Here is a 72,089-nt window from a genome sequence, read left to right as displayed (position 1 = left end):
ATTTCAAAAATATATGACGAAAACGTAACTATTTGATGAAATTTGATGAATTTTGAAGATTCTAGCCGTAAAAAAGGGGTCAAAATGACAGTTTATATGAAGTATATAATATATATACGACCGATCTCTATGATTTTTTCAGACAACAATATATGCTATATATGTAAGCATTTTGTGAAATTTGAAGCTTCTAACTGTTAAAACGGGGCAGAAATTGCGCAAAGTTTCTTATCTGAACAATCGGTTGTATGAGATATATACTATGTGTACCACCGATCTCAATGATTTTTTCAGACATCAATATATGCTATACACGTAAGCAGTTGGTGAAATTTGAAGCTTCTAGCTGTTAAAATGGGGCCGAAATCGTAAAAAAAATATATATATACTATATATATATACTATATATACCATCATATATATATTATATATATCACCGATCTCTATGATTTTTTGACACAACAATACATACTATATACGTAAGCAATCGGTGAAATTTGAAGCTTATAACTGTTAAAATGGGGAAGAAATTGCGCAAAGTTTCTTATCTGAACAATCGGTTGTATGGGATATATACTATATATACCACCGGTATCTATGATTTTCTCAGACAACAATATATGCTATACACGTAAGCATTTGGTGAAATTTGAACATATCTAAACGATTTTTAAGATAAATATAAAATAAACAAGTAAGAACGGGACTGTCTTCGGCTGTGCCGAAGACTTCATACCTTTCATGAATGGGGCTGAACAATAATCTTATCCCGTTCGTAATCTCCGAATAATCGGATGTATAAGATAAGAAATATATAGTGAACAGATCTACATACCTTAAAGATTTTTAAGATAAAGATAAAATAAAAAACGGGTAGGTACTTTGTGTGAGGATGCAAAGTTTCAGGTTTTTTGTGGTCTGCGTGTAAAAACTATGACTACGAATCACGTATTTCAAAAATATATGACGAAAACGTAACTATTTGATGAAATTTGATGAATTTTGAAGATTCTAGCCGTATAAAAGGGGTCAAAATGACAGTTTATATGAAGTATATAATATATATACGACCGATCTCTATGATTTTTTCAGACAACAATATATGCTATATATGTAAGCATTTTGTGAAATTTGAAGCTTCTAACTGTTAAAACGGGGCAGAAATTGCGCAAAGTTTCTTATCTGAACAATCGGTTGTATGAGATATATACTATGTGTACCACCGATCTCAATGATTTTTTCAGACATCAATATATGCTATACACGTAAGCAGTTGGTGAAATTTGAAGCTTCTAGCTGTTAAAATGGGGCCGAAATCGTAAAAAAAATATATATATACTATATATATATACTATATATACCATCATATATATATTATATATATCACCGATCTGTATGATTTTTTGACACAACAATACATACTATATACGTAAGCAATCGGTGAAATTTGAAGCTTATAACTGTTAAAATGGGGAAGAAATTGCGCAAAGTTTCTTATCTGAACAATCGGTTGTATGGGATATATACAATATATACCACCGGTATCTATGATTTTCTCAGACAACAATATATGCTATACACGTAAGCATTTGGTGAAATTTGAACATATCTAAACGATTTTTAAGATAAATATAAAATAAAAAATAGGTAGGTAATCTGTGTGAGGATGCAAAGCTTCACGTTTTTTGTGGTCTGCATGTAAAAACTATGGCTACGAATCACGTATTTCAAAAATATATGACGTAAACGTAACTATTTGAAGAAAATTTGATGAATCTTGAAGCTTCTAGCCGTAAAAAAGGGGTCAATATGACAGTTTATATGAAGTATATAATATATATACCACCGATCTCTATGATTTTTTCAGACAACAATATATGCTATATACGAAAGCATTTTGTGAAATTTGAAGCTTCTAACTGTTAAAACGGGGCAGAAATTGCGCAAAGTTTCTTATCTGAACAATCGGTTGTATGAGATATATACTATGTATATCACCGATCTCAATGATTTTTTCAGACATCAATATATGCTATACACGTAAGCAGTTGGTGAAATTTGAAGCTTCTAGCTGTTAAAATGGGGTAGAAATTGCGAAAAGTTTCTTATCTGAACAATCGGTTGTATGAGATATATACTATATATAGAACCGATCTCTATGATTTTTTCAGACAACAATATATGCTATATACCTAAGCAATCAGTGAAATTTGAAGCTTATAGCTGTTAAAATGGGGTAGAAATTGCGAAAAGTTTCTTATCTGAACAATCGGTTGTATGAGATATATACTATATATACAACCGATCTCTATGATTTTTTCAGACAACAATATATGCTATATGCGTAAGCAATCGGTGAAATTTGAAGATTATAGCTGTTAAAATGGGGTAGAAATTGCGAAAAGTTTCTTATCTGAACAATCGGTTGTATGAGATATATACTATATATACAACCGATCTCTATGATTTTTTCAGACAACAATATATGCTATATAAGTAAATATTCGGTGAAATTTGAAGCTTCTAGCTGTTAAAATGGGGCTAAAATTTGCGAAAATATATATATATATACTATATATATATACTATATATACCACCATATATATACTATATATACCACCATATATATACTATATATACGACCGATCTCATAAATTTTTTCAGGCAACAATATGTTCAATATACGAAAGTATATGGTGAAGTTTGAAGCTTCAATCTGTTAAATTGGGTAAGATATTACAAAAATCCTCTTTTTCTGAAAAATCGGTTGTATGGAGGATATATGCTATAGTGGTCCGATCCGGTTGGTTCCGACAAATGTCTAATCGGACACCCAAATACACCTGCTCACCAAATTTTATCAAGATATGTCAAAAATTGAGGGACTAGTTTGCATACAAACAGACAGACGGACAGACGGACATGGCTAAAACAACTCAGCTCTTCAACCAGATTATTTCGGTATACTTAATGGTGGGTCTATCTATTTTCCTTTAAGGACTTACAATTTTCGGTTTCGTGACGAAATTAATATACCATTTCATTTTCATGAAAGGTATAAAAACGGGTAGGTACTTTGTGTGAGGATGCAAAGTTTCAGGTTTTTTGTGGTCTGCGTGTAAAAACTATGACTACGAATCACGTATTTCAAGAATATATGACTAAAACGTAACTATTTGATGAAATTTGATGAATTTTGAAGATTCTAGCCGTAAAAAAGGGGTCAAAATGACAGTTTATATGAAGTATATAATATATATACGACCGATCTCTATGATTTTTTCAGACAACAATATATGCTATATATGTAAGCATTTTGTGAAATTTGAAGCTTCTAACTGTTAAAACGGGGCAGAAATTGCGCAAAGTTTCTTATCTGAACAATCGGTTGTATGAGATATATACTATGTGTACCACCGATCTCAATGATTTTTTCAGACATCAATATATGCTATACACGTATGCAGTTGGTGAAATTTGAAGCTTCTAGCTGTTAAAATGGGGTCGAAATCGTAAAAAAAATATATATATACTATATATATATACTATATATACCATCATATATATATTATATATATCACCGATCTCTATGATTTTTTCAGACAACAATATATGCTATATAAGTAAATATTCGGTGAAATTTGAAGCTTCTAGCTGTTAAAATGGGGCTAAAATTTGCGAAAATATATATATACTATATATATATACTATATATACCACCATATATATACTATATATACCACCGATCTTTATGATTTTTTCAGACAACAATATATGCTATATATGTAAGCATTTTGTGAAATTTGAAGCTTCTAACTGTTAAAACGGGGTAGAAATTGTGAAAAGTTTCTTATCTGAACAATCGGTTGTATGAGATATATACTATATATACAACCGATCTCTATGATTTTTTCAGACAACAATATATGCTATATACATAACCAATCGGTGAAATTTGAAGCTTATAGCTGTTAAAATGGGGTAGAAATTGCGAAAAGTTTCTTATCTGAACAATCGGTTGTATGAGATATATACTATATATACAACCGATCTCTATGATTTTTTCAGACAACAATATATGCTATATAAGTAAATATTCGGTGAAATTTGAAGCTTCTAGCTGTTAAAATGGGGCTAAAATTTGCGAAAATATATATATACTATATATATATACTATATATACCACCATATATATACTATATATACCACCGATCTTTATGATTTTTTCAGACAACAATATATGCTATATACGTAAGCATTCGCTGAAATTTGAAGCCTCTAGCTCTTAAAATAGGGCAGTAATTACGAAAAGTTCCTTATCTGAACAATCGGTTGTGGGGGATATATACTATATATACGACCGATCTCATAAATTTTTTCAGGCAACAATATGTTCAATATACGAAAGTATATGGTGAAGTTTGAAGCTTCAATCTGTTAAATTGGGTAAGATATTACAAAAATCCTCTTTTTCTGAAAAATCGGTTGTATGGAGGATATATGCTATAGTGGTCCGATCCGGTCGGTTCCGACAAATGTCTAATCGGACACCCAAATACACCTGCTCACCAAATTTTATCAAGATATCTCAAAAATTGAGGGACTAGTTTGTATACAAACAGACAGACGGACAGACGGACAGACGGACATGGCTAAAACAACTCAGCTCTTCAACCTGATTATTTCGGTATACTTAATGGTGGGTCTATCTATTTTCCTTTAAGGACTTACAATTTTCGGTTTCGTGACGAAATTAATATACCATTTCATTTTCATGAAAGGTATAAAAATAGGTAGGTAATCTGTGTGAGGATGCAAAGCTTCACGTTTTTTGTGGTCTGCATGTAAAAACTATGGCTACGAATCACGTATTTCAAAAATATATGACGTAAACGTAACTATTTGAAGAAAATTTGATGAATCTTGAAGCTTCTAGCCGTAAAAAAGGGGTCAATATGACAGTTTATATGAAGTATATAATATATATACCACCGATCTCTATGATTTTTTCAGACAACAATATATGCTATATACGAAAGCATTTTGTGAAATTTGAAGCTTCTAACTGTTAAAACGGGGCAGAAATTGCGCAAAGTTTCTTATCTGAACAATCGGTTGTATGAGATATATACTATGTATATCACCGATCTCAATGATTTTTTCAGACATCAATATATGCTATACACGTAAGCAGTTGGTGAAATTTGAAGCTTCTAGCTGTTAAAATGGGGTAGAAATTGCGAAAAGTTTCTTATCTGAACAATCGGTTGTATGAGATATATACTATATATAGAACCGATCTCTATGATTTTTTCAGACAACAATATATGCTATATACCTAAGCAATCAGTGAAATTTGAAGCTTATAGCTGTTAAAATGGGGTAGAAATTGCGAAAAGTTTCTTATCTGAACAATCGGTTGTATGAGATATATACTATATATACAACCGATCTCTATGATTTTGTCAGACAACAATATATGCTATATACGTAAGCAATCGGTGAAATTTGAAGCTTATAGCTGTTAAAATGGGGTAGAAATTGCGAAAAGTTTCTTATCTGAACAATCGGTTGTATGAGATATATACTATATATACAACCGATCTCTATGATTTTTTCAGACAACAATATATGCTATATAAGTAAATATTCGGTGAAATTTGAAGCTTCTAACTGTTAAAATGGGGCTAAAATTTACGAAAATATATATATATATACTATATATATATACTATATATACCACCATATATATACTATATATACCACCATATATATACTATATATACGACCGATCTCATAAATTTTTTCAGGCAACAATATGTTCAATATACGAAAGTATATGGTGAAGTTTGAAGCTTCAATCTGTTAAATTGGGTAAGATATTACAAAAATCCTCTTTTTCTGAAAAATCGGTTGTATGGAGGATATATGCTATAGTGGTCAGATCCGGTCGGTTCCGACAAATGTCTAATCGGACACCCAAATACACCTGCTCACCAAATTTTATCAAGATATCTCAAAAATTGAGGGACTAGTTTGCATACAAACAGACAGACGGACAGACGGACAGACGGACATAGCTAAAACAACTCAGCTCTTCAACCTGATTATTTCGGTATACTTAATGGTGGGTCTATCTATTTTCCTTTAAGGACTTACAATTTTCGGTTTCGTGACGAAATTAATATACCATTTCATTTTCATGAAAGGTATAAAAACAGGTAGGTACTTTGTGTGAGGATGCAAAGTTTCAGGTTTTTTTTGGTCTGCGTGTAAAAACTATGACTACGAATCACGTATTTCAAAAATATATGACGAAAACGTAACTATTTGATGAAATTTGATGAATTTTGAAGATTCTAGCCGTAAAAAAGGGGTCAAAATGACAGTTTATATGAAGTATATAATATATATACGACCGAGCTCTATGATTTTTTCAGACAACAATATATGCTATATACGTAAGCATTTTGTGAAATTTGAAGCTTCTAACTGTTAAAACGAGGCAGAAATTGCGCAAAGTTTCTTATCTGAACAATCGGTTGTATGAGATATATACTATGTGTACCACCGATCTCAATGATTTTTTCAGACATCAATATATGCTATACACGTAAGCAGTTGGTGAAATTTGAAGCTTCTAGCTGTTAAAATGGGGTAGAAATTGCGAAAAGTTTCTTATCTGAACAATCGGTTTTATGAGATATATACTATATATAGAACCGATCTCTATGATTTTTTCAGACAACAATATATGCTATATACGTAAGCAATCAGTGAAATTTGAAGCTTATAGCTGTTAAAATGGGGTAGAAATTGTGAAAAGTTTCTTATCTGAACAATCGGTTGTATGAGATATATACTATATATACAACCGATCTCTATGATTTTTTCAGACAACAATATATGCTATATACATAACCAATCGGTGAAATTTGAAGCTTATAGCTGTTAAAATGGGGTAGAAATTGCGAAAAGTTTCTTATCTGAACAATCGGTTGTATGAGATATATACTATATATACAACCGATCTCTATGATTTTTTCAGACAACAATATATGCTATATAAGTAAATATTCGGTGAAATTTGAAGCTTCTAGCTGTTAAAATGGGGCTAAAATTTGCGAAAATATATATATATATACTATATATACCACCATATATATACTATATATACGACCGATCTCATAAATTTTTTCAGGCAACAATATGTTCAATATACGAAAGTATATGGTGAAGTTTGAAGCTTCAATCTGTTAAATTGGGTAAGATATTACAAAAATCCTCTTTTTCTGAAAAATCGGTTGTATGGAGGATATATGCTATAGTGGTCCGATCCGGTCGGTTCCGACAAATGTCTAATCGGACACCCAAATACATCTGCTCACCAAATTTTATCAAGATATCTCAAAAATTGAGGGACTAGTTTGCATACAAACAGACAGACGGACAGACGGACATGGCTAAAACAACTCAGCTCTTCAACCTGATTATTTCGGTATACTTAATGGTGGGTCTATCTATTTTCCTTTAAGGACTTACAATTTTCGGTTTCGTGACGAAATTAATATACCATTTCATTTTCATGAAAGGTATAAAAACAGGTAGGTACTTTGTGTGAGGATGCAAAGTTTCAGGTTTTTTGTGGTCTGCGTGTAAAAACTATGACTACGAATCACGTATTTCAAAAATATATGACGAAAACGTAACTATTTGATGAAATTTGATGAATTTTGAAGATTCTAGCCGTAAAAAAGGGGTCAAAATGACAGTTTATATGAAGTTTATAATATATATACGACCGATCTCTATAATTTTTTCAGACAACAATATATGCTATATTGTTGAAATAATAACTTGGAGTTTTAAGTTCAATATTTCCTATTGAGAACATATTTCTAATAATTAGAATGAATAAGACATATTACATATATTGATGAGTTAACTATATGTACACATGAATTTTATCTTTTAGTCCTCATTAAATCGTTGAACTAAGAAGTGCTTTTCTTTTATTGTACCGGACATTCACGCAAGTATACAAATCCCCTTCCAAATTCCTACCAACAAAGGTTATGGTCCCAGATCGCGTGTGAAGTTATTTAAAATTTAATAATTAATCGGGTTTTACAAAATAAAATTTTAAAAATGAATTCGAGTTTGCAAATCGAAAAACTGAGCGATAATAACTATGATGTGTGGTGCATGCAAATGCGCAGCATATTGGTTAATATGGACCAATGGCGCATCGTTAATGAAGATTGTAAGCGCAGTGATGAAAATGCAGAAAAGTGGGATCAAGATGATCAAAAAGCGCTAGCTAATATTATTTTATGCGTAAAACCGACGCAACTCAGCAATATTAAGGCTTGTAAAACTTCAGTGGAAGCATGGAAGAGACTTCGTGATGTTCATGTGCCGAGGGGACCTTTACAAAAAGTTTCGCTTTATAAAAAGTTGCTTGGTTGCAGTATGTCTGCTGGTCAAAGCATGTCAACTTATCTAAATTCGTTTGTCGAAGTCGTAGATAAATTAGCCGAAGTGAACATCGAGTTAAACGAAGAGCTAAAAGTCATAATACTATTATCTAGTTTGCCGTCCGAGTACGAAAACTTCGTGGTAGCTATCGAGACTCGTGATGAATTGCCGAGTTTCAGTACTTTAAAAGTAAAGCTATTAGAAGAGGGTGCTAGAAGGGAACAACAAGCAGATCAAAAAGCTCCTGCGCAAGCAGTTTATACAAGTGTAAGAGAATCAGCGCATAATGGTAATAAAATAAATACAAAAGCAAAAAGTCATGTAAAGTCAAATGAGTTCAAGGGTAAATGCTTTAGTTGTGGCATGCGTGGCCATACGGCTTCACAATGCAAAAGAAAGGGCAAACAACAATATGATCGTGAAGATAAACAAAGTTCTAAAATTAACGAGCTTTCTTACGCTGTATATGCTGCTGCTGTGGGGGATGAACGAAGTAAATACAATTGGTGTGTCGACAGTGGTGCAACGACACATATGTGTTGCGACAAGAATATGTTCGTGTCATTCATCGAAAAACGAGAAAAAGTTATGTTAGCAGCAGATAATTTCACTTACTCACAAGGTATAGGTACGGTCAAAATAAAAACAAATGAATGTGAAATAGAGCTACGTGATGTATTGTTTGTGCCTTCACTGAAAATGAACTTTTATTCTGTTAACAAAGCTCTGCAGCATAAACATACAGTGGTATTCAAAAACTATGTTGTGGAAGTAAAAAAATCTATAGGGTTAACATTGCTTAGAGCTAGATTACAAAATGATTTGTTTATATTCAATGCGCAAGTACAAGGTTCAAAAATTTATTTAAATAATTTAAAGTGGCATAATCGATATGGTCATATAAACTTCGAAAGTTTAAAGAAAATTGCCGACAAAGGTTTAGTGCGAGGTATGGACACAAAAGATGTGAAAACAAAAACAAATTGTGACACATGCAACAAAGCAAAATTAAGTGCAATGCCTTTTCCAAAAAAATTTGAAATTGAGTCAAAAGAAATATTAGAGCTTGTGCATACAGATGTATGTGGACCCATAAACGTAAAATCAGTAGGTGGTGCACGATACTTTCTCACATTTATTGACGATTTCTCGAGAATGATTTTTGTTTATTGTATTAAAGAAAAGAGCGAAGTATTTGAAAAGTTTCAATTATTCAAAAATATGGTCGAATGTCAAACTCAGAAGAAAATTAAAAAGCTCCGAAGTGACAATGGTACGGAGTACATAAACAATAAATTTACCGATTTTTTAAATGAGTGCGGAATTAAAAGGCAGTTAACTGTGCCATATACTCCCCAGCAAAATGGAGTGGCAGAGAGAGTTAACCGCACAATTGTAGAAATGGCTAGAAGTTTGCTGGTGCATGCAAATATAGAACAAGAATTGTGGGGTGAAGCTATACACACAGTTGTATATTTACGTAATCGCGCACCTACAAAATTACTTAGAGATTGCACTCCTTATGAGATTTGGTACAACAAAAAGCCTTCGGTAAAACATTTCAGGGTTTTTGGTTCGCGCGCATTCGCGTTAAATAAAACGCAGCGTGGTAAATTCAGCGCAAAGGGCAAAGAGTATTTGTTCGTCGGATATTCTGAGGTTGCAAAAGCTTATCGCTTGTATGATAAGGAAACGAGGCAAATTTGTGTAAGACGTGACGTAAAATTTTTAGAAGATGAAGTCAACTTAGCTGTGCCCGAAGATGACACCAAAAACAGAGATGAAAATGACATTGCTACAATTTTTGTAAAAATCGACGATCGTAAACATGTTGAAGAAGAGCGGAAAAAAGATGAAGAGTTTGAAAGTTGCACCGAAGACGAAACAGAGGTAGAAGAGGCAAATGTAGGCAATGTTGCAGAGAATGGAATCGTTTCGGATGAAATGCAAATAATTGGTGAGTCTCATAGAAATGGAAACGAATCACGTAGCGGTCGAGGTAGGCCAAAAATTATTCACACTGGTCAAGTAGGGCGTCCCAAAAAAGAGTATCAGATGCTAAATTATCTACAATATGGTGAAGATGTAGACACGCCTCGATCGGTCAAAGAAGCATTGTCAAGCGAATACTCCTTTGAGTGGAAGAAATCAATGGAAGAAGAATATTCGGCGCTTCTTGCTAACAACACTTGGTCAGCAGTAGATCTGCCTGATGGTCAAAAAGCGATTGGATCGAAGTGGGTTTTTCGAATAAAACGTGATTCAGATGGCAATATTCAAAAGTTCAAGTCGAGACTAGTAGCAAAAGGCTGCAGTCAGCAGCTGGGTTTAAATTACTGGGAAACTTTTTCGCCTGTAATACGATATGAAACAATTCGTATGCTACTTGCTATTGCCGTTGAGAAAGAGCTTCACTTACATCAGATCGATATTTCCAATGCATATCTCAATAGTAAGCTTACGGAAGAAATTTACCTTAAACAACCAGAAGAATTTGTAGACAATAACAATCCTAATAAAGTTTTAAAGCTAAATAAAGCCATTTACGGCTTAAAGCAGTCTGGGCGACACTGGAATAGTACTCTTGATGTAGCATTGAAAGATATGGGTTTCAGCCCATGCAAAAGCGAACCGTGTTTGTATGTCAAACAATACAATGGCAGTTATAGTTACATCGCCGTTTATGTCGACGATCTTATCTTAGCATGTCCAAGCGAGAAAGAGATTGCGAGCATTAAAAAATCATTATCGTCTAAATTTCAACTACACGATAGCGGGGCAATGACATTTTTTCTTGGCTTCGAAATAGAACGTCAGGGTAAGACAGGTGCGATTTCTGTGTGTCAGAAGAACTATATAAACGAGTTATTGAGTATGTATGGTGTGACATCATGTCGTCCGGTAAGCACACCTCTAGATCCTGGTTTTCAAGTAAGCTGCAGAAATGACAAGTGCACTAAAATAGACGCAACAAGCTATCAATCGTTAATTGGATCTTTAATGTACTTGGCCATTTCAACGCGGCCAGACATTATGCACGCAGTAAGTTTATTAGCACAAAGAAACCAAGAACCCCACACCGAACATGAGGCTGGTGCAAAACATGTCCTACGATACTTATCAAAAACCATCAATTTAAAGTTACACTACTGCAAAAATGGTTAACCGGTAGAAGGCTATGCGGATGCGGATTGGGCGAGTAACAATTTAGATAGGAAGTCATACACCGCTTATTCGTTCTTTTTGGCAGGTAGCGCTTTTTCCTGGCAAGCAAAGAAGCAAGATGTAGTCGCATTGAGCAGAACAGAGGCTGAGTACATCGCTTTAAGTACGGCAGCAAAAGAGGCTGTATATCTGCGGCGCTTACTTAAAGAAGTTGGTTTTATTCACGACATCGGTCCTGTTAAGTTAAAAGGCGACAACATGAGCGCAATTCAAATTTCAAAGAACCCTGTGTTCCACAAGCGAACCAAGCACATAGATTTGAAATATCATTATATCCGAGAAGTTGTCGAACAAAAAGTAATAGAATTAGAGTACGTCTCCACAAATGAAAATGTTTCTGATATTTTTACAAAAAATCTGCAAAAACAGAAACATGTAAAATTTGTTCAAATGCTTGGTCTTAAAAATTAACTGAAGAAATATTTAACTTAAGAAAGAGTGTTGAAATAATAACTTGGAGTTTTAAGTTCAATATTTCCTATTGAGAACATATTTCTAATAATTAGAATGAATAAGACATATTACATATATTGATGAGTTAACTATATGTACACATGAATTTTATCTTTTAGTCCTCATTAAATCGTTGAACTAAGAAGTGCTTTTCTTTTATTGTACCGGACATTCACGCAAGTATACAAATCCCCTTCCAAATTCCTACCAACATATATACGTAAGCATTTTGTGAAATTTGAAGCTTCTAACTGTTAAAACGGGGCAGAAATTGCGCAAAGTTTCTTATCTGAACAATCGGTTGTATGAGATATATACTATGTGTACCACCGATCTCAATGATTTTTTCAGACATCAATATATGCTATACACGTAAGCAGTTGGTGAAATTTGAAGCTTCTAGCTGTTAAAATGGGGTAGAAATTGCGAAAAGTTTCTTATCTGAACAATCGGTTTTATGAGATATATACTATATATAGAACCGATCTCTATGATTTTTTCAGACAACAATATATGCTATATACGTAAGCAATCAGTGAAATTTGAAGCTTATAGCTGTTAAAATGGGGTAGAAATTGCGAAAAGTTTCTTATCTGAACAATCGGTTGTATGAGATATATACTATATATACAACCGATCTCTATGATTTTTTCAGACAACAATATATGCTATATACGTAAGCAATCGGTGAAATTTGAAGCTTATAGCTGTTAAAATGGAGTAGAAATTGCGAAAAGTTTCTTATCTGAACAATCGGTTGTATGAGATATATACTATATATACAACCGATCTCTATGATTTTTACAGACAACAATATATGCTATATAAGTAAATATTCGGTGAAATTTGAAGCTTCTAGCTGTTAAAATGGGGCTAAAATTTGCGAAAATATATATATACTATATATATATACTATATATACCACCATATATATACCACCGATCTTTATGATTTTTTCAGACAACAATATATGCTATATACGTAAGCATTCGCTGAAATTTGAAGCCTCTAGCTCTTAAAATAGGGCAGTAATTACGAAAAGTTCCTTATCTGAACAATCGGTTGTGGGGGATATATACTATATATACTACCGATCTCATAAATTTTTTCAGGCAACAATATGTTCAATATACGAAAGTATATGGTGAAGTTTGAAGCTTCAATCTGTTAAATTGGGTAAGATATTACAAAAATCCCCTTTTTCTGAAAAATCGGTTGCATGGAGGATATATGCTATAGTGGTCCGATCCGGTCGGTTCCGACAAATGTCTAATCGGACACCCAAATACACCTGCTCACCAAATTTTATCAAGATATCTCAAAAATTGAGGGACTAGTTTGCATACAAACAGACAGACGGACAGACGGACATGGCTAAAACAACTCAGCTCTTCAACCAGATTATTTCGGTATACTTAATGGTGGGTCTATCTATTTTCCTTTAAGGACTTACAATTTTCGGTTTCGTGACGAAATTAATATACCATTTCATTTTCATGAAAGGTATAAAAACGGGTAGGTACTTTGTGTGAGGATGCAAAGTTTCAGGTTTTTTGTGGTCTGCGTGTAAAAACTATGACTACGAATCACGTATTTCAAAAATATATGACGAAAACGTAACTATTTGATGAAATTTGATGAATTTTGAAGATTCTAGCCGTAAAAAAGGGGTCAAAATGACAGTTTATATGAAGTATATAATATATATACGACCGATCTCTATGATTTTTTCAGACAACAATATATGCTATATATGTAAGCATTTTGTGAAATTTGAAGCTTCTAACTGTTAAAACGGGGCAGAAATTGCGCAAAGTTTCTTATCTGAACAATCGGTTGTATGAGATATATACTATGTGTACCACCGATCTCAATGATTTTTTCAGACATCAATATATGCTATACACGTAAGCAGTTGGTGAAATTTGAAGCTTCTAGCTGTTAAAATGGGGCCGAAATCGTAAAAAAAATATATATATACTATATATATATACTATATATACCATCATATATATATTATATATATCACCGATCTCTATGATTTTTTGACACAACAATACATACTATATACGTAAGCAATCGGTGAAATTTGAAGCTTATAACTGTTAAAATGGGGAAGAAATTGCGCAAAGTTTCTTATCTGAACAATCGGTTGTATGGGATATATACTATATATACCACCGGTATCTATGATTTTCTCAGACAACAATATATGCTATACACGTAAGCATTTGGTGAAATTTGAACATATCTAAACGATTTTTAAGATAAATATAAAATAAACAAGTAAGAACGGGACTGTCTTCGGCTGTGCCGAAGACTTCATACCTTTCATGAATGGGGCTGAACAATAATCTTATCCCGTTCGTAATCTCCGAATAATCGGATGTATAAGATAAGAAATATATAGTGAACAGATCTACATACCTTAAAGATTTTTAAGATAAAGATAAAATAAAAAAACGGGTAGGTACTTTGTGTGAGGATGCAAAGTTTCAGGTTTTTTGTGGTCTGCGTGTAAAAACTATGACTACGAATCACGTATTTCAAAAATATATGACGAAAACGTAACCATTTGATGAAATTTGATGAATTTTGAAGATTCTAGCCGTAAAAAAGGGGTCAAAATGACAGTTTATATGAAGTATATAATATATATACGACCGATCTCTATGATTTTTTCAGACAACAATATATGCTATATATGTAAGCATTTTGTGAAATTTGAAGCTTCTAACTGTTAAAACGGGGCAGAAATTGCGCAAAGTTTCTTATCTGAACAATCGGTTGTATGAGATATATACTATGTGTACCACCGATCTCAATGATTTTTTCAGACATCAATATATGCTATACACGTAAGCAGTTGGTGAAATTTGAAGCTTCTAGCTGTTAAAATGGGGCCGAAATCGTAAAAAAAATATATATATACTATATATATCATCATATATATATTATATATATCACCGATCTGTATGATTTTTTGACACAACAATACATACTATATACGTAAGCAATCGGTGAAATTTGAAGCTTATAACTGTTAAAATGGGGAAGAAATTGCGCAAAGTTTCTTATCTGAACAATCGGTTGTATGGGATATATACTATATATACCACCGGTATCTATGATTTTCTCAGACAACAATATATGCTATACACGTAAGCATTTGGTGAAATTTGAACATATCTAAACGATTTTTAAGATAAATATAAAATAAAAAATAGGTAGATAATCTGTGTGAGGATGCAAAGCTTCACGTTTTTTGTGGTCTGCATGTAAAAACTATGGCTACGAATCACGTATTTCAAAAATATATGACGTAAACGTAACTATTTGAAGAAAATTTGATGAATCTTGAAGCTTCTAGCCGTAAAAAAGGGGTCAATATGACAGTTTATATGAAGTATATAATATATATACCACCGATCTCTATGATTTTTTCAGACAACAATATATGCTATATACGAAAGCATTTTGTGAAATTTGAAGCTTCTACCTGTTAAAACGGGGCAGAAATTGCGCAAAGTTTCTTATCTGAACAATCGGTTGTATGAGATATATACTATATATAGAACCGATCTCTATGATTTTTTCAGACAACAATATATGCTATATACCTAAGCAATCAGTGAAATTTGAAGCTTATAGCTGTTAAAATGGGGTAGAAATTGCGAAAAGTTTCTTATCTGAACAATCGGTTGTATGAGATATATACTATATATACAACCGATCTCTATGATTTTTTCAGACAACAATATATGCTATATAAGTAAATATTCGGTGAAATTTGAAGCTTCTAGCTGTTAAAATGGGGCTAAAATTTGCGAAAATATATATATATATATTATATATATATACTATATATACCACCATATATATACTATATATACCACCATATATATACTATATATACGACCGATCTCATAAATTTTTTCAGGCAACAATATGTTCAATATACGAAAGTATATGGTGAAGTTTGAAGCTTCAATCTGTTAAATTGTGTAAGATATTACAAAAATCCTCTTTTTCTGAAAAATCGGTTGCATGGAGGATATATGCTATAGTGGTCCGATCCGGTCGGTTCCGACAAATGTCTAATCGGACACCCAAATACACCTGCTCACCAAATTTTATCAAGATATCTCAAAAATTGAGGGACTAGTTTGCATACAAACAGACAGACGGACAGACGGACATGGCTAAAACAACTCAGCTCTTCAACCTGATTATTTCGGTATACTTAATGGTGGGTCTATCTATTTTCCTTTAAGGACTTACAATTTTCGGTTTCGTGACGAAATTAATATACCATTTCATTTTCATGAAAGGTATAAAAACAGGTAGGTACTTTGTGTGAGGATGCAAAGGTTCAGGTTTTTTGTGGTCTGCGTGTAAAAACTATGACTACGAATCACGTATTTCAAAAATATATGACGAAAACGTAACTATTTGATGAAATTTGATGAATTTTGAAGATTCTAGCCGTAAAAAAGGGGTCAAAATGACAGTTTATATGAAGTATATAATATATATACGACCGATCTCTATGATTTTTTCAGACAACAATATATGCTATATACGTAAGCATTTTGTGAAATTTGAAGCTTCTAACTGTTAAAACGAGGCAGAAATTGCGCAAAGTTTCTTATCTGAACAATCGGTTGTATGAGATATATACTATGTGTACCACCGATCTCAATGATTTTTTCAGACATCAATATATGCTATACACGTAAGCAGTTGGTGAAATTTGAAGCTTCTAGCTGTTAAAATGGGGTAGAAATTGCGAAAAGTTTCTTATCTGAACAATCGGTTTTATGAGATATATACTATATATAGAACCGATCTCTACGATTTTTTCAGACAACAATATATGCTATATATGTAAGCAATCAGTGAAATTTGAAGCTTATAGCTGTTAAAATGGGGTAGAAATTGCGAAAAGTTTTTTATCTGAACAATCGGTTGTATGAGATATATACTATATATACAACCGATCTCTATGATTTTTTCAGACAACAATATATGCTATATACGTAAGCAATTGGTGAAATTTGAAGCTTATAGCTGTTAAAATGGAGTAGAAATTGCGAAAAGTTTCTTATCTGAACAATCGGTTGTATGAGATATATACTATATATACAACCGATCTCTATGATTTTTTCAGACAACAATATATGCTATATAAGTAAATATTCGGTGAAATTTGAAGCTTCTAGCTGTTAAAATGGGGCTAAAATTTGCGAAAATATATATATACTATATATATATACTATATATACCACCATATATATACTATATATACCACCGATCTTTATGATTTTTTCAGACAACAATATATGCTATATACGTAAGCATTCGCTGAAATTTGAAGCCTCTAGCTCTTAAAATAGGGCAGTAATTACGAAAAGTTCCTTATCTGAACAATCGGTTGTGGGGGATATATACTATATATACTACCGATCTCATAAATTTTTTCAGGCAACAATATGTTCAATATACGTAAGTATATGGTGGAGTTTGAAGCTTCAATCTGTTAAATTGGGTAAGATATTACAAAAATCCTCTTTTTCTGAAAAATCGGTTGTATGGAGGATATATGCTATAGTGGTCCGATCCGGTCGGTTCCGACAAATGTCTAATCGGACACCCAAATACACCTGCTCACCAAATTTTATCAAGATATCTCAAAAATTGAGGGACTAGTTTGCATACAAACAGACAGACGGACAGACGGACAGACGGACATGGCTAAAACAACTCAGCTCTTCAACCTGATTATTTCGGTATACTTAATGGTGGGTCTATCTATTTTCCTTTAAGGACTTACAATTTTCGGTTTCGTGACGAAATTAATATACCATTTCATTTTCATGAAAGGTATAAAAATAGGTAGGTAATCTGTGTGAGGATGCAAAGCTTCACGTTTTTTGTGGTCTGCATGTAAAAACTATGGCTACGAATCACGTATTCCAAAAATATATGACGTAAACGTAACTATTTGATGAAATTTGATGAATCTTGAAGCTTCTAGCCGTAAAAAAGGGTCCAATATGACAGTTTATATGAAGTATATAATATATATACCACCGATCTCTATAATTTTTTCAGACAACAATATATGCTATATACGAAAGCATTTTGTGAAATTTGAAGCTTCTAACTGTTAAAACGGGGCAGAAATTGCGCAAAGTTTCTTATCTGAACAATCGGTTGTATGAGATATATACTATGTATACCACCGATCTCAACGATTTTTGCAGACATCAATATATGCTATACACGTAAGCAGTTGGTGAAATTTGAAGCTTCTAGCTGTTAAAATGGGGTAGAAATTGCGAAAAGATTCTTATCTGAACAATCGGTTGTATGAGATATATACTATATATACAACCGATCTCTATGATTTTTTCAGACGACAATATATGTTATATACGTAAGCAATCAGTGAAATTTGAAGCTTATAGCTGTTAAAATGGGGTAGAAATTGCGAAAAGTTTCTTATCTGAACAATCGGTTGTATGAGATATATACTATATATACAACCGATCTCTATGATTTTTTCAGACAACAATATATGCTATATACATAACCAATCGGTGAAATTTGAAGCTTATAGCTGTTAAAATGGGGTAGAAGTTGCGAAAAGTTTCTTATCTGAACAATCGGTTGTATGAGATATATACTATATATACAACCGATCTCTATAATTTTTTCAGACAACAATATATGCTATATAAGTAAATATTCGGTGAAATTTGAAGCTTCTAGCTGTTAAAATGGGGCTAAAATTTGCGAAATTATATATATATATATACTATATATATATATTATATACCACCATATATATACTATATATACCACCGATCTTTATGATTTTTTCAGACAACAATATATGCTATATACGTAAGCATTCGCTGAAACTTGAAGCTTCTAGCTCTTAAAATAGGGCAGTAATTACGAAAAGTTCCTTATCTGAACAATCGGTTGTGGGGGATATATACTATATATACGACCGATCTCATAAATTTTTTCAGGCAACAATATGTGCAATATACGAAAGTATATGGTGAAGTTTGAAGCTTCAATCTGTTAAATTGGGTAAGATATTACAAAAATCCTCTTTTTCTGAAAAATCGGTTGTATGGAGGATATATGCTATAGTGGTCCGATCCGGTCGGTTCCGACAAATGTCTAATCGGACACCCAAATACACCTGCTCACCAAATTTTATCAAGATATCTCAAAAATTGAGGGACTAATTTGCATACAAACAGACAGACGGGCAGACGGACAGACGGACAGACGGACAGACGGACATGGCTAAATCAACTCAGCTCTTCAACCTGATTATTTCTGTATACTTAATGGTGGGTCTATCTATTTTCCTTTAAGGACTTACAATTTTCGGTTTCGTGACGAAATTAATATACCATTTCATTTTCATGAAAGGTATAAAAATAGGTAGGTAATCTGTGTGAGGATGCAAAGCTTCACGTTTTTTGTGGTCTGCATGTAAAAACTATGGCTACGAATCACGTATTTCAAAAATATATGACGTAAACGTAACTATTTGAAGAAAATTTGATGAATCTTGAAGCTTCTAGCCGTAAAAAAGGGGTCAATATGACAGTTTATATGAAGTATATAATATATATACCACCGATCTCTATGATTTTTTCAGACAACAATATATGCTATATACGAAAGCATTTTGTGAAATTTGAAGCGTCTAACTGTTAAAACGGGGCAGAAATTGCGCAAAGTTTCTTATCTGAACAATCGGTTGTATGAGATATATACTATGTATATCACCGATCTCAATGATTTTTTCAGATATCAATATATGCTATACACGTAAGCAGTTGGTGAAATTTGAAGCTTCTAGCTGTTAAAATGGGGTAGAAATTGCGAAAAGTTTCTTATCTGAACAATCGGTTGTATGAGATATATACTATATATAGAACCGATCTCTATGATTTTTTCAGACAACAATATATGCTATATACCTAAGCAATCAGTGAAATTTGAAGCTTATAGCTGTTAAAATGGGGTAGAAATTGCGAAAAGTTTCTTATCTGAACAATCGGCAACCCAACTTTATCTCTTTATGTTTCTCATATTCTTCTACTTAATGTATTCCACTATAGTTTAGTCTGAATAAATCACTTAAAGCGTAAACGCGTGTACCTCTATTGTTTTTATTATTACGGACTCAACAAACGGTAATTTAACCCAACAAAGGTTATGGGCCCAGACACGTGGGTATTGTGATTTGCGAAAAGTTTATTTTAAATCGGAAAAACCATGAGCGCTATCGCGAATATAGAAAAACTTTCTTCGGAGAACTACGCGACGTGGTCTGTGCAAGTTAAAAGTCTATTAATTACCCTAGACTTGTGGAATAATGTAATTGGACAATGCCCAGAAACAGAAGCGGAGAAGGCTCTGTGGCTTAGGGCTGACCAAAAGGCTTTGGCAAATATTACTTTGTGTGTGAAGCCAAGTGAATTAATTCATATAAAACAATGCACCACAGCGAAAGGTGCTTGGTTGGCATTAAATTCAATTTACCGAACGCAAAGTGCGGGGCGGAAAGTTTCGCTATTCAAGAAACTAATACATTTTAAAATAGCAATGCAGGACAAGTTCGCGACGCGTTTAAATGAGTTTTGCTCAATCGTTGATGAGCTAAAAGAAATTGGTGTTCTAGTTCCAGACGATTTTAAGTCAATACTTCTTCTTTGCAGCCTCCCCGAAGAAATGGAGAGCTTTGTTGTTGCCATTGAGAGTCGGGACACTTTACCAAAGTTAGATATGTTAGTGTCGAAGGTTTTGGAAACCCAATTTCGACAAAGTGATAAAGTAGTTGGAAATGACGAGAAAGTGTTTTTGGCCAAGTCAAAGAAATTTCGTTCTAAAAGTTGTAATGGCGATAGTCGTACAAGTGTTGTGTGTTATAAATGTGGGAGGAAGGGCCATATACGCTCCCAATGCAAAGTTTCCACATATAAGGGAAATTCTGGAGAAAAGGCATGTGGTTTGTTAGAAAAATATTGTGACAATCGCGATATGTGGATTATGGACAGTGGTGCCAGTTCACACATGTGTATGGATAAAAACAGTTTCATTAGTATTGAACCTAAAAGGCAAGAAATAGTGCTAGCTTCTGGAAAGAAAATTTATGCAGAAGGTTTAGGAACGGTGTGCTTAAAAACAGATTTCACGTATTTGAGGTTATGTAACACGTGGTATGTTCCAGAATTAACGGCGAATTTTTTCTCAATAGGAAAAGCCTTAGAATACGGTTATACAGTAAGGTTTTCTAAGAGTGGCGCGATAATGAGAACGGCAAATGGTGAAAATACACTTAAAGCAAATTTAATCGGTGGTGTGTTCGTAGCAAACATGACTGTAAGAGAAAAAGTTGAAAATATAAATGCAGTGATGGAAGCCAATACACCGGAGATATGGCATAAGAGATTTGGACATGTAAACATGAGTGATTTAAGAGAATTATCTAATAAGAACTTAGTTCGAGGTCTAAGTGTGGGTACAACACCAAATGTACAGTGTATGACTTGTGCTTTGTGTAAAATACACAGCTTTCCGTATAAAAGCTACTCCAAAGTATTATCAAAAAATGTACTCGATTTAGTACATACCGACTTATGTGGACCAATGCGTATTAAATCGTTAGGTGGTGCATCCTACTTTATAACCTTTATAGATGACTTTTCTCGTTACACAATGGTATATTTTCTAAAAAATAAAACTGAAGCTTTTGATGCATTTAAACATTTTGCTGTGACAGCGGAGACACAGACAGGCCGCAAAATAAAATCCGTGAGAAGTGACAACGGTAGAGAGTTTACTAATAAGTTGTTTGAAAAATATTTTAATGAAAAAGGAATTTTGCACCAAACAACAGTACCGTACACGCCACAGCAAAATGGCGTGGCCGAAAGAGCCAACAGAACACTAGTGGAAATGGCCCGTTGTTTACTACAGGCTTCAGGTATGCCGCAATATCTGTGGGGTGAGGCGCTTAATACATCTGTGTACCTACGTAATAGATGTGTGACAAAAGTGTTAAGTGATATAACCCCGTATCAGGCGTGGTACGGTAAAGTGCCTTCGGTATCGCATTTTAAAATTTTTGGCTGTGATGCAGTAGCGTTGAAGAAGGGTCCACAAAAGGGCGGCAAGTTTGATCCAAAGGGTACAAAGCTCAAGTTTGTAGGTTATGCTGGTGCAAAAGGTTTTAGATTTTATAATTCAACTACACGAAGTATTGTATTGGCACGAGACTGCGTGTTTTTTGAGAATTCATTTGAGAGTGTTAAAGAGGTTAACCCTACTGAGGAGGAGCCTTTCTATTATGAGGCCGAAATCACGTATGAACCGGATACGAATAATGAACGGGTAGATGAAACGCAAGTCGCACACGAAATTACTGAAGAGAAAAATGATATTGAATCGGAAACTGAAAGTGATTGTAGTGAGGTATATTCTTCAGGTGATGAAAACGCTCCAGTGGTTTCAAGAAAAAGAGGGCGGGGTAGACCTCAAATTATTCGGGATGGTAGCGTGGGTAGACCGAGAAAACAATATAAGTTGGCAGAGACCTTGAATTATATCATTGAGAGTCCACAAACAGTAAATGAAGCCCTGAATTCGCCACAGGCAGAGCACTGGAAGAAAGCCATGCAAGCAGAAATCGATTCGCTGGCTAAAAACAACACGTGGGTGCTTATCGATAGACCAAAACACAAAAATGTTATAGGAAGTAGATGGGTATTTGTTGTGAAACAAAATCCGAGTGGTGGTGTTGAGAAGTTCAAAGCAAGGTTGGTTGCGCAAGGGTGTTCGCAAAAAATCAACATTGATTTTAAAGAAACGTACGCTCCTGTAGTCCGTCATTCTACAATACGGGTTTTGTTAGCCTTAGCAGCAAAATACAAGCTTTCGGTTAACCACATTGATGTGGTGGCAGCTTACCTAAATGGTGAATTGAACGACGAGGTGTATATGACGCAGCCACTTGCGTTTGAAGATCCGAGTTACCCAAATAAAGTGTGTCATTTGAAGAAACCTCTCTACGGTCTAAAACAGGCAGGACGTGAATGGAATAAAAAGGTTTCCGATATTCTCATGACTATGGGCTTTCAACGGTGTAAGGCAGACAGTTGTGTATATTTTAAGAGGGAGCCCAACAACAAAATGTGTCTGATTGGTCTCTACGTGGATGATATTCTACTTGCTTGCTCAACCGCAAGTGATGTTAGATATATTTTAAAACAATTAAATAGTTTCGTCAATACTGTGGACCGTGGCCCGGTGACATTTTACTTGGGTTTAGAAGTTGATCGAAATCCCACTACAGGCGCCATATCTATTCACCAGACATGTTATATTCAGCAATTACTGAAGTCATGGGGCATGGAGAATTGTAATCCAGCAGCTACACCGTGGGTTGACGGCACTATATTGAAAAAGTGTGAGAAAAAATGTAATAATATTGATGTAAAGAACTATCAAAGTTTGATTGGCGGATTGATGTATTTGGCAGTACTGTCTAGGCCAGATATTACTCATGTTATCTCAAAATTATCCCAGTTCAATAACCATCCGCACGAAGAACATTTCAAAGCAGCTAAACATGTCTTACGCTATTTAAAAAATAGTTTGGAGTTTAGAATTACGTATACCGGCACCAACGACAACTTAGTATGTTATACTGATTCCGACTGGGCTGGTGATGTGGAAGACAGAAAATCCTACACAGGCTACGTGGTGTTCATGTCAAATGGTCCGGTGTCGTGGGAATCCAAAAAGCAGTCTATTGTTGCCCTCAGTACAATGGAAGCTGAATATATAGCTCTGTGTCAAGGAGCGAAAGATGTCGTTTTTCTGCGAGGTTTGCTGAGTGAATTGGGTTACAGTGACTACGTTAGCGAGCCTACAACTATTTATTGCGATAATCAAAGCGCGCAGTGCTTACTCAAGAATCCAATGGTTCACAAGCGCAGTAAACATATAGACTTAAGATTTCATTACGTAAGAGACGTTTTTGAAAAAGGAAAAATACAAGTTCATTAAAAAAACATCTGGTAACCTTGCCGTGCGCGGACGTGTTTTTGATCGCTCTTCGAATTGTTATTCTTTTTACTTTGTAAACAAGTTTTGTCTTTTATAAATATTTATTCATATAATAGAAAACAGTTTATAAGTTTAATTTCGTATTAAATCTTTACACAGTGCAATATACATAGTGGCTTTTTGTGCAATTTAAACATTCAGTCTGTGTGTTCATATATCATAGATTTTCACGAAAATTTGTGATAACTGCATACCTTTTTGTTGGTAGCTGCTATTAGCAAGTCATTGTGTGCCCTTTTTGCTTTGTGTTGTGTTCGCTGCTAGCTATACGCTGTCTTGCGATTTGCATCCAGTGCTCCAAAATAACTCTTGCCCATAATTTTTGAACAGCTGTTCAATTTATCTTATACTTATAGTTTCTTTTGCCTATTTTTCTTTTGGGTTTGTTTAACTTTGCAATTATGTTGGATTGCTGTGTCAAGAAGTGCACCAATCAAAAGAAAATTTCCCGTGGTGATACTTATGTTTGTTGTTGGCTCTGTGATAATATGGCTCATGTTATCTGTGCCGGTTTCTCTCACATAGGTGGTCGGGTGGTTGACCTAATATCCAGCAAAATTGGACTGAACTGGACATGTCATGATTGTCGTTCCGTAGAAAATGACATGCGAGCTTTTATGAGGCAAACTCAGAAAGAGTTCAACAACATTTTTATTGGGTTTCGTGACCTTAACGAAAGATTCAAAACGATGGAGGCTCACTTTAAAAAATTGAAAGTGATATCTGAATCCCCAAAACGAAAGAAATGTATGCCCAACAATGACTCCAACTTGTCTTCGAGTCAGGGGCAAAGCTGTCCTCCTACGAATGTCCCTTCAACCGCGTTGACTAATACGAACAGGCTAACCAAAGACGTTATGAACAATGCAGCTCAGGAATCTCCACAAGAATCTACACAAGGTTGTGTCGAGACTTCCAGTGAGACGATCTATGGCAAATTAAACGATGCACGAACTAATAGTGGTACTTTTGCGGCTGTTTGTTCTACGTCACCAATGTTGATTTCGCTGGACTCTCCAATTCATCCTACACCTCCACCGGTATCTTTAGCTCCAAAAATAACAGTTACCGATACTGGGGTTGTTGCTAGCGATACAAGTGTACCTGAAAAAAATAGTACGGGCTCGATAACCAACGCTATAACGGCCGCACCTTCCCAGCTCTCTGGTGCGCTATCCGCTACTCCTTTGCAGGTGACTGCCGTGCCACCTCGTAGGGCTGTATTTGTGTCCCGATTACACGCCTCGCTTACCGAAAATGACATTGCTCATTACGTTTGCTCTAAACTTGGTGTTGCACCCACTAGTAACATCAATGTGTATAAATTTAACTTTAAATATGAGAGAGACATCTCCTCATTTAAAATATCCCTTTCAGATGAATATTTCGATAAGGTACTTGATTCCTCTTTTTGGCCCAAGCATACTGTGGTTCACTTGTTCACGAGAAAGGCGAGGGCCGAACCTGTTTTATTACAGCCAAAAAACGGTATGACGAACACAGTAATAACAACACAAAGGTAATTGCTGATCTGTCCCGTCTTCTCATTAATTATCAAAATGTTCGTGGTTTACGATCAAAACTTGTTCCATTCTTCCTTAATTCTTTCAACTTTTCTGCACAAGTTGTAGCTTTTACGGAGACCTGGCTAAAGCCTGATAATTACAATTCTGAGGTTTTTTCAAATAAATATGCTGTTTATCGGCGTGATCGCATCTCTAGAGCGGGAGGTGTCCTTATTGCTGTTGAATCTAACCTATCGTCTGAGTTGATTTCGCTGGACAATATCTCTCATATCGAATTCATAGCAGTTAGGCTTTCATTCGGTAGCTATAGCGTAATTGTTTGCTGTTCGTATATACCACCTCGTTCGGATATGGATGTTTATGCTAGTCATAGCTCGGCCATCTGTGATTTGCATTCGCAGTTGGGAGATAACGATCGACTTGTTGTTGTTGGTGACTTTAACTTGCCAACAGTTAGTTGGGTTAATATAAGTGATTCAAACTTTTTAACTCCCACTGCTCAACATGAGTTTCTCAATTGCTTGTTAGACTCATCTCTTTTACAGATTAACAATGTTCCAAATAGTGGAAATAAAATGCTGGATTTAGTATTTGTGGATGGCTCGGTGGGTATTGCCCTTACGCAAATACCACCTTTATCCCTTCCAGAAGACCCTCTTCACCCTACGCTAGAGATATCACTTGATATCAGCCTACCCCGTAGGATTCAAGTACAGTCTCGTCCCCGATCTAGATGCTTCTACAAAGCGAATTTCATTATGCTCAATGATCTGTTGGCTTCCCATGATTGGTCGGATCTCTATGCTTGCACTGATGTCGATTCGGCTATCTCTATATTTTACAGTACGCTTGATAGCTTCTTTGATACCTGCATTCCTACTCGCTATACCCTATGTTCGAATAAGCCCCCTTGGTTTTCAAGGCAACTTATCAGACTTAATAACATCAAATCTAGGCTTTATAAGAGGTACAAGAAATCTGGAGCATCTGCAGACCTCTCTAAATATCTAATAGCTCGTTCTAAATTTCACCGTCTTAATCAGCTTTGTTATAAAAATTACTTGAGTTGTTGTAAAGCCCAATTTTTTAGAAATCCAAAAAAGTTTTACAGTTTCGTAAATTCAAAGCGGAAAACTTCTGGGTATCCTTCCTCATTAACCTTTGGAGGTAAAAAAGCTTGCACTGATGACGACGTTGCTGAACTATTTTCTGAGTTCTTTAAGTCCACGTATTCATCCAGTGGTTTTCATTCTGGTCAATATCCCTATCGCTTAGATAGCTCGAATTACATTAGGGATCCTGCTATTGATGGTAATATTGTTCTTCAGAGTCTTCAATCTTTGAAGCCCACCTTTTCTCCGGGACCGGACGGTGTTCCTAGTTGCGTGCTTAGGTACTGCGCCGAAAACATGTATGAGCCTATTTTAAAATTATTTGAGCTATCTCTGGGATCTGCGTCATTCCCGGCACTTTGGAAACAGTCTTTTATTATACCCCTGCATAAAAAAGGTAGTAGGTCAAAAGTTGAAAACTACAGGGGTATTGCTAAACTTTCAGTCATTCCTAAAGTCTTTGAACAGATTGTCACCAATCAACTGCAATATCAGTGTTCTAGTCTTTTATCTCCGTGTCAACACGGTTTTATTCGTCAAAGGTCTACCACTACAAATTTGCTTGTATTCACCTCTATAGTTATGGAAGGATTTTTAGCGAACAAGCAAACGGATGTCATCTACACGGACTTCAGCAAAGCATTTGATACCGTCAACCACGAGTTGCTTATTCATAAGCTTGATTTACTGGGCTTTCCGTTTCACCTATTAAAGTGGCTGAAAAGCTATCTTTCTAACCGGACCCAAAAAGTCCTGTTCAAGTGCAATCTGTCGGAATCGTTCGGAGTTTCCTCCGGCGTACCCCAGGGAAGTCATCTAGGCCCTTTGCTCTTTGCTCTTTTCATTAATGACTTGCCACAGACAATATTATATTCCCATACTATAATGTATGCGGATGATGTAAAACTTTGCTACACTTACTGTCCTACCGATTTGAGTTCCTTGGATCTTCTTCAGGCCGACTTGGACTCGTTCCAATGTTGGTGCACAACAAATTTACTAGCTTTAAATTGCTCTAAATGTAAGCATATGACCTTTCACCGAGTGAAGCCAGCATTGAAATCTTATGTAATAGATGGTACGCCTTTGGAGCGTATATCTATTGCAAATGATCTAGGTGTCCTTTTTGATCCGAAATTGAATTTTAACATGCATATTTCATCTATAGCCAACAAAGCGTTGGGTTTACTTGGATTTGTTAAAAGATGGGCTAAAGAGTTCGATGATCCGTACCTCACTAAGGTTCTTTACACATCGCTGGTTCGTCCAATACTCGAGTATTGCTCATGCGTTTGGTCCCCTGTTTCTCAAAAGCATATAAAGCGTCTTGAGTCAGTTCAAAAGCAATTTTTGATATTTGCATTGCGCGGCCTTAATTGGGACTCAAGTCTCCACCTTCCTCCATACAGAAGTAGACTTCTTCTTATTAACTTACCCACTCTGGAAAATCGGAGAATATTACTGGGGGTATTGTTCATCCATAAGCTCATTATTGGAGAAATTGATTCCGCGGACCTCCTCAGCCGCTTGTTTTTTGCGGTTCCCCCTAGAGTATCCAGACACTACGTTCCTTTCTATTTACCCCTTTGTCGACGAAACTTTGCTAAAAATAATCCTCTTCTTATCTGGTGCGCGCACTACAATGACTTGTATAGCTGCATCAGTCTTGAATGTACTTTTGCCACTATACGTAATGCAATACTTGCCTATTTAATTTAAGAGATACAAGCTAATTTAATTTGCCGGCATTTTATTCCTTCGATAAAAAACAGGAACTATCTCGCTTAAGGATGGAGGAACATTTATCAACATGTATCATTAAGAAGGAACAAGACAGTACTGTGTTGATTGGAATCTGGTGCATTCCAACAACGTAAAAAACATGCTTTTTCATGAGTCACTGACCGGAATCGTATGCATTCCGGCAGTATAATCTTATGGGTCAGGCATCGAGCTGATTGGAATCCGGTGCATTCCAACAACACAGGTCATGTTACTTTTTTATGCCTTGTGATGGCGTATCCTCATTACACTACTCTTAGCACTGCCGGATTCCCATGACATGCTGATTGGAATCTTGTTGCATTCCAACAGGGAGATTGGAATCCACTGCATTCCGAAATCATGCTGAGCGGAATCTGATGCATTCCGCCAGTATAAGATTTCGGCATAAGATCTTATTTCTGCTCATATTTCTTATTATTATTATAGAAATTAAATAGTAATGTTCATTAATATTTCTTTGTTTGTAATATAACATTGTTGAAAGCTCGATATATCTTAAATTTGATCTTTTGAGTTGTATATTTATATATCTTTTATATTATGCAGTCGACCATAGTTTGTCGTCGACTTTAAATAATAAATAAATAAATAAATAAATTATGTTAACACCGAAAATAATGCTGCAGATGTAATGACAAAATTTTTGAAGAAAATTAAACATCAAAATGGATGCAAACTATTAAAGCTAAAAGTTTAAAAGATTTGTCGCATTATATAATTCAAAAATTATAATAATACTATGAACTTCAAGCAAACGTTTGGGTTGAGAGGGAGAATGTTAAAAATCTGGCAACCCAACTTTATCTCTTTATGTTTCTCATATTCTTCTACTTAATGTATTCCACTATAGTTTAGTCTGAATAAATCACTTAAAGCGTAAACGCGTGTACCTCTATTGTTTTTATTATTACGGACTCAACAAACGGTAATTTAACCCAACATATACTATATATACAACCGATCTCTATGATTTTTTCAGACAACAATATATGCTATATACGTAAGCAATCGGTGAAATTTGAAGATTATAGCTGTTAAAATGGGGTAGAAATTGCGAAAAGTTTCTTATCTGAACAATCGGTTGTATGAGATATATACTATATATACAACCGATCTCTATGATTTTTTCAGACAACAATATATGCTATATATATAAATATTCGGTGAAATTTGAAGCTTCTAGCTGTTAAAATGGGGCTAAAATTTGCGAAAATATATATATATATACTATATACTATATATACCACCATATATACACTATATATACGACCGATCTCATAAATTTTTTCAGGCAACAATATGTTCAATATACGAAAGTATATGGTGAAGTTTGAAGCTTCAATCTGTTAAATTGGGTAAGATATTACAAAAATCCTCTTTTTCTGAAAAATCGGTTGTATGGAGGATATATGCTATAGTGGTCCGATCCGGTCGGTTCCGACAAATGTCTAATCGGACACCCAAATACACCTGCTCACCAAATTTTATCAAGATATCTCAAAAATTGAGGGACTAGTTTGCATACAAACAGACAGACGGACAGACGGACATGGCTAAAACAACTCAGCTCTTCAACCTGATTATTTCGGTATACTTAATGGTGGGTCTATCTATTTTCCTTTAAGGACTTACAATTTTCGGTTTCGTGACGAAATTAATATACCATTTAATTTTCATGAAAGGTATAAAAACAGGTAGGTACTTTGTGTGAGGATGCAAAGTTTCAGGTTTTTTGTGGTCTGCGTGTAAAAACTATGACTACGAATCACGTATTTCAAAAATATATGACGAAAACGTAACTATTTGATGAAATTTGATGAATTTTGAAGATTCTAGCCGTAAAAAAGGGGTCAAAATGACAGTTTATATGAAGTGTATAATATATATACGACCGATATCTATGATTTTTTCAGACAACAATATATGCTATATACGTAAGCATTTTGTGAAATTTGAAGCTTCTAACTGTTAAAACGGGGCAGAAATTGCGCAAAGTTTCTTATCTGAACAATCGGTTGTATGAGATATATACTATGTGTACCACCGATCTCAATGATTTTTTCAGACATCAATATATGCTATACACGTAAGCAGTTGGAGAAATTTGAAGCTTCTAGCTGTTAAAATGGGGTAGAAATTGCGAAAAGTTTCTTATCTGAACAATCGGTTTTATGAGATATATACTATATATAGAACCGATCTCTATGATTTTTTCAGACAACAATATATGCTATATACGTAAGCAATCAGTGAAATTTGAAGCTTATAGCTGTTAAAATGGGGTAGAAATTGCGAAAAGTTTCTTATCTGAACAATCGGTTGTATGAGATATATACTATATATACAACCGATCTCTATGATTTTTTCAGACAACAATATATGCTATATACGTAAGCAATCGGTGAAATTTGAAGCTTATAGCTGTTAAAATGGAGTAGAAATTGCGAAAAGTTTCTTATCTGAACAATCGGTTGTATGAGATATATACTATATATACAACCGATCTCTATGATTTTTACAGACAACAATATATGCTATATAAGTAAATATTCGGTGAAATTTGAAGCTTCTAGCTGTTGAAATGGGGCTAAAATTTGCGAAAATATATATATACTATATATATACTATATATACCACCATATATATACTATATATACAACCGATCTTTATGATTTTTTCAGACAACAATATATGCTATATACGTAAGCATTCGCTGAAATTTGAAGCCTCTAGCTCTTAAAATAGGGCAGTAATTACGAAAAGTTCCTTATCTGAACAATCGGTTGTGGGGGATATATACTATATATACGACCGATCTCATAAATTTTTTCAGGCAACAATATGTTCAATATACGAAAGTATATGGTGAAGTTTGAAGCTTCAATCTGTTAAATTGGGTAAGATATTACAAAAATCCTCTTTTTCTGAAAAATCGGTTGTATGGAGGATATATGCTATAGTGGTCCGATCCGGTCGGTTCCGACAAATGTCTAATCGGACACCCAAATACACCTGCTCACCAAATTTTATCAAGATATCTCAAAAATTGAGGGACTAGTTTGCATACAAACAGACAGACGGACAGACGGACAGACGGACATGGCTAAAACAACTCAGCTCTTCAACCAGATTATTTCGGTATACTTAATGGTGGGTCTATCTATTTTCCTTTAAGGACTTACAATTTTCGGTTTCGTGACGAAATTAATATACCATTTCATTTTCATGAAAGGTATAAAAACGGGTAGGTACTTTGTGTGAGGATGCAAAGTTTCAGGTTTTTTGTGGTCTGCGTGTAAAAACTATGACTACGACTCACGTATTTCAAAAATATATGACGAAAACGTAACTATTTGATGAAATTTGATGAATTTTGAAGATTCTAGCCGTAAAAAAGGGGTCAAAATGACAGTTTATATGAAGTATATAATATATATACGACCGATCTCTATGATTTTTTCAGACAACAATATATGCTATATATGTAAGCATTTTGTGAAATTTGAAGCTTCTAACTGTTAAAACGGGGCAGAAATTGCGCAAAGTTTCTTATCTGAACAATCGGTTGTATGAGATATATACTATGTGTACCACCGATCTCAATGATTTTTTCAGACATCAATATATGCTATACACGTAAGCAGTTGGTGAAATTTGAAGCTTCTAGCTGTTAAAATGGGGCCGAAATCGTAAAAAAAAAAATATATATACTATATATATATACTATATATACCATCATATATATATTATATATATCACCGATCTCTATGATTTTTTGACACAACAATACATACTATATACGTAAGCAATCGGTGAAATTTGAAGCTTATAACTGTTAAAATGGGGAAGAAATTGCGCAAAGTTTCTTATCTGAACAATCGGTTGTATGGGATATATACTATATATACCACCGGTATCTATGATTTTCTCAGACAACAATATATGCTATACACGTAAGCATTTGGTGAAATTTGAACATATCTAAACGATTTTTAAGATAAATATAAAATAAAAAATAGGTAGGTAATCTGTGTGACAGGTAGGTACTTTGTGTGAGGATGCAAAGTTTCAGGTTTTTTGTGGTCTGCGTGTAAAAACTATGACTACGAATCACGTATTTCAAAAATATATGACGAAAACGTAACTATTTGATGAAATTTGATGAATTTTGAAGATTCTAGCCGTAAAAAAGGGGTCAAAATGACAGTTTATATGAAGTATATAATATATATACGACCGATCTCTATGATTTTTTCAGACAACAATATATGCTATATACGTAAGCATTTTGTGAAATTTGAAGCTTCTAACTGTTAAAACGGGGCAGAAATTGCGCAAAGTTTCTTATCTGAACAATCGGTTGTATGAGATATATACTATGTGTACCACCGATCTCAATGATTTTTTCAGACATCAATATATGCTATACACGTAAGCAGTTGGTGAAATTTGAAGCTTATAGCTGTTAAAATGGGGTAGAAATTGCGAAAAGTTTCTTATCTGAACAATCGGTTGTATGAGATATATACTATATATACAACCGATCTCTATGATTTTTTCAGACAACAATATATGCTATATACGTAAGCAATCGGTGAAATTTGAAGCTTATAGCTGTTAAAATGGGGTAGAAATTGCGAAAAGTTTCTTATCTGAACAATCGGTTTTATGAGATATATACTATATATAGAACCGATCTCTATGATTTTTTCAGACAACAATATATGCTATATACGTAAGCAATCAGTGAAATTTGAAGCTTATAGCTGTTAAAATGGGGTAGAAATTGCGAAAAGTTTCTTATCTGAACAATCGGTTGTATGAGATATATACTATATATACAACCGATCTCTATGATTTTTTCAGACAACAATATATGCTATATACGTAAGCAATCGGTGAAATTTGAAGCTTATAGCTGTTAAAATGGAGTAGAAATTGCGAAAAGTTTCTTATCTGAACAATCGGTTGTATGAGATATATACTATATATACAACCGATCTCTATGATTTTTACAGACAACAATATATGCTATATAAGTAAATATTCGGTGAAATTTGAAGCTTCTAGCTGTTAAAATGGGGCTAAAATTTGCGAAAATATATATATACTATATATATATACTATATATACCACCATATATATACTATATATACCACCGATCTTTATGATTTTTTCAGACAACAATATATGCTATATGCGTAAGCATTCGCTGAAATTTGAAGCCTCTAGCTCTTAAAATAGGGCAGTAATTACGAAAAGTTCCTTATCTGAACAATCGGTTGTGGGGGATATATACTATATATACGACCGATCTCATAAATTTTTTCAGGCAACAATATGTTCAATATACGAAAGTATATGGTGAAGTTTGAAGCTTCAATCTGTTAAATTGGGTAAGATATTACAAAAATCCTCTTTTTCTGAAAAATCGGTTGTATGGAGGATATATGCTATAGTGGTCCGATCCGGTCGGTTCCGACAAATGTCTAATCGGACACCGAAATACACCTGCTCACCAAATTTTATCAAGATATCTCAAAAATTGAGGGACTAGTTTGCATACAAACAGACAGACGGACAGACGGACAGACGGACATGGCTAAAACAACTCAGCTCTTCAACCAGATTATTTCGGTATACTTAATGGTGGGTCTATCTATTTTCCTTTAAGGACTTACAATTTTCGGTTTCGTGACGAAATTAATATACCATTTCATTTTCATGAAAGGTATAAAAACGGGTAGGTACTTTGTGTGAGGATGCAAAGTTTCAGGTTTTTTGTGGTCTGCGTGTAAAAACTATGACTACGAATCACGTATTTCAAAAATATATGACGAAAACGTAACTATTTGATGAAATTTGATGAATTTTGAAGATTCTAGCCGTAAAAAAGGGGTCAAAATGACAGTTTATATGAAGTATATAATATATATACGACCGATCTCTATGATTTTTTCAGACAACAATATATGCTATATATGTAAGCATTTTGTCAAATTTGAAGCTTCTAACTGTTAAAACGGGGCAGAAATTGCGCAAAGTTTCTTATCTGAACAATCGGTTGTATGAGATATATACTATGTGTACCACCGATCTCAATGATTTTTTCAGACATCAATATATGCTATACACGTAAGCAGTTGGTGAAATTTGAAGCTTCTAGCTGTTAAAATGGGGCCGAAATCGTAAAAAAAATATATATATACTATATATATATACTATATATACCATCATATATATATTATATATATCACCGATCTCTATGATTTTTTGACACAACAATACATACTATATACGTAAGCAATCGGTGAAATTTGAAGCTTATAACTGTTAAAATGGGGAAGAAATTGCGCAAAGTTTCTTATCTGAACAATCGGTTGTATGGGATATATACTATATATACCACCGGTATCTATGATTTTCTCAGACAACAATATATGCTATACACGTAAGCATTTGGTGAAATTTGAACATATCTAAACGATTTTTAAGATAAATATAAAATAAAAAATAGGTAGGTAATCTGTGTGAGGATGCAAAGCTTCACGTTTTTTGTGGTCTGCATGTAAAAACTATGGCTACGAATCACGTATTTCAAAAATATATGACGTAAACGTAACTATTTGAAGAAAATTTGATGAATCTTGAAGCTTCTAGCCGTAAAAAAGGGGTCAATATGACAGTTTATATGAAGTATATAATATATATACCACCGATCTCTATGATTTTTTCAGACAACAATATATGCTATATACGAAAGCATTTTGTGAAATTTGAAGCTTCTAACTGTTAAAACGGGGCAGAAATTGCGCAAAGTTTCTTATCTGAACAATCGGTTGTATGAGATATATACTATGTATATCACCGATCTCAATGATTTTTTCAGACATCAATATATGCTATACACGTAAGCAGTTGCTGAAATTTGAAGCTTCTAGCTGTTAAAATGGGGTAGAAATTGCGAATAGTTTCTTATCTGAACAATCGGTTGTATGAGATATATACTATATATAGAACCGATCTCTATGATTTTTTCAGACAACAATATATGCTATATACCTAAGCAATCAGTGAAATTTGAAGCTTATAGCTGTTAAAATGGGGTAGAAATTGCGAAAAGTTTCTTATCTGAACAATCGGTTGTATGAGATATATACTATATATACAACCGATCTCTATGATTTTTTCAGACAACAATATATGCTATATACGTAAGCAATCGGTGAAAGTTGAAGCTTATAGCTGTTAAAATGGGGTAGAAATTGCGAAAAGTTTGTTATCTGAACAATCGGTTGTATGAGATATATACTATATATACAACCGATCTCTATGATTTTTTCAGACAACAATATATGCTATATAAGTAAATATTCGGTGAAATTTGAAGCTTCTAGCTGTTAAAATGGGGTTAAAATTTGCGAAAATATATATATATATACTATATATATATACTATATATACCACCATATATATACTATATATACGACCGATCTCATAAATTTTTTCAGGCAACAATATGTTCAATATACGAAAGTATATGGTGAAGTTTGAAGCTTCAATCTGTTAAATTGGGTAAGATATTACAAAAATCCTCTTTTTCTGAAAAATCGGTTGTATGGAGGATATATGCTATAGTGGGCCGATCCGGTCGGTTCCGACAAATGTCTAATCCGACACCCAAATACACCTGCTCACCAAATTTTATCAAGATATCTCAAAAATTGAGGGACCTGTTTGCATACAAACAGACAGACGGACAGACGGACAGACGGACATGGCTAAAACAACTCAGCTCTTCAACCTGATTATTTCGGTATACTTAATGGTGGGTCTATCTATTTTCCTTTAAGGACTTACAATTTTCGGTTTCGTGACGAAATTAATATACCATTTCATTTTCATGAAAGGTATAAAAACAGGTAGGTACTTTGTGTGAGGATGCAAAGTTTCAGGTTTTTTGTGGTCTGCGTGTAAAAACTATGACTACGAATCACGTATTTCAAAAATATATGACGAAAACGTAACTATTTGATGAAATTTGATGAATTTTGAAGATTCTAGCCGTAAAAAAGGGGTCAAAATGACAGTTTATATGAAGTATATAATATATATACGACCGATCTCTATGATTTTTTCAGACAACAATATATGCTATATACGTAAGCATTTTGTGAAATTTGAAGCTTCTAACTGTTGAAACGGGGCAGAAATTGCGCAAAGTTTCTTATCTGAACAATCGGTTGTATGAGATATATACTATGTGTACCACCGATCTCAATGATTTTTTCAGACATCAATATATGCTATACACGTAAGCAGTTGGTGAAATTTGAAGCTTCTAGCTGTTAAAATGGGGTAGAAATTGCGAAAAGTTTCTTATCTGAACAATCGGTTTTATGAGATATATACTATATATAGAACCGATCTCTATGATTTTTTCAGACAACAATATATGCTATATACGTAAGCAATCAGTGAAATTTGAAGCTTATAGCTGTTAAAATGGGGTAGAAATTGCGAAAAGTTTCTTATCTGAACAATCGGTTGTATGAGATATATACTATATATACAACCGATCTCTATGATTTTTTCAGACAACAATATATGCTATATACGTAAGCAATCGGTGAAATTTGAAGCTTATAGCTGTTAAAATGGAGTAGAAATTGCGAAAAGTTTCTTATCTGAACAATCGGTTGTATGAGATATATACTATATATACAACCGATCTCTATGATTTTTTAAGACAACAATATATGCTATATAAGTAAATATTCGGTGAAATTTGAAGCTTCTAGCTGTTAAAATGGGGCTAAAATTTGCGAAAATATATATATCCTATATATATATACTATATATACCACCATATATATACTATATATACCACCGATCTTTATGATTTTTTCAGACAACAATATATGCTATATACGTAAGCATTCGCTGAAATTTGAAGCCTCTAGCTCTTAAAATAGGGCAGTAATTACGAAAAGTTCCTTATCTGAACAATCGGTTGTGGGGGATATATACTATATATACGACCGATCTCATAAATTTTTTCAGGCAACAATATGTTCAATATACGAAAGTATATGGTGAAGTTTGAAGCTTCAATCTGTTAAATTGGGTAAGATATTACAAAAATCCTCTTTTTCTGAAAAATCGGTTGTATGGAGGATATATGCTATAGTGGTCCGATCCGGTCGGTTCCGACAAATGTCTAATCGGACACCCAAATACACCTGCTCACCAAATTTTATCAAGATATCTCAAAAATTGAGGGACTAGTTTGCATACAAACAGACAGACGGACAGACGGACAGACGGACATGGCTAAAACAACTCAGCTCTTCAACCTGATTTTTTCGGTATACTTAATGGTGGGTCTATCTATTTTCCTTTAAGGACTTACAATTTTCGGTTTCGTGACGAAATTAATATACCATTTCATTTTCATGAAAGGTATAAAAATAGGTAGGTAATCTGTGTGAGGATGCAAAGCTTCACGTTTTTTGTGGTCTGCATGTAAAAACTATGGCTACGAATCACGTATTTCAAAAATATATGACGTAAACGTAACTATTTGAAGAATATTTGATGAATCTTGAAGCTTCTAGCCGTAAAAAAGGGGTCAATATGACAGTTTATATGAAGTATATAATATATATACCACCGATCTCTATGATTTTTTCAGACAACAATATATGCTATATACGAAAGCATTTTGTGAAATTTGAAGCTTCTAACTGTTAAAACGGGGCAGAAATTGCGCAAAGTCTCTTATCTGAACAATCGGTTGTATGAGATATATACTATGTATATCACCGATCTCAATGATTTTTTCAGACATCAATATATGCTATACACGTAAACAGTTGGTGAAATTTGAAGCTTCTAGCTGTTAAAATGGGGTAGAAATTGCGAAAAGTTTCTTATCTGAACAATCGGTTGTATGAGATATATACTATATATAGAACCGATCTTTATGATTTTTTCAGACAACAATATATGCTATATACCTAAGCAATCAGTGAAATTTGAAGCTTATAGCTGTTAAAATGGGGTAGAAATTGCGAAAAGTTTCTTATCTGAACAATCGGTTGTATGAGATATATACTATATATACAACCGATCTCTATGATTTTTTCAGACAACAATATATGCTATATAAGTAAATATTCGGTGAAATTTGAAGCTTCTAGCTGTTAAAATGGGGCTAAAAGTTGCGAAAATATATATATATATACTATATATATATACTATATATACCACCATATATATACTATATATACCACCATATATATACTATATATACGACCGATCTCATAAATTTTTTCAGGCAACAATATGTTCAATATACGAAAGTATATGGTGAAGTTTGAAGCTTCAATCTGTTAAATTGGGTAAGATATTACAAAAATCCTCTTTTTCTGAAAAATCGGTTGTATGGAGGATATATGCTATAGTGGTCCGATCCGGTCGGTTCCGACAAATGTCTAATCGGACACCCAAATACACCTGCTCACCAAATTTTATCAAGATATCTCAAAAATTGAGGGACTAGTTTGCATACAAACAGACAGACGGACAGACGGACAGACGGACATGGCTAAAACAACTCAGCTCTTCAACCTGATTATTTCGGTATACTTAATGGTGGGTCTATCTATTTTCCTTTAAGGACTTACAATTTTCGGTTTCGTGACGAAATTAATATACCATTTCATTTTCATGAAAGGTATAAAAACAGGTACATAGGTACTTTGTGTGAGGATGCAAAGTTTCAGGTTTTTTGTGGTCTGCGTGTAAAAACTATGACTACGAATCACGTATTTCAAAAATATATGACGAAAACGTAACTATTTGATGAAATTTGATGAATTTTGAAGATTCTAGCCGTAAAAAAGGGGTCAAAATGAGAGTTTATATGAAGTATATAATATATATACGACCGATCTCTATGATTTTTTCAGACAACAATATATGCTATATACGTAAGCATTTTGTGAAATTTGAAGCTTCTAACTGTTAAAACGGGGCAGAAATTGCGCAAAGTTTCTTATCTGAACAATCGGTTGTATGAGATATATACTATGTGTACCACCGATCTCAATGATTTTTTCAGACATCAATATATGCTATACACGTAAGCAGTTGGTGAAATTTGAAGCTTCTAGCTGTTAAAATGGGGTAGAAATTGCGAAAAGTTTCTTATCTGAACAATCGGTTTTATGAGATATATACTATATATAGAACCGATCTCTATGATTTTTTCAGACAACAATATATGCTATATACGTAAGCAATCAGTGAAATTTGAAGCTTATAGCTGTTAAAATGGGGTAGAAATTGCGAAAAGTTTCTTATCTGAACAATCGGTTGTATGAGATATATACTATATATACAACCGATCTCTATGATTTTTTCAGACAACAATATATGCTATATACGTAAGCAATCGGTGAAATTTGAAGCTTATAGCTGTTAAAATGGAGTAGAAATTGCGAAAAGTTTCTTATCTGAACAATCGGTTGTATGAGATATATACTATATATACAACCGATCTCTATGATTTTTTCAGACAACAATATATGCTATATAAGTAAATATTCGGTGAAATTTGAAGCTTCTAGCTGTTAAAATGGGGCTAAAATTTGCGAAAATATATATATACTATATATATATACTATATATACCACCATATATATACTATATATACCACCGATCTTTATGATTTTTTCAGACAACAATATATGCTATATACGTAAGCATTCGCTGAAATTTGAAGCCTCTAGCTCTTAAAATAGGGCAGTAATTACGAAAAGTTCCTTATCTGAACAATCGGTTGTGGGGGATATATACTATATATACGACCGATCTCATAAATTTTTTCAGGCAACAATATGTTCAATATACGAAAGTATATGGTGAAGTTTGAAGCTTCAATCTGTTAAATTGGGTAAGATATTACAAAAATCCTCTTTTTCTGAAAAATCGGTTGTATGGAGGATATATGCTATAGTGGTCCGATCCGGTCGGTTCCGACAAATGTCTAATCGGACACCCAAATATACCTGCTCACCAGATTTTATCAAGATATCTCAAAAATTGAGGGACTAGTTTGCATACAAACAGACAGACGGACAGACGGACAGACGGACATGGCTAAAACAACTTAGCTCTTCAACCTGATTATTTCGGTATACTTAATGGTGGGTCTATCTATTTTCCTTTAAGGACTTACAATTTTCGGTTTCGTGACGAAATTAATATACCATTTCATTTTCATGAAAGGTATAAAAATAGGTAGGTAATCTGTGTGAGGATGCAAAGCTTCACGTTTTTTGTGGTCTGCATGTAAAAACTATGGTTACGAATCACGTATTTCAAAAATATATGACGTAAACGTAACTATTTGAAGAAAATTTGATGAATCTTGAAGCTTCTAACCGTAATAAAGGGGTCAATATGACAGTTTATATGAAGTATATAATATATATACCACCGATCTCTATGATTTTTTCAGACAACAATATATGCTATATACGAAAGCATTTTGTGAAATTTGAAGCTTCTAACTGTTAAAACGGGGCAGAAATTGCGCAAAGTTTCTTATCTGAACAATCGGTTGTATGAGATATATACTATGTATATCACCGATCTCAATGATTTTTTCAGACATCAATATATGCTATACACGTAAGCAGTTGGTGAAATTTAAAGCTTCTAGCTGTTAAAATGGGGTAGAAATTGCGAAAAGTTTCTTATCTGAACAATCGGTTGTATGAGATATATACTATATATAGAACCGATCTCTATGATTTTTTCAGACAACAATATATGCTATATACCTAAGCAATCAGTGAAATTTGAAGCTTATAGCTGTTAAAATGGGGTAGAAATTGCGAAAAGTTTCTTATCTGAACAATCGGTTGTATGAGATATATACTATATATTTAGCGGCGCGGCCGGTGAATATAAAATAAAACCATAACGCGTAAGCTAAAATACGAACTGGTCTTTATTGGTACAGTAAAAAAACTAAAACTAAAATTACATTTGACTAAATATTAAGCATAAAGCCAAACCATAGTGTAGAGCGTTCGAATCGTATGATTTTTTAATAACAGGACTTAAAAATCAAACCAGTCTTAACTGCATTATGAGAGTGTACGAATTTGAGTAAATAGAAGAAAAGGTAAAAATACAATGTACATAATATGATTTGACTGTTGGTGGGAATTAGCTAAAAGGTGATAGGTGAAGACGATAACACCTTCGATAGCACTCGATTGTGTTTGATAACTAATAATCTATTTGTGGCTGTCGCCACAGTAGGTACTCCCCTTGTTTTTTTTTTTTTTTTTTTTTCTTAAAAAGAATAACTATTAAAAAAAATGTACATTGAATGCGAAGAGAAACAAATTAGCTTCAAAAAAAGAATACATTAAAATGATTGTACGTTATGAAATGTATGTTATGAATGATTATAACTGTATTAATTAATAGTATAATGTTTTCGTACTAGAAATCTTGACATCTTTGCGTTGCTTATCAGATTTGGATGATTCTTGATCGCCATAAACTTCGTCGCTGCAAGCTTCGTACACAGGTTTGAGTCTGTCGATCGATATTGCTGTTGGCGAGCGTTTGAAATCGACGACGAAGTACTTTTCATGGCGACTGATGACGCGATAGGGTCCCTCGTAGGGTGGTGAAAATGACGGTCTTACGAGGTCGTTGCGTACTAAAACATGAGTGCACGTTTGAAAGTTTCTGTAAAGAAAAACAGATTTTTTTCCGTGGCGCGACATTTCTGTCGGTGCCAACGTATTAAAATGATTTTTGAGGATACTTAACAAATTAGACGGCGATATATTCTTCTTTGACGGTGTAAGAAGTTCACCTGGTAGGCGTATGGGTTCGCCATACACAAGTTCAGCCGGGGTTGCGGCGATATCTTCCTTCCATGCAGCTCGTAAACCTAACAAAACAGCTGGTAATGCATCGTACCATGACTCGTTGTGGCATAGAAGTGCAGCTTTCAGCTGTCGGTGAAGTCGCTCCACAAGTCCATTTGCTTGTGGATGAAACGCTGTCGTACGTAAATGCTTTATTCCAAATAATTCAGTGAGAGTGCGAAATAAAATAGATTCAAATTGACCGCCTTGGTCAGATGTAATTCGTTTAGGTACTCCGTAGCGTGCAATCCAGTGATGAATCAAGGCGCGTGCTACAACTTCGGTTGATCCGTTTTCAAGCGGAATTGCCTCTGGAAAGCGTGTGAAGCGGTCGACTATAGTAAGGCAACGATTGAAACCTTTTGACACTGGCAGTGTTACGAGGTCGATGTGGATGTGCTCGAATCTTTCGGATGGTGGTTGGAAGTTAGCAATCGGAGATGAAACGTGTCGTTGTATCTTGTTGCGTTGACAATCGATACATGCTCTTGCCCATTCGCGGCAATCTTTGTTTATAGAGGGCCAGACATACCGTTTTGCTACTAACTTTTGTGATGCCCTAATGCCAGGGTGTGCGAGTGAGTGGAGGGAATTAAAAACTTTTTTCCTAAGTTGCGCTGGGACGTATGGACGCACTGTACCTGTCGCGATGTCACAATACACTGCTGGTCCGCTGTCAATGTGAATAGCTTTCAGGTTGAGCGGTGTAGTGTTGCGCAGGAGTTGTTGTAATTCGCTGTCATCTCTTTGAGAATCGGCGAGTTCTTGGTGCGTGATTGGCGCAGCGATGGCTTCGAGGCGTGATAACGTATCAGCAACGATGTTGTCATTACCCGATATGTGGCGAATATCGGTTGTGAATTGACCGATAAAGTCAAGCCTACGGAATTGCCACGGCGATGCTCGTTCCGTGCGTTGTTGGAATGCGTGCTGTAGTGGCTTATGATCAGTATAGATCGTAATGTGCCGTCCTTCAAAAATGTGACGGAAGTGTTTTACAGCATCGTAAATTGCATGCAATTCCCGGTCGTATGTCGAAAGCTTCTGAATAGAAGGTGTCAATTTTCGGCTGAAAAACGCCAGGGGTTGCCATTCATTGTTCACTCGTTGCTGCAAGACGGCTCCGATTCCGTATTCGGACGCATCCGTAAAAACAGCCCATTTTGCGTTGTTGTTTGGATGAACTAGCAGGGTAGCATCGGCAAGAGCTTGTTTGGCAGCGTCGAAAGCGCGTTGAAGATTCGGAGTCCAGTCGACAGGATGAGAACCTTTTAAGTTAGGGCCTTCAAGAACTTTGTTTAAAGGAGACAAAAGTTCTGCTGCGTTCCTAATAAATTTTCTATAAAAATTAACGGTGCCAAGAAATCCACGTAAAGATTTAATGGTTTTGGGAGGTTCTATCTTGATGATGGCCTCAACTTTGTCCGGGAGAGGTCTTATTCCATCTTTATTGATAAGGTGGCCTAAGAATTTTACTTCTGGTTGCGCGATTTGACATTTTGGCAAATTAATAACCAAGCCATAGTCTCGGAGGCGTTTAAACAAAATTTTTAAATGTTCGAGATGTTCAACCTCGTCCTTGGATGCGACAAGAAGGTCGTCAGTGTATGGGAAAACGAAATCCAAGTCTCTCGTGACCTCGTCGATAAACCTTTGGAAAGTTTGAGCGGCGTTCCTAAGACCAAAAGTCATATACATAAACTCGAATAGGCCAAAAGGTGTAATAATTGCCGTTTTAGGAACGTCTTCGGGGGCCACGAGAATTTGTAGAAATGCGCGAACTAAATCGAAGACGGAGAAAACGTTCTTATTATACAAATTTGCAGCAAAGTCTTCAATGTAACGTAAGGAGTAGTTATCCGGTATCGTTCGGGCATTTAAAGGGCGGTAATCGCCACACGGTCTCCATTCTCCAGACTTCTTCTGCACAAGATGCAGTGGTGAAGACCAGGGACTATCCGAGGGTCGGCAGATACCGAGTTCTATCATTTTTCTGAACTCCTCTTGCGCGATTTTAAGTTTTTGGGGACAAAGGCGACGAGGTTTGCTTTTTACGGGTGGACCGTCGGTCGTCTTGATGTGATGCATCGTCGCGTGTTTCTTGGTCCTTGAATAGGTGGTATCAGGTTGCGTAATGTCTTCGTACTCGCGTAGTAGTCTTATGTATATGGAATCACCGCCAATAGCTTTGATTGAATCAGCTGATTTTGTGTCCAGCAGCATGACTTTGCTGGTCAAATTGGTAATTCCATCACGCAGGCATTTACGTTTTAAATCGACTAATAAGTCAAAATGAGTGAGAAAGTCGGCGCCGATTATTGGCTTCGTGACGTCAGCCACGATAAATTGCCAGGTAAAGTCTCGCCTAAGTCCGAGGTCGGGTGCCATAGTTATAAGGCCGTACGTCTGGATTAGTGTTCCGTTAGCTGCGTAGAGTTGGTAACCAATGGGGCTACGAGAGGCTTTCTTTAACAAGCCATATGGATACACGGAGAGATCCGAACCAGTGTCCACGAGATATTGTGCGCCAGTGGCTCGGTCTTTAACGAACAGACGGCGTGAAGAAGTTGCAGAATCACTATCCGCCTCTAGGGATTCTGGTTGGCGTTTCCCTTAAATGTGCACCCTGTGGCGCATTTACGTGCTTGGCTGCCGAATTTAGTATGATACCAGCACGTACCAGTAGATTTATTCAAACGCTTACCTGAAGAATTGCGATTTTTAGAACTTGGACGGTTGCGAGAAGTGGACCTTCCTCTATTATGGTTTAATTGCATTGTGAGTGCTTCAATTTGCTGGCTGAGTGCGTTAATTTTCTGCTCCATGGCTGAATGTGTCGATGAAGTGGTTGCCTGTGCGGAAGCAACGTGTCCTTTTACGATCTCGTGCAACTTGTCAGCCATGCGTGATTGCTCCTCTAGTGAAGCGTTTGTTTGGACGGTGAGAAGGGCACGTGTTTGCTCGGGCAGCCCCGACAACCATTTGGTTTTAACTACTGCTTCGTCTACGTTAGGCGCTAGGGATTTTAGGTGTCTCAGGAATTGTGACGGTGTTCTGTCGCCGATTTGTTCACCATCAAGAAGTTGGCGAAGTTTAGCTTCTTCGGACTTTGTAAAACAACTGGTCAAAACTTTTTTGAGTTCTGTGTAGGGTTTAGTTGTAGGGGGTTTAATTATAAGGGTTTCTACCTCAGCGGCGTATCGTGTATCAATTAGTGACACGGCGTAATTAAACTTTGCGATTTCAGTACTAACGCTGTGAATCATAAACTGAGCCTCGAGCTGAGCAAACCACAAATTTACACGTTCGGGGCAAAAGCTAGGAGCCTTTATGGACCCGAGAACTATTGGTTTAATGTCGGAATTATTATCGTCACTGTTAGGCATTTTACAGAATTTGATTTTCGGCAGTCTCGAAAAATATAAAAATATAGGGTTTGCTGATGGGCAGAATTACGCAGCCCTTTTAAATATTATATCACCGAATAATAGTAATTACCACAATTTGATTTGCACATATTAGTGTCCCTCAAATAACACCAGTGCAGCACAACGTCTTGGGTGCTCCGCAATGCACCAGCGGTGATAATCTCTATGATGTTTTTTTTTTTAAACACTCACTTTAAAAAATTTTTTCTGATGCACTTACTTTTTTTTAATGCCAGTTGTGGAAGAAAATTTTAGCGTGGCTTTTGGTTGTAAAAAAAAAACCAGTTCGTACGCGAATTGACACTTTCCTTAAAAAGGAATCACGTCGGGGTCACCAGTTTAGCGGCGCGGCCGGTGAATATAAAATAAAACCATAACGCGTAAGCTAAAATACGAACTGGTCTTTATTGGTACAGTAAAAAAACTAAAACTAAAATTACATTTGACTAAATATTAAGCATAAAGCCAAACCATAGTGTAGAGCGTTAGAATCGTATGATTTTTTAATAACAGGACTTAAAAATCAAACCAGTCTTAACTGCATTATGAGAGTGTACGAATTTGAGTAAATAGAAGAAAAGGTAAAAATACAATGTACATAATATGATTTGACTGTTGGTGGGAATTAGCTAAAAGGTGATAGGTGAAGACGATAACACCTTCGATAGCACTCGATTGTGTTTGATAACTAATAATCTATTTGTGGCTGTCGCCACATATATACAACCGATCTCTATGATTTTTTCAGACAACAATATATGCTATATACGTAAGCAATCGGTGAAATTTGAAGCTTATAGCTGTTAAAATGGGGTAGAAATTGCGAAAAGTTTCTTATCTGAACAATCGGTTGTATGAGATATATACTATATATACAACCGATCTCTATGATTTTTTCAGACAACAATATATGCTATATAAGTAAATATTCGGTGAAATTTGAAGCTTCTAGCTGTTAAAATGGGGCTAAAATTTGCGAAAATATATATATATATACTATATATATATACTATATATACCACCATATATATACTATATATACCACCATATATATACTATATATACCACCATATATATACTATATATACGACCGATCTCATACATTTTTTCAGGCAACAATATGTTCAATATACGAAAGTATATGGTGAAGTTTGAAGCTTCAATCTGTTAAATTGGGTAAGATATTACAAAAATCCTCTTTTTCTGAAAAATCGGTTGTATGGAGGATATATGCTATAGTGGTCCGATCCGGTCGGTTCCGATAAATGTCTAATCGGACACCCAAATACACCTGCTCACCAAATTTTATCAAGATATCTCAAAAATTGAGGGACTAGTTTGCATACAAACAGACAGACGGACAGACGGACAGACGGACATGGCTAAAACAACTCAGCTCTTCAACCTGATTATTTCGGTATACTTAATGGTGGGTCTATCTATTTTCCTTTAAGGACTTACAATTTTCGGTTTCGTGACGAAATTAATATACCATTTCATTTTCATGAAAGGTATAAAAACAGGTAGGTACTTTGTGTGAGGATGCAAAGTTTCAGGTTTTTTGTGGTCTGCGTGTAAAAACTATGACTACGAATCACGTATTTCAAAAATATATGACGAAAACGTAACTATTTGATGAAATTTGATGAATTTTGAAGATTCTAGCCGTAAAAAAGGGGTCAAAATGACAGTTTATATGAAGTATATAATATATATACGACCGATCTCTATGATTTTTTCAGACAACAATATATGCTATATACGTAAGCATTTTGTGAAATTTGAAGCTTCTAACTTGTAAAACGGGGCAGAAATTGCGCAAAGTTTCTTATCTGAACAATCGGTTGTATGAGATATATACTATGTGTACCACCGATCTCAATGATTTTTTCAGACATCAATATATGCTATACACGTAAGCAGTTGGTGAAATTTGAAGCTTCTAGCTGTTAAAATGGGGTAGAAATTGCGAAAAGTTTCTTATCTGAACAATCGGTTTTATGAGATATATACTATATATAGAACCGATCTCTATGATTTTTTCAGACAACAATATATGCTATATACGTAAGCAATCAGTGAAATTTGAAGCTTATAGCTGTTAAAATGGGGTAGAATTTGCGAAAAGTTTCTTATCTGAACAATCGGTTGTATGAGATATATACTATATATACAACCGATCTCTATGATTTTTTCAGACAACAATATATGCTATATACGTAAGCAATCGGTGAAATTTGAAGCTTATAGCTGTTAAAATGGAGTAGAAATTGCGAAAAGTTTCTTATCTGAACAATCGGTTGTATGAGATATATACTATATATACAACCGATCTCTATGATTTTTTCAGACAACAATATATGCTATATAAGTAAATATTCGGTGAAATTTGAAGCTTCTAGCTGTTAAAATGGGGCTAAAATTTGCGAAAATATATATATACTATATATATATACTATATATACCACCATATATATACTATATATACCACCGATCTTTATGATTTTTTCAGACAACAATATATGCTATATACGTAAGCATTCGCTGAAATTTGAAGCCTTTAGCTCTTAAAATAGGGCAGTAATTACGAAAAGTTCCTTATCTGAACAATCGGTTGTGGGGGATATATACTATATATACGACCGATCTCATAAATTTTTTCAGGCAACAATATGTTCAATATACGAAAGTATATGGTGGAGTTTGAAGCTTCAATCTGTTAAATTGGGTAAGATATTACAAAAATCCTCTTTTTCTGAAAAATCGGTTGTATGGAGGATATATGCTATAGTGGTCCGATCCGGTCGGTTCCGACAAATGTCTAATCGGACACCCAAATACACCTGCTCACCAAATTTTATCAAGATATCTCAAAAATTGAGGGACTAGTTTGCATACAAACAGACAGACGGACAGACGGACAGACGGACATGGCTAAAACAACTCAGCTCTTCAACCTGATTATTTCGGTATACTTAATGGTGGGTCTATCTACACCTGCTCACCAAATTTTATCAAGATATCTCAAAAATTGAGGGACTAGTTTGCATACAAACAGACAGACGGACAGACGGACAGACGGACATGGCTAAATCAACTCAGCTCTTCAACCTGATTATTTCGGTATACTTAATGGTGGGTCTATCTATTTTCCTTTAAGGACTTACAATTTTCGGTTTCGTGACGAAATTAATATACCATTTCATTTTCATGAAAGGTATAAAAATAGGTAGGTAATCTGTGTGAGGATGCAAAGCTTCACGTTTTTTGTGGTCTGCATGTAAAAACTATGGCTACGAATCACGTATTCCAAAAATATATGACGTAAACGTAACTATTTGATGAAATTTGATGAATCTTGAAGCTTCTAGCCGTAAAAAAGGGTCCAATATGACAGTTTATATGAAGTATATAATATATATACCACCGATCTCTATGATTTTTTCAGACAACAATATATGCTATATACGAAAGCATTTTGTGAAATTTGAAGCTTCTAACTGTTAAAACGGGGCAGAAATTGCGCAAAGTTTCTTATCTGAACAATCGGTTGTATGAGATATATACTATGTATACCACCGATCTCAACGATTTTTTCAGACATCAATATATGCTATACACGTAAGCAGTTGGTGAAATTTGAAGCTTCTAGCTGTTAAAATGGGGTAGAAATTGCGAAAAGTTTCTTATCTGAAAAATCGGTTGTATGAGATATATACTATATATACAACCGATCTCTATAATTTTTTCAGACAACAATATATGCTATATAAGTAAATATTCGGTGAAATTTGAAGCTTCTAGCTGTTAAAATGGGGCTAAAATTTGCGAAATTATATATATATATACTATATATATATACTATATATACCACCATATATATACTATATATACCACCGATCTTTATGATTTTTTCAGACAACAATATATGCTATATACGTAAGCATTCGCTGAAATTTGAAGCCTCTAGCTCTTAAAATAGGGCAGTAATTACGAAAAGTTCCTTATCTGAACAATCGGTTGTGGGGGATATATACTATATATACGACCGATCTCATAAATTTTTTCAGGCAACAATATGTGCAATATACGAAAGTATATGGTGAAGTTTGAAGCTTCAATCTGTTAAATTGGGTAAGATATTACAAAAATCCTCTTTTTCTGAAAAATCGGTTGTATGGAGGATATATGCTATAGTGGTCCGATCCGGTCGGTTCCGACAAATGTCTAATCGGACACCCAAATACACCTGCTCACCAAATTTTATCAAGATATCTCAAAAATTGAGGGACTAGTTTGCATACAAACAGACAGACGGACAGACGGACAGACGGACATGGCTAAAACAACTCAGCTCTTCAACCTGATTATTTCGGTATACTTAATGGTGGGTCTATCTATTTTCCTTTAAGGACTTACAATTTTCGGTTTCGTGACGAAATTAATATACCATTTCATTTTCATGAAAGGTATAAAAATAGGTAGGTAATCTGTGTGAGGATGCAAAGCTTCACGTTTTTTGTGGTCTGCATGTAAAAACTATGGCTACGAATCACGTATTCCAAAAATATATGACGTAAACGTAACTATTTGATGAAATTTGATGAATCTTGAAGCTTCTAGCCGTAAAAAAGGGTCCAATATGACAGTTTATATGAAGTATATAATATATATACCACCGATCTCTATGATTTTTTCAGACAACAATATATGCTATATACGAAAGCATTTTGTGAAATTTGAAGCTTCTAACTGTTAAAACGGGGCAGAAATTGCGCAAAGTTTCTTATCTGAACAATCGGTTGTATGAGATATATACTATGTATACCACCGATCTCAACGATTTTTTCAGACATCAATATATGCTATACACGTAAGCAGTTGGTGAAATTTGAAGCTTCTAGCTGTTAAAATGGGGTAGAAATTGCGAAAAGTTTCTTATCTGAACAATCGGTTGTATGAGATATATACTATATATACAACCGATCTCTATGATTTTTTCAGACGACAATATATGTTATATACGTAAGCAATCAGTGAAATTTGAAGCTTATAGCTGTTAAAATGGGGTAGAAATTGCGAAAAGTTTCTTATCTGAACAATCGGTTGTATGAGATATATACTATATATACAACCGATCTCTATGATTTTTTCAGACAACAATATATGCTATATACATAACCAATCGGTGAAATTTGAAGCTTATAGCTGTTAAAATGGGGTAGAAATTGCGAAAAGTTTCTTATCTGAACAATCGGTTGTATGAGATATATACTATATATACAACCGATCTCTATAATTTTTTCAGACAACAATATATGCTATATAAGTAAATATTCGGTGAAATTTGAAGCTTCTAGCTGTTAAAATGGGGCTAAAATTTGCGAAATTATATATATATATACTATATATATATATACTATATATACCACCATATATATACTATATATACCACCGATCTTTATGATTTTTTCAGACAACAATATATGCTATATACGTAAGCATTCGCTGAAATTTGAAGCCTCTAGCTCTTAAAATAGGGCAGTAATTACGAAAAGTTCCTTATCTGAACAATCGGTTGTGGGGGATATATACTATATATACGACCGATCTCATAAATTTTTTCAGGCAACAATATGTGCAATATACGAAAGTATATGGTGAAGTTTGAAGCTTCAATCTGTTAAATTGGGTAAGATATTACAAAAATCCTCTTTTTCTGAAAAATCGGTTGTATGGAGGATACATGCTATAGTGGTCCGATCCGGTCGGTTCCGACAAATGTCTAATCGGACACCCAAATACACCTGCTCACCAAATTTTATCAAGATATCTCAAAAATTGAGGGACTAGTTTGCATACAAACAGACAGACGGACAGACGGACAGACGGACATGGCTAAATCAACTCAGCTCTTCAACCTGATTATTTCGGTATACTTAATGGTGGGTCTATCTATTTTCCTTTAAGGACTTACAATTTTCGGTTTCGTGACGAAATTAATATACCATTTCATTTTCATGAAAGGTATAAAAATAGGTAGGTAATCTGTGTGAGGATGCAAAGCTTCACGTTTTTTGTGGTCTGCATGTAAAAACTATGGCTACGAATCACGTATTCCAAAAATATATGACGTAAACGTAACTATTTGATGAAATTTGATGAATCTTGAAGCTTCTAGCCGTAAAAAAGGGTCCAATATGACAGTTTATATGAAGTATATAATATATATACCACCGATCTCTATGATTTTTTCAGACAACAATATATGCTATATACGAAAGCATTTTGTGAAATTTGAAGCTTCTAACTGTTAAAACGGGGCAGAAATTGCGCAAAGTTTCTTATCTGAACAATCGGTTGTATGAGATATATACTATGTATACCACCGATCTCAACGATTTTTTCAGACATCAATATATGCTATACACGTAAGCAGTTGGTGAAATTTGAAGCTTCTAGCTGTTAAAATGGGGTAGAAATTGCGAAAAGTTTCTTATCTGAACAATCGGTTGTATGAGATATATACTATATATACAACCGATCTCTATGATTTTTTCAGATGACAATATATGTTAAATACGTAAGCAATCAGTGAAATTTGAAGCTTATAGCTGTTAAAATGGGGTAGAAATTGCGAAAAGTTTCTTATCTGAACAATCGGTTGTATGAGATATATACTATATATACAACCGATCTCTATGATTTTTTCAGACAACAATATATGCTATACACATAACCAATCGGTGAAATTTGAAGCTTATAGCTGTTAAAATGGGGTAGAAATTGCGAAAAGTTTCTTATCTGAACAATCGGTTGTATGAGATATATACTATATATACAACCGATCTCTATAATTTTTTCAGACAACAATATATGCTATATAAGTAAATATTCGGTGAAATTTGAAGCTTCTAGCTGTTAAAATGGGGCTAAAATTTGCGAAATTATATATATATATACTATATATATACTATATATACCACCATATATATACTATATATACCACCGATCTTTATGATTTTTTCAGACAACAATATATGCTATATACGTAAGCATTCGCTGAAATTTGAAGGCTCTAGCTCTTAAAATAGGGCAGTAATTACGAAAAGTTCCTTATCTGAACAATCGGTTGTGGGGGATATATACTATATATACGACCGATCTCATAAATTTTTTCAGGCAACAATATGTGCAATATACGAAAGTATATGGTGAAGTTTGAAGCTTCAATCTGTTAAATTGGGTAAGATATTACAAAAATCCTCTTTTTCTGAAAAATCGGTTGTATGGAGGATATATGCTATAGTGGTCCGATCCGGTCGATTCCGACAAATGTCTAATCGGACACCCAAATACACCTGCTCACCAAATTTTATCAAGATATCTCAAAAATTGAGGGACTAGTTTGCATACAAACAGACAGACGGACAGACGGACAGACGGACATGGCTAAAACAACTCAGCTCTTCAACCTGATTATTTCGGTATACTTAATGGTGGGTCTATCTATTTTCCTTTAAGGACTTACAATTTTCGGTTTCGTGACGAAATTAATATACCATTTCATTTTCATGAAAGTTATAAAAACAGGTAGGTACTTTGTGTGAGGATGCAAAGTTTCAGGTTTTTTGTGGTCTGCGTGTAAAAACTATGACTACGAATCACGTATTTCAAAAATATATGACGAAAACGTAACTATTTGATGAAATTTGATGAATTTTGAAGATTCTAGCCGTAAAAAAGGGGTCAAAATGACAGTTTATATGAAGTATATAATATATATACGACCGATCTCTATGATTTTTTCAGACAACAATATATGCTATATACGTAAGCATTTTTGTGAAATTTGAAGCTTCTAACTGTTAAAACGGGGCAGAAATTGCGCAAAGTTTCTTATCTGAACAATCGGTTGTATGAGATATATACTATGTGTACCACCGATCTCAATGATTTTTTCAGACATCAATATATGCTATACACGTAAGCAGTTGGTGAAATTTGAAGCTTCTAGCTGTTAAAATGGGGTAGAAATTGCGAAAAGTTTCTTATCTGAACAATCGGCTTTATGAGATATATACTATATATAGAACCGATCTCTATGATTTTTTCAGACAACAATATATGCTATATACGTAAGCAATCAGTGAAATTTGAAGCTTATAGCTGTTAAAATGGGGTAGAAATTGCGAAAAGTTTCTTATCTGAACAATCGGTTGTATGAGATATATACTATATATACAACCGATCTCTATGATTTTTTCAGACAACAATATATGCTATATACGTAAGCAATCGGTGAAATTTGAAGCTTATAGCTGTTAAAATGGAGTAGAAATTGCGAAAAGTTTCTTATCTGAACAATCGGTTGTATGAGATATATACTATATATACAACCGATCTCTATGATTTTTACAGACAACAATATATGCTATATAAGTAAATATTCGGTGAAATTTGAAGCTTCTAGCTGTTAAAATGGGGCTAAAATTTGCGAAAATATATATATACCATATATATATACTATATATACCACCATATATATACTATATATACCACCGATCTTTATGATTTTTTCAGACAACAATATATGCTATATACGTAAGCATTCGCTGAAATTTGAAGCCTCTAGCTCTTAAAATAGGGCAGTAATTACGAAAAGTTCCTTATCTGAACAATCGGTTGTGGGGGATATATACTATATATACGACCGATCTCATAAATTTTTTCAGGCAACAATATGTTCAATATACGAAAGTATATGGTGAAGTTTGAAGCTTCAATCTGTCAAATTGGGTAAGATATTACAAAAATCCTCTTTTTCTGAAAAATCGGTTGTATGGAGGATATATGCTATAGTGGTCCGATCCGGTCGGTTCCGACAAATGTCTAATCGGACACCCAAATACACCTGCTCACCAAATTTTTTCAAGATATCTCAAAAATTGAGGGACTAGTTTGCATACAAACAGACAGACGGACAGACGGACATGGCTAAAACAACTCAGCTCTTCAACCTGATTATTTCGGTATACTTAATGGTGGGTCTCTCTATTTTCCTTTAAGGACTTACAATTTTCGGTTTCGTGACGAAATTAATATACCATTTCATTTTCATGAAAGTTATAAAAACGGGTAGGTACTTTGTGTGAGGATGCAAAGTTTCAGGTTTTTTGTGGTCTGCGTGTAAAAACTATGACTACGAATCACGTATTTCAAAAATATATGACGAAAACGTAACTATTTGATGAAATTTGATGAATTTTGAAGATTCTAGCCGTAAAAAAGGGGTCAAAATGACAGTTTATATGAAGTATATAATATATATACGACCGATCTCTATGATTTTTTCAGACAACAATATATGCTATATATGTAAGCATTTTGTGAAATTTGAAGCTTCTAACTGTTAAAACGGGGCAGAAATTGCGCAAAGTTTCTTATCTGAACAATCGGTTGTATGAGATATATACTATGTGTACCACCGATCTCAATGATTTTTTCAGACATCAATATATGCTATACACGTAAGCAGTTGGTGAAATTTGAAGCTTCTAGCTGTTAAAATGGGGCCGAAATCGTAAAAAAAATATATATATACTATATATATATACTATATATACCATCATATATATATTATATATATCACCGATCTCTATGATTTTTTGACACAACAATACATACTATATACGTAAGCAATCGGTGAAATTTGAAGCTTATAACTGTTAAAATGGGGAAGAAATTGCGCAAAGTTTCTTATCTGAACAATCGGTTGTATGGGATATATACTATATATACCACCGGTATCTATGATTTTCTCAGACAACAATATATGCTATACACGTAAGCATTTGGTGAAATTTGAACATATCTAAACGATTTTTAAGATAAATATAAAATAAAAAATAGGTAGGTAATCTGTGTGAGGATGCAAAGCTTCACGTTTTTTGTGGTCTGCATGTAAAAACTATGGCTACGAATCACGTATTTCAAAAATATATGACGTAAACGTAACTATTTGAAGAAAATTTGATGAATCTTGAAGCTTCTAGCCGTAAAAAGGGGGTCAATATGACAGTTTATATGAAGTATATAATATATATACCACCGATCTCTATGATTTTTTCAGACAACAATATATGCTATATACGAAAGCATTTTGTGAAATTTGAAGCTTCTAACTGTTAAAACGGGGCAGAAATTGCGCAAAGTTTCTTATCTGATCAATCCGTTGTATGAGATATATACTATGTATATCACCGATCTCAATGATTTTTTCAGACATCAATATATGCTATACACGTAAGCAGTTGGTGAAATTTGAAGCTTCTAGCTGTTAAAATGGGGTAGAAATTGCGAAAAGTTTCTTATCTGAACAATCTGTTGTATGAGATATATACTATATATAGAACCGATCTCTATGATTTTTTCAGACAACAATATATGCTATATACCTAAGCAATCAGTGAAATTTGAAGCTTATAGCTGTTAAAATGGGGTAGAAATTGCGAAAAGTTTCTTATCTGAACAATCGGTTGTATGAGATATATACTATATATACAACCGATCTCTATGATTTTTTCAGACAACAATATATGCTATATACGTAAGCAATCGGTGAAATTTGAAGCTTATAGCTGTTAAAATGGGGTAGAAATTGCGAAAAGTTTCTTATCTGAACAATCGGTTGTATGAGATATATACTATATATACAACCGATCTCTATGATTTTTTCAGACAACAATATATGCTATATAAGTAAATATTCGGTGAAATTTGAAGCTTCTAGCTGTTAAAATGGGGCTAAAATTTGCGAAAATATATATATATATACTATATATATATACTATATATACCACCATATATATACTATATATACCACCATATATATACTATATATACGACCGATCTCATAAATTTTTTCAGGCAACAATATGTTCAATATACGAAAGTATATGGTGAAGTTTGAAGCTTCAATCTGTTAAATTGGGTAAGATATTACAAAAATCCTCTTTTTCTGAAAAATCGGTTGTATGGAGGATATATGCTATAGTGGTCCGATCCGGTCGGTTCCGACAAATGTCTAATCGGACACCCAAATACACCTGCTCACCAAATTTTATCAAGATATCTCAAAAATTGAGGGACTAGTTTGCATACAAACAGACAGACGGACAGACGGACATGGCTAAATCAACTCAGCTCTTCAACCTGATTATTTCGGTATACTTAATGAAGGGTCTATCTATTTTCCTTTAAGGACTTACAATTTTCGGTTTCGTGACGAAATTAATATACCATTTCATTTTCATGAAAGGTATAAAAATAGGTAGGTAATCTGTGTGAGGATGCAAAACTTCACGTTTTTTGTGGTCTGCATGTAAAAACTATGACTACGAATCACGTATTTCAAAAATATATGGCGTAAACGTAACTATTTGATGAAATTTGATGAATTTGAAGCTTCTAGCCGTAAAAAAGGGGCAAAAATGAGAGTTTATATGAAGTATATAATATATATACCACCGATCTCTATGATTTTTTCAGACAACAATATATGCTATATACGTAAGCATTTTGTGAAATTTGAAGCTTCTAGCTGTTAAAACGGGGCAGAAATTGCGCAAAGTTTCTTATCTGAACAATCGGTTGTATGAGATATATACTATATATACAACCGATCTCTATGATTTTTTCAGACAACAATATATGCTATATACTTAAGCATTTGCTGAAATTTGAAGCTTCTAGCTGTTAAAATGGGGTAGAAATTGCGAAAAGTTTCTTATCTGAACAATCGGTTGTATGAGATATATACTATATATACAACCGATCTCTATGATTTTCTCAGACAACAATATATGCTATATAGGTAAGCAATCGGTGAAATTTGAAGCTTATAGCTGTTAAAATGGGGTAGAAATTGCGAAAAGTTTCTTATCTGAACAATCGGTTGTATGTGATATATACTATATATACAACCGATCTCTATGATTTTTTCAGACAACAATATATGCTATATACGTAAGCAATCGGTGAAATTTGAAGCTTATAGCTGTTAAAATGGGGTAGAAATTGCGAAAAGTTTCTTATCTGAACAATCGGTTGTATGAGATATATACTATATATACAACCGATCTCTATGATTTTTTCAGACAACAATATATGCTATATACGTAAGTATTCGGTGAAATTTGAAGCTTCTAGCTGTTAAAATGGGGCTAAAATTTGCGAAAATATATATATATCCTATATATATATACTATATATCCCACCATATATATACTATATATACCACCGATCTTTATCATTTTTTCAGACAACAATGTATGCTATATACCTAAGCATTCGTTGAAATTTGAAGCCTCTAGCTCTTAAAATGGGGCAGTAATTACGAAAAGTTCCTTATCTGAACAATCGGTTGTGAGGGATATATACTATATATACGACCGATCTCATCAATTTTTTCAGGCAACAATATGTGCAATATACGAAAGTATATGGTGAAGTTTGAAGCTTCAATCTGTTAAATTGGGTAAGATATTACAAAAATCCTCTTTTTCTGAAAAATCGGTTGTATGGAGGATATATGCTATAGTGGTCCGATCTGGTCGGTTCCGACAAATGTCTAATCGGACACCCAAATACACCCGCTCACCAAATTTTATCAAGATATCTCAAAAATTGAGGGACTAGTTTGCATACAAACAGACAGACGGACAGACGGACATGGCTAAATCAACTCAGCTCTTCAACCTGATTATTTCGGTATACTTAATGGTGGGTCTATCTATTTTCCTTTAAGGACTTACAATTTTCGGTTTCGTGACGAAATTAATATACCATTTCATTTTCATGAAAGATATAAAAATAGGTAGGTAATCTGTGTGAGGATGCAAAGCTTCACGTTTTTTGTGGTCTGCATGTAAAAACTATGACTACGAATCACGTATTTCAAAAATATATGAAGTAAACGTAACTATTTGATGAAATTTGATGAATTTTGAAGCTTCTAGCCGTAAAAAAGGAGCAAAAATGAGAGTTTATATGAAGTATATAATATATATACCACCGATCTCTATGATTTTTTCAGACAACAATATATGCTATATACGTAAGCATTTTGTGAAATTTGAAGCTTCTAGCTGTTAAAACGGGGCAGAAATTGCGCAAAGTTTCTTATCTGAACAATCGGTTGTATGAGATATATACTATATATACAACCGATCTCTATGATTTTTTCAGACAACAATATATGCTATATACTTAAGCATTTGCTGAAATTTGAAGCTTCTAGCTGTTAAAATGGGGTAGAAATTGCGAAAAGTTTCTTATCTGAACAATCGGTTGTATGAGATATATACTATATATACAACCGATCTCTATGATTTTTTCAGACAACAATATATGCTATATACGTAAGCAATCGGTGAAATTTGAAGCTTATAGCTGTTAAAATGGGGTAGAAATTGCGAAAAGTTTCTTATCTGAACAATCGGTTGTATGAGATATATACTATATATACAACCGATCTCTATGATTTTTTCAGACAACAATATATGCTATATACGTAAGCAATCGGTGAAATTTGAAGCTTATAGCTGTTAAAATGGGGTAGAAATTGCGAAAAGTTTCTTATCTGAACAATCGGTTGTATGAGATATATACTATATATACAACCGATCTCTATGATTTTTTCAGACAACAATATATGCTATATACGTAAGTATTCGTGAAATTTGAAGCTTCTAGCTGTTAAAATGGGGCTAAAATTTGCGAAAATATATATATATATATATACTATATATATATACTATATATACCAACCATATATATACTATATATACCACCGATCTTTATCATTTTTTCAGACAACAATGTATGCTATATACCTAAGCATTCGTTGAAATTTGAAGCCTCTAGCTCTTAAAATGGGGCAGTAATTACGAAAAGTTCCTTATCTGAACAATCGGTTGTGGGGGATATATACTATATATACGACCGATCTCATCAATTTTTTCAGGCAACAATATGTGCAATATACGAAAGTATATGGTGAAGTTTGAAGCTTCAATCTGTTAAATTGGGTAAGATATTACAAAAAATCCTCTTTTTCTGAAAAATCGGTTGTATGGAGGATATATGCTATAGTGGTCCGATCCGGTCGGTTCCGACAAATGTCTAATCGGACACCCAAATACACCCGCTCACCAAATTTTATCAAGATATCTCAAAAATTGAGGGACTAGTTTGCATACAAACAGACAGACGGACAGACGGACAGACGGACATGGCTAAATCAACTCAGCTCTTCAACCTGATTATTTCGGTATACTTAATGGTGGGTCTATCTATTTTCCTTTAAGGACTTACAATTTTCGGTTTCGTGACGAAATTAATATACCATTTCATTTTCATGAAAGGTATAAAAAGCGGAAAAATGCAAATGAAAAATTAATCAAAGAAACTTTAAAAAGAGTAGAGTGAGATAAAAAAAAAATTTAAAAAAAACAAAGTGAAATATTATTAAACTATTAGTAATATTACACCGTAGCAAAAATTGCTTAGCAAAATTTTTAGGCTAATAACCACAAGCCTTTGGTTTTTGGCTAACCCTTTTCCTACTAAAAATTCTACATCAAAAAAAGGGAATACCTATGTGAGTAAACATACTTATAAAAAAAAGATATAATGCCAAAAAAATACAAAAAAATGCCAATTTGTTTCGAAACAATAGAAAAATTACTGAAATTAAGGTTTGCCAATTTTTTCTGCTGCTGCCGTTGTGGTGTGTTGTTGTTGTTGGCCTCTGGGAGCTGACCGAGCTGATGAAGATAGCTTATGTTGCGTTGGTCGGTGGACGGAGATGATGTTGTTGTGGCGATATACCTCCGGTACAAAATATGTGTCCGCCAAAAAGTGTTGTTGTTACCGCCGTCTGTGTCGCAAGTGGAAGTTGCGGTTGCCAGCAATGCATATAGGTGCTCTTGTTGTAGATGTTGGGTGCAAATGTTTGTATTGTTGGTGAAAGCGAATGATAGTTTTTATGGTACCGCCAATATTCAAAGATGGAGTATTTTTTGTTGTATGTCGCCAATATGAAAAAAGATTCTGTTGCGGTTGTTGCGGCCGTGTATGGCCAATAAGAAAAATGCAGCAGATAGTGGTTGTTGTTGTGGAGTGCGCTACCAAATTAAAAATATAGTGTAGTGCGTGGTGATACTTGCCGGCCGGTCTGTAGCCAATTCAACCGGTGATGTGGTTGTTGTTGTATACTTGGTTGTAGACGTGGAGTGCCGTCGGGAGTTTGATGCCGCTAATTTGCCTTTTTAGGCCGTAGAACGAAACTTTAAATTCCCTCAGTTGCTTCTTTCCAGCAGGGAGTGCCCTGTTAAGATACAAAAAAAAAAAAAGTTAGTCTTGCAGCATTTCTAGCATTAAATTTATTTTTTGTTGTCTGCAAGATTATATGCTCACCGACATACATATGTCTTTATGAAAGCGTGCATACATGCATTCAAGTTTGCTCTTGGCTTGCTTGGAAAATTGGCTATATAGAAGCCAGCTTCCCAGTGGGCATGCCAAGTTGGAGGAAGACAATGGAGGAAGATAAAAAAATCCAAGGGCAGTGAAAACCGTCAGACTTGCCTGCTTTTAGCAGTGGCGATAGCCTTTGTGGTCTAACTTATTTCTGCTGCAACGGTCAGGATCGGGAGCTAACTAGCAAACCAGATTTGCCTGGTTCTAGCGGTCGCGAGACACTTTTCGCTGCGCACTACACAATTAAAAAAAGGTACTTGGCTACAAAATTTAGTAAACAGGCTTTTCCTTCGGTTTGAGGCGCGCACTAAAAACTTGGATTATTTAAAGATTTTTAAAAGTTTTTTTTTCTGTTTTTTTTTTTTTTTTTGTGTTAACCACTTTCCACTTACACTCACTGGCACTGATGAAATAATACTTTGGCCCGTGGGCTCATTTTGCCCCTTCTTATAGCCACCGCCGTGGTAAGGCACGTTACCCAGAAACAGAAAATTTTTACCATTACATGTCAAACTTTCTTTTCGGCTTTCCCGTATTTTCCATCTATACAATCATGCACTCATACAGTCACACGCTTACCGCTCCACAAAACGAACACCTACACAGATACATTTGGTTCGTGCCTTGACCGCTCACACTGATGCATTCACACGCGCATAGCCTTGCACCAATACACATCCTCATACACATCAGAACAGAGCAAACACATAGGTACATTCCATTCGTCAATGCTCCTAGGTTGATAGCAACATGGTGATATTTTACTTATTCTAACAATATGATGCCAAGCGCAACATCTTATTTCTGTTGCAACATTGGGTTCACTATAGGTACATTGTTGTCGATGTTAATGTTATTATGTTAATATTATGTTAATGGCAACATTGCGGCAAGGCACGGACCTGGACACAAAACATATAAACACATATACACATATACATGATGCCACTCATTCAAGCTAGTATGGAATCAGGCTGTCGTTACAGGCTCGCAACCACCGATGGTGCCTGCACAATGGAGCGTGTTCGTAAAAAAATTCATACGCAGCCTGCAACATTTTGTTTCCCGTCCAACGTGTGGCCTCGACCCACGACTCAATGCCGGGCTCAATTTTATTGATCAAAAAAATCAAAAAAATAAAATATCACAGATAATAAAACTTAATAAGAACTATAAAATAAAATATCACTGGTAATAAAAAAGATGAAATAAAAGGATTAAATAAAATAAAATATCACAGATCATATAGTCAAGTAAAAAAATATGTAAAATAAATAAATAAATAAAAAAAAATTTTAATAAATGCAAAAATAATCAAATAAATAAAAAAGTCAAGAAAAATAAAAATAATTTAATAAAATAGTCACATACGTCAATAAATAAATAAATAAAATACGTCGATAAATAAATAAACAATATAGAATAAGAGTACTAGCACTACAAGAAACATTAAACTATTTTGCAAAAATATCTTTAGCGTGGTATACGCCGATCTTTTTCCCATTGCTGTCGCCAAGCTCATACATAGAATTCCCTATAACGTTTAAAACAATATATTTGACTTGTTTTGGTCCTAATTTAGCGTTGTAATTATCAACTTGGGAGCTTTGTTTGAAGTTTCGGCGATATACCACTTGTCCAATATGAAACTTTATATCCTTACTCCTGGTGTCGTAGACCTTTTGACTTCTATCGTGGGCCAGCTTCAGCTCCTTCATAACTCTTTTTCTGATGAGCTGCATTTTATCACCAGCCGTATCCACCTCCATGCCACCATCCTTCAGTGCCGCCAACTTTCGATATAGCTCATATGATGCAGCATGCTGAATCATAGGCATACCGAAAGTGGCATAGTATGCTGACATGTTGATGGCTGAGTGAGTAACGCTGCGTAGTGCAAATGCGGCATCGCTGACGTGCTGGCTGAGTGAGTAACGCTGCGTAGTGCAAATGCGGCATCGCTGACGCATTTGTCCCAGTTCTTTTGGTTGCCCTTTATGAAGGACCTAATTATCTGCAACACAGATCGGTTGACTCTTTCCACAGCGTTACCCTGAGGTGAATAAAATGCAGTTTTCACATGTGTCGTGCCGTACTTCTCCAAAAACTTTTTGAATATTTCCGAGACGAATTGTTTGCCGTTGTCCGAATGGACATATTCGGGCACACCAAACACGTGAAGGACTTCTTTCTCTAAAAATTGTATGACCTCAGCTGAAGTGGCCCTTCTCATTGGTTTTAAAAGCACAAACTTAGTAAAGAGATATAGACAAACAAAGACATACACGTTACCATCACTAGAACGAGGATAGGGACCTATAAAGTCAATAAAAAGACGCTGAAAAGTCGCTCTGTGAGCTTTTGCTTTCCCATCATGGGTTGTTTAAACACATTTTGAGTTTTGTTAGTTTTGCAAGTTTTGCAATATTTTATATGAGCGCATACATCTGTGACCATTCCTGGCCAGTAATATTTCTGACGTAGTCGGGATAGAGTTTTATGTATACCGTCATGTCCAACGGACGGTGAGCTGTGAGACGACTACCAGCCCCGGTCGCAATTCCGACGGAACCCAGAGCTTCCAGATCTGGTCCGCTAGAAGATCATCCCCCCTGTCGAATTGCGTCCGTTTTAAATGTAACCGTCCGATAAACACAAATCCGGTAACTTGTCCTTGTTCTCGGTCACCGTCTTTTTCAACTCCGTATACTCCTCCGACTCGAAGCACAGTGAATCGAGACATATGTCTATGCCTCGGTCATTCATCTGGATTTCGTCCCTGTGCATTCGTGAGAGTGTGTCGGGAACCACGTTTTGTGCACCTTTTCGATGTTGAATATCGAAGTCATAACCCTGGAGTTTCAAACTCCACCTTGCCAACCTCCCAGAAAGATCTTTCTGATTCATGAGCCATTTGAGGCTGGCATGATCAGTGATGATGGTGAACGGGGTTTCCTCCACGTAAGGTCGGAATCTTTTAACACTCACGATCGCAGCATAGCATTCTAGTTCTGTTATGCTGCAGTTTTTCTGTGCTTTATTTAGTTTTGCCGAAACGTAGGCAATCGGTTATCACTCCGTCCGTTGATGCATCACATTGAATATAAAAACGACGTTTAAAGTTAGGATGTGTGAGCACCGGTGCAGAAACCAAGCTCTGCTTTAAAATTTCAAATGATTTTATTGCTTCTTCAGTCAGTTTTTGAGGCAGTCGTGCAGCGGATCTGCAATTGTCGCATAGTCCTGTATGAAACGCCGGTACCAGCCCGACATACCCAGGAACCGTCGTAGTTGCTTCGGGGTTTTCGGAACTGGAAAGTTCCTCACAGCCACCACTTTATTGGCATCTGTCCTAATGAACTTGCTCTTTTCTACATTTATAGTTAACTTAGCCTCACGAAGACACCGAGCGACCTTTTCCAACAAACACATATGAGACTAGAAATCTACCGAACACACTAACAGATCGTCAAGATAAACAAAAACACATTCACGTAAAGCGGCCGGAATGACCTTGTCCATGAGACGACACATTCGTTGTGTTGCATTGCGCAACCCGAAAGGCATGACAGTAAATTGGTAAAGGGGTCGGCCAGGGACAGTAAAACAGTATTTTCTCTTGACTTCTTCTCCAGAGGAATATGCCAGAAAGCGTCCATTAAATCGATGGCGGAGATAAATCTGGTGTTCTGTAATCGGCTAAGTATTCCGTCGATGTGGGGTAATGGGCAGGCATCCTTTATCGTCCTTTCATTGACTTTGCGGGCGTCGAAGCATAGACGGTTTTTGGTCCCTTTGATCACCAGTGAGACTGGAGAGTTCCACCTGCTGTTGGACTCCTCGATGACACCCATCCTCAGCATCCTGTCCAGCTCCGCATATATTAGTTTTTGAATAGCTGGTGAAATCGGGTAATGGCGCTGCTTTACTGGCAGATTCTCATCAACCACCTCGATGACGTGTTCCTCCTTATCTGTTTGGCCTAACCCTAATACCGCGAAGGACGGGAATTGGGCTTTTACACGCTCCAACCTCGCATCTTGCTCCGGCGTTAAAACGTGCTGCACAGCGTCGAAAGACAAGTCACTCACACCCTTGCTCACCACACTCATACCAAATTCCTGCCAAAAATCTATGCCGAGATAAATCTGTTGCTGCAAGCCTGGTACTATCAAAAATTCCAAATCTTTTGTGGCATTATCCCAAACCACAGGTAACTTTATTACCCCTACAACAGCGGTTTCCCTACCGTTCCCGGTCCGGATATTTTGGCCCTTGATTGGCATAATCAAGGCTTCCTTTCCTCGAAGGAGTGCTGCTGAGTCCTTTCCTAAGCAGCTGGCGCTCGCCCCTGAGTCTAAGAGAGCCAGGACTTCAAGACCTCCTATAGTAGTTTTCGCAACAAATCTATTATCACCTTTCACGGTGACTATGGACGCGGGACTAACAGAACGACGAACACTATTGGGATTTGTGGGGAGTTGATGTTGAGGTTGAGGTTGGTGTTGGGGTGGACGTTGAGGCTTCCTATCAAAAGCTTCTATTTTTGATTCTCCTAACTGCTCAGGGAGCTCGAAGCCTACCTCACTGACCACTTTAGACCTGCTCTTATTTTCTTTGATGAGTTTTTCGGCTCCCTTGCATTCCGCCTTGAGCTCCCCCAACGAGTCCATTTTTATGGCGAAGGTCAAGTTGGCCAGGTACGGTTTGAGGTTGCCCCTGATGATACCAACCAACTCCCTCTCAGGGATCCTCTTCCGCAAACGGAACGTCAAGTTGTGAACTTCGCTATAAAAGCCGTCGAAAGCTTCTGCGGGTTGCTGTTTCCTTTCCATTATTTCACGGATTATTTCATAGTCGGACTCATCAGACTTGAAGCGGCTTAGCATCTCGGCCTTCAGCTCATGATAGCCGAAGTCGGGCTCGTCAGCATGGTCCTCGATGACCTGCCAGTACCACTTCAAGGCACCGCCGGAAACCAGACTACGAAAGTCCGTGAAGAGCTTGAAGAAGGAAATATCATGCTGCTCACGCATCCTCTCTACCCGAAAGATGAAGCTTTCGACGCTTATGCCTTTATTGGTCCCATCGAATTTGATGTGCTACTTTTCTAAATATAGCTTTTTCCACCTTGGGGGGTTACCACTACCTCTCTCGTTAGTCTGATTGGTAACCGGAGTACCGTCGCGAGAAGTAGTTCCCTCCCTTTGGTTCCGAGGTTGGGGCGTGGATGACAAGGCGGAACGATGTCCCGACGCTTGTGCAGAAGCCTCCATTTCTGCTAAGCGACCACCAAGATTCCCCACATTGGTATTGATGTTCCGCACCTCTGCCGCCATTTCTACAACCGAATCCTGTTGTTGCGCCATCATCGCCATCATTCGGCTCAGCTGTTCAACATTGGTTGCATTTTGACTGGCGTCAGCGCGGGGAACACCAAGGCCGCAGGAAACCGTTGGTGGTGCGTTCACTGCAGAAACACCGCCCCCGGCCACCCACGTCCTCACTATCCGACATCTGGCACACCAAATCAATCTTTTGTGAGAAGTTCAAACTATTTTCTGACTCGTTTAACGAAACTCCGTTCGCGAAAGGGACCCTAATCGGACGCTCAGGGCCAAACGATCCAAAGATTCGCGACGCGCACCTATTAAAATAGTCCGTAGGGACAAAGTCAACGGGCCTGGGTATACCCGTGTCAATTTGGTTGAAAATAGGACCTGCGATTTGGTTTTCTAGGGCTCGCGCACGGCTCCTAGTTACGCGTTGGTTGGAATCTAGTATCCCTAATCCGCCTACTACGCGGTTATCAACCTCCTTGTCTTTATCAGACATTCACTGTCTGAGAACAGGACAAAAAATCCCAAGAAGTGAAAGAAACGAAACTAAAAAAGTGAAGAAAATGCAAATAAAAAAAAGGAGTTCACTAAACGGTGTTGTATGTATTTGGATATGTATTTGGAAGCAACCAAAATATTCTACGAAAGCGAAAATTAAGCAAAAGAATAAATATGAATGTGAGCTTTAATAATTTCACCCAAAACCCAATAAAAAAATTATATATAAATAATGGACATTAAATAATAGATATAAAAATTACAATGTAGGTATATAAAAATTCAATCAATTAATAAGTAATATGTTTGTGTGTATGTATGAGTACGGTAATTCAAGTAATGGTGTGGATATGACAAAAAAACTGAAATTTTATATCTTAAACGCCTAGAAAGGAATTAGTAAAGTTCCCCCAAAACCCAAGTTCAAAAATAAAACAGAAAAATAAAAACTTAGTTCTAATTATTACAAAAAAAAAATTCAAAGATATTCTGTAATTTATGGAATATGCTAAACACCTACAAAATGTATACGGATTTCAATATACGTGTAAATTTTTTTTTTTTTTCAAGTCCCTAATAAAAAAATGGAAAGCAATATGAAACAAACCTAAAAACGATATAATAAAAAAAACGAAAAATTTTACAACGCAGTTTCAAAAAATTTGTTTGGACATAAACCTAATAAGAAAATATAAAAAGACTCAAATTTGAAATTTGCAAACTAAAAAAAAAGTCACTACTGAAATTGAGTGTGTATTGGTGTGTGCGGTGCTGCTTGGCGAAGGTTCGGTGAAGACAGTGTGTTCGTCCGTATCTATATACTGTCTAGTCAGTTTTCGTGCTGTACACGGAAGTATGGTACATCACGCTCAAAAGCTAATCCCTAAGAGTGGATGCCACACCTCCTCTCATAACTATCGTGGCGACGACTGTAAACCTCACTCACCGGGAATGCTGGACTCCCAGTAAGGTAGCTTGAACAGCTCGCCACGATCTCCTACCTAAGTCCGTCACTAGCTAATTGCCATACCAGGTAGCACTTAGTCAAATTGCAGTAACCCGAAGAAGGAACCCTGGTATGAGCACTTCGCTAATCCCTATGTTATTGTCATGATGACACTTGTCGGCCAGGCAAACCCAAACAACGTTGCCATTATGATGGTCCCTGTCCAGTCAAAAGCGGAAATAAGGATTGGGTTTGAAAGGAACATGTGATAAAAAAAAAACAAGGAAATCTGGAATAAAAGTGGGAAAATTAAAGAATAGTGAAAATAGAGTTACTTGAAAAAATGTGGGAAATAAAAAAGATTATCGGGCTATTACCGTTGGGCGCCATTGTTACGTGGCTGGCTGTTTGGCTGGTGAGGAGCGGCGGCTAGCAGGTATGCTTGCGGGCCCAGGCTAGCCGTCATCTTGGGCGGGGTATTGCACCACCGACCTCACCCGCACTCACATGAACAAAAAGGGTTCATACCTGCATATGTATAGGAAAGGAAGAAGAAAGAGCTGAAAAAGATGGAAACATACATGAGGGGCAGAGTTAAAAGGGGTAAAGATGAAGGCCTGTCCTGTTAGGTGGAGTCTTCCCTCCCTCTGCAGTGCAACTTGCACCGCACCGTAGGCACTGTGCCGACTCCTATCTACTTACAGTGCCCCCAAACCTGACCTTGGTCTGTCCGTCCGTCAATAAGTCATTTCCCTATCACTCACCGTCACCTTACCTTACCGCGCACAAGCGCAGCACCAACACCAAAATTCGACTTAGCCCTGCATTATTGAAAGCTACGTTTTCATCCAAACATTTTAAATTTTATTAACAACTTAATTTTTGCTTATAAATATATCCTGCAGCTATCTATCCCATACATTGCAAAAAGAAACCGCTTAGAATTAAATTTCAACATAAAAAGCAAAACCAAAAACATAGAATTTCAATTCAATTCGATTTAATTTAATAAAATGGTTTGTAAAGAAAAAAAAATATAAATAAATAAAAGTAGCAAGGTGTGGGGTATCTTATTTCCGTAGAAATAATTATTTATGATCCACCTTAATATACTATTTTATTAATCTTAACGATATGCAATTCAAACAAAATAAACTAAGAGGGCGAACAAAAAAAATGCAAGTACCCTAATCCCAGACCTACCGCAACCGCTCAAGTAAACATAAGATCAAATATGTACAAAGCAAAAGTAGGTCACCAAGTCTAAAGAATTTATATGTTTATGGAAACAAAAGGTATGTATGTAAGTGCAAATTTACGTTTGTGACGTTTTTCATGCATGTACATATGTTCGTTGCAATCTGTTTTTATTTTTCTGATTTGCTAATTCCTGTTCTATTTTTGCAAGAGCAGGAATCTGTGGTAACACATGTACATACAACTAAACAGGTGTATTTTGATAAATTTTAATGTTTCACTCAAAACACTCACCAAGTTACTCTTCTTATCCAACGGCGCCGCTGCAGTTGAGTAGCTCAAACAAAAAAACTCAAACATATATATATACATATGACCACGCTCGAACACGGATCAAGATCGATCGCTTAAGCGCCAAATACACGATACGAACATTTCCGCGAACATTCCGCAATCTTGTTCGCAGCTTTGGCCATACACCATACGAACTTTTGGCCGAACATTAGTTCTCTTTCAGACAGCGATGAATACGGACAACAATTGTGCTGCAGTAATATTGCTCGCTGTGGCAATTAAGCGTAAAAAAAGAGAGAAGATCGCAAAAAAAGAATTTGGTGCAAAGAATGGTTTAAAAAACGAGCAGTTCTTGGACAAAGTGAGCTTATTAAAGAACTGGAATTCACGTCACAAAATGATTTTAAAAATTACGTTCGTATGAGCAAGGCAACATTTGACCAACTTTTACAAAAAATTTTTCCACTCATAACGAAACGGGATACAATAATGAGAGAAGCGATTCCCCCTCATCACCGCCTTGCTTTAACTTTGCGCATTCTAGCTAGTGGCAATAGCTTTGAAGACTTAAAATTTTTGACAGCAATTGCGCCCCAAACGATTGGGAAAATAGTTACAGAGACTTGTGATGCCATAATAAGTAGAGAGTGATAAAGAGTAGGAACATATTCATCCTCAGTACCAGCACCAGACTTCAAACTATTTCTCTTTTTTTTTTTGATTCACGCCGGTATTGCGCCCGCAAACTACTTATTTTTTTTATAACTGTATCCTTTGTGGCATCAGGATCTACTTCTTTTAATTTTTCGATTAAAGTCGCATAATCATTATTCTTTTTAATTCTATTACAATAATCTTTGCTTTTTACTTGCCACAATGATGGCAAAGATTTATACATTTCAATAAATTCACTCAGAAATTTTTTATTGTCCATTTTACTTTTCCGCGCACGTCTGTTCCGTTCAGAAATTACTACGATTATGAGCTATTTCGCCATACACGCACGAACAGTTCTCGCAAATGTTCGCCAAAAATTAAAATATTTTGATTTTTGGCTAATATTTGCGCGAACTGGCAAACGCCACCATACACGACAGAGAAGGTCGCAGAAACATGACATAACGGGAATGTTCGCGGAAATGTTCGTGTCGTGTATTTGGCGCTTTACGATCTTGGATAATGAGCGTATATGACAGAGCCGGCCACACAAATGCTAAAACAATTGCATAAGTGTGTGTAAAAATTTAGTGACAACTCCCCACAGTGTGCTAAAAGAAAATATGGACTATGAAGTTTGAAATTAAAAAGGACTTTGGTTATTTGATTTCAAGCTAATCCTGACTATATTTACTTATATTCGTATAACTAAGAACGCGGAGGTCGAGCTAATCAGATACAAGTATTTTATAAAAGAATGTATGTTGTTTCTTCAATGCAAAATTCATAAGGGTGCCATTGCTTTGCTCGAAATAAACCGACGACAAAAGAAGCCTTCTATATTTCATAGTTCCTATCTGCTGTATCTGGCGGCCACCGTGGTGTGATGGTAGCGTGCTCCGCCTACCACGCCGTATGCCCTGGGTTCACACCCCGGGCAAAGCAACATCAAAATTTTAGAAATAAGGGTTTTCAATTAGAAGAAATTTTTCTAAGCGGGGTCGCCCCTCGGCAGTGTTTGGCAAGCGCTCCGGGTGTATTTCCGCCATGAAAAGCTCTCAGTGAAAACTCATCTGGCTTGCAGATGCCGTTCGGATTCGGCATAAAACATGTTGGTCCCGTCCGGCCAATTTGTAGGGAAACTCAAGAGGAGCACGACGCAAATTGGAGAGAAGCTCGGCCTTAGATCTCTTATCACGCCTTACATTTATTTTTTTATCTGATGTATCTGATTCGCTATCCGAAAATAGTTTATCAAATAAACTGAGCTTTTTTGCTTGTGAAAGGGAAGCTATGTCTTTATGGCAGTTATTAAAATGCCTTTTCAAGGAAAAAAGTTTATTTGATGAGAAAATTCGCAAAATATAAAGAACTATAAAACAACGTAAAAGTAAAAATATTTTCACATTATTAAGTTTTAAAAAATATGTATGTTCAAAAAAGGAACTTAATAATACTAACTAAAAGGTATTAAAAGTCACT

This window comes from Eurosta solidaginis, chromosome 1, assembly GCF_040869045.1.
Source record: "Eurosta solidaginis isolate ZX-2024a chromosome 1, ASM4086904v1, whole genome shotgun sequence".
In the NCBI taxonomy this organism is placed as follows: Eukaryota; Metazoa; Arthropoda; class Insecta; order Diptera; family Tephritidae; genus Eurosta; species Eurosta solidaginis.
The sequence above is the reverse complement of the archived record's forward strand: the minus strand, read 5'-3'. Positions refer to the sequence as shown.